At 44.0% G+C, this 70,139-nt stretch overlaps 5 protein-coding genes across 10 annotated transcripts; 3 read left to right on the forward strand and 2 right to left on the reverse strand.

Moving 5' to 3' along the window:
- Nucleotides 1-1,204: 1,204 nt before the first annotated feature.
- Nucleotides 1,205-8,437, forward strand: DNAAF2 (dynein axonemal assembly factor 2). Its single transcript, XM_008151354.3, has 3 exons — nt 1,205-3,006; nt 6,327-6,470; nt 7,183-8,437. The coding sequence occupies exons 1-3, from the start codon at nt 1,246-1,248 to the stop codon at nt 7,648-7,650; spliced, it is 2,373 nt and encodes a 790-aa protein (XP_008149576.2). The 5' UTR covers nt 1,205-1,245; the 3' UTR covers nt 7,651-8,437.
- An 837-nt stretch (nt 8,438-9,274) lies between these two features.
- MGAT2 (alpha-1,6-mannosyl-glycoprotein 2-beta-N-acetylglucosaminyltransferase) lies at nt 9,275-11,432 on the reverse strand. The gene has a single exon (XM_028160323.2). It carries the CDS (start codon nt 11,320-11,322, stop codon nt 9,982-9,984), a length of 1,341 nt encoding a protein of 446 aa, XP_028016124.1. The 5' UTR covers nt 11,323-11,432; the 3' UTR covers nt 9,275-9,981.
- Nucleotides 11,433-11,914: 482 nt separating this feature from the next.
- Nucleotides 11,915-13,083, forward strand: RPL36AL (ribosomal protein L36a like). 2 transcript variants are annotated; one of them, XM_008151351.3, is made up of 2 exons: nt 11,915-11,993; nt 12,656-13,083. In XM_008151351.3, exon 2 carries the CDS (start codon nt 12,687-12,689, stop codon nt 13,005-13,007), a length of 321 nt encoding a protein of 106 aa, XP_008149573.1. In that variant the 5' UTR covers nt 11,915-11,993; nt 12,656-12,686; the 3' UTR covers nt 13,008-13,083. The 2 variants fall into 2 exon arrangements, with proteins under 2 accessions (XP_008149573.1, XP_054581360.1); XM_054725385.1 differs by having other exon boundaries at nt 11,942-12,003.
- An 8,017-nt stretch (nt 13,084-21,100) lies between these two features.
- LRR1 (leucine rich repeat protein 1) lies at nt 21,101-37,574 on the reverse strand. 5 transcript variants are annotated; one of them, XM_054725399.1, is made up of 5 exons: nt 37,191-37,574; nt 37,108-37,160; nt 32,709-32,810; nt 28,936-29,657; nt 21,101-21,531 (listed from the first exon to the last, which is right to left on the reverse strand). In XM_054725399.1, exons 1-5 carry the CDS (start codon nt 37,315-37,317, stop codon nt 21,291-21,293), a joined length of 1,245 nt encoding a protein of 414 aa, XP_054581374.1. In that variant the 5' UTR covers nt 37,318-37,574; the 3' UTR covers nt 21,101-21,290. The 5 variants fall into 5 exon arrangements, with proteins under 5 accessions (XP_054581374.1, XP_054581377.1, XP_054581371.1 ...); XM_054725402.1 differs by lacking the exon at nt 37,108-37,160 and having other exon boundaries at nt 37,231-37,574; XM_054725396.1 differs by having other exon boundaries at nt 32,709-32,807; nt 37,108-37,574.
- Nucleotides 37,575-48,981: 11,407 nt separating this feature from the next.
- Nucleotides 48,982-50,459, forward strand: RPS29 (ribosomal protein S29). The gene is made up of 3 exons (XM_008151382.3): nt 48,982-49,092; nt 49,305-49,404; nt 50,355-50,459. Exons 1-3 carry the CDS (start codon nt 49,031-49,033, stop codon nt 50,361-50,363), a joined length of 171 nt encoding a protein of 56 aa, XP_008149604.1. The 5' UTR covers nt 48,982-49,030; the 3' UTR covers nt 50,364-50,459.
- The last annotated feature ends 19,680 nt before the right edge of the window (nt 50,460-70,139 follow it).

Below are 70,139 nucleotides of genomic sequence, written 5' to 3' on the forward strand. Positions count from 1 at the left end.
TAGAATCATAAGTAGAGTTCTCTAGAGCATGTTTTAGAGTTGGAATTCTAGATCAAGAAATTATAAACATTTTATTTTTTTTTATTTTAATATTTTTTTTATTAATTTCAGAGAGGAAGGAAGAGGGAGAGATAGAAACATCGATGAGAGAGAATCATGGATTAGCTGCCTCCTGCACCCTGGGCATATGCCCTTGCCGGGAATCAAACCTGGGACCCTTTGGTCTGCAGGTCGATACTCTATCCACTGAGCCAAACCGGCTAGGGCTTAAAAGCTTTTTATACAGCTACCAAACTATGCTCTAGAAAGGTTTTACTAAGTTCTACCATGACCCAAAGGATACAGTAATTGTAAAAACAAAAACAAAAAAAACTTTGCCATTTTGATAGGTGATATGTGGTATTTTATACTTGCATTTTTATTAATGAAGTCTTATATGTTTGTTGATCATTAGTTACTTATTAATAGCTTGCCCATATCTCTTGCCCCAAATGAGTTGTTACAGAGCAAACTGTATGGTAAAATATTCCGACGATTGCCCTAGCAGGTTTGGCTCAGTGGATAGAGTGAAGAGGGCCTGCGGACTGAGGGGTCCCGGTTGATTCCCGCCAAAGGCACATGCCTGGGTTGCAGGCCCCATCCCCTATAGGGGACGTGGAGGAGGCAGCCAATCAATGATTCCCTCTCCTCACTGATGTTTCTCTCTCTCTCCCCCTCTCCCTAAAAAATACATTACAAAAAAGATTCAGAAGATTGAAATATTGGTTTAGTGAAGTGAAAAAAAAAAAGATAAACAAAGGTATGAATCACAGCTTGTGAATGCACGAGTTACCCTGGTTGGGTCACTTCTCAGGTCCCATCTTCTTGTCTGTGAAATGGGGATCAGTTCTATCCTCAAGTGTTATGAAGTAGATGGTATCTATATGCTGGAAATGACGACAATTATTATGATAGCTTTTCTAGTGCAAAAGTATGCGCCGTGGCACAGGAATCTAAAAAACACAGACTGTAGGGTAGTTGGTTCGTTTGAAGCAACTAAGACGCCATTTCTGGCAATCCCACCACCCCACTCCAGTTCCTGGCCTCCCCCTCCTCCTGCGCGTCGGTGGCGTCACCATGGCAATAAGCTCGCGGCCCAGCACAATTCTCCGACAGTTGCTGACCGGCCGCTTACTGGCCTCGGGCCTGCGACTCCGAGGCGCTTCCCTCTCTCGGGTGCCTGAGGGCTAGGGGCCGAGGGGCAGCATGGCCCAGGCGGCGGCCGCTGCGCCGCTAGAGGACTTGGACCTGAGCGGAGAGGAGGTCCAGCGGCTCACCTCGGCCTTTCAGGACCCGGAATTCCGGCGAATGTTTTCCGAGTACGCCGAGGAGCTCACGGACCCCGAGAACCGGCGGCGCTACGAAGCGGAGATCACCGCGCTGGAGCGTGAGCGCGGCGTGGAGGTGCAGTTCGTGCACCCGGAGCCCGGCCACGTGCTGCGCACCAGCCTGGACGGGGCGCGGCGCTGCTTCGTGAACGTGTGCGGCAACGCGCTGGTGGGTCGGCCCACCAGCCGGCCCGGCTCGGGGGGCGCGGCGGCCGGCAGCCAGTGGTCCCTGCCGTACAGCCTGGCGCCCGGCCGCGAGTACGCGGGGGGCCGCGGCACCCGCTACACCGTCTACGACGTGGTCTTCCACCCAGACGCGCTGGCGCTGGCCCGGCGCCACGAGCGCTTCCGCCAGATGCTGGACGCCACGGCCCTGGAGGCCGTGGAGAAGCAGTTCGGCGTGAAGCTGGACCACAGAAATGCCAAAACCCTGAAGGTCAAGTACAAGGGGACCCCGGAAGCCGCGGTGCTGCGCACGCCCCTCCCCGGGGGCGTCCCGGCGCGGCCCGAGGGGGAGCTGGAGAGCTCTCTCCCCGCTTTCCCCTACCCCTACGGGCGCCCGGCGGCCGCCCGGAACTCCGCGCGCCGCGGGCCCCCGCCCTCCGCTCCAGAGGCGGTGCCGCAGCCCACCCCCACGGAGCCCCGCTACCGTGTGGTGCAGCGCCACCGCGTGGACCTGCAGGATTACCGCTGCTCCCGGGACTCGGCCCCCGGCCCCGTGCCCCAGGAGCTGGTGGTCACCATCGAGCTGCCGCTACTGCGCTCGGCCGAGCAGGCGGCGCTGGAGGTGACGGGAAAGCTGCTGTGTCTGGACTCGAGGAACCCCGACTACCAGCTGCGGCTCTCGCTCCCGTACCCGGTGGACGACAGCCGCGGCAAGGCGCAGTTCAACAAGGCCCGGCGGCAGCTGGTGGTCACGCTGCCCGTGGAGCGGCCCGCGGCGCGCCCGGAGCTCCCAGCTGCGCCGGAAACGGCCGCCGGGGCCGGAACTGACAGCGCGGCCTGCACTTCCGCCCGCAAAGGAGACCCGGGCCCGGCTGGGGATCGTCCCGGGGAAGAGGACGCCGGGACCGCCACCTCGGGCGCCGCTGGGGAGGAACTTGTCTCCGAACCGGAACGGGACTTGGGCGGGCAAGCGGCGGCTACGACCGGTATCGAGGAGACACCGCGTCCCGGAACGGGGAGCTCGTCCGGGGACCTAGCCAGGGGCCCTTCCGCCGGAAGGAGTGCGTGCGGAGCTCTCCGCGTGGGGACCCGCGTGGCCTGGGAAGACTCGGGCAGGGAGCCTTCCGATCCAGCCATGGCTGGTCCCGGGGCAGACAGCGGGGGACCTCTGTGTCCTCCTCTGCGGTGTCATCAGGATGAAGCATCCCTGACTCTGCTAGTTCAAGTGCCTCGGATCCAGCCGCAAAGTCTTCAAGGGGATGTGAGCTCCCTCCGGTACAAACTGCGCTTCTCCACCCAAGACTTAGTTTATTATTCCTTCTTTTTGCAGTTTGCTCCAGAAAATAAATTGAGTATCAAAGAACCAGCGGTTAGCATCTCTCCAAACAATGCAGTAATAGAACTGGCCAAATCTCCAGAGTGCTATGGACATTGGAGAGAGTGGTATTATGGTTTAAACAGCGATTCTTTGGAGGTAACAGTTCTTTCTCGTCTTAGTATTTGAAATATTCCATCCTACTTTCAAAATTACAGCCCCTTAGTGCATTCTGAACAAAGTATTTTTCATTACAACTTCTCTCGAAATTACTTGAAGTTGACACACGTGATGAAAGATATCAGTGCACGTTAAACATACTGAAAAAACACACATGCATCCCTTCAAAATGTCCTTAATGCATTTTCCCCCTGGAATCCATTGACTGAGGAGGACATGAATGGATTCCCAGAAATCCATAACCCTCTCAGGTTGTATGCACAAAGTGTGAGGGTGCTTTCTTCTGGGCAGAAGGGCTATAACTTTATAGTCATGTTCTCAAAGGATTGACGACCAATTAAGAGTTTGAGAAGCACTCTGTTAGGGCCATATTTTAAGTTGGTAAGTAATATTGTCCAACCTTAGAAAATAACTTACTTCCAGAGAGCAAAAGTCACTTAGCCACATTTCTTATGTAGAAAAACGAATTCAGAATGAGGTGTCCGATCTAAACTCCCTGCCCTTTCGACCATATAGTGCTGCTTGATTTTAGTGGCTGGTCTTGGTAGGGTTGTCCTCTGGTGGTCATTATCTTACATTTAAGTTACATGTGTTTTTGCATCTGTTTTAATCATCTAATATTTTGCACAATGGCTGACATTTAACAGTGTAATATAAACTACGGGCAAGTGCTGAAAAAAATTAAATTTGAAGTTCTAAAGAACTTTGTAAACTCACAAATGAACAATTAGTGGGTTTGATTGAGGCCTTTTATCAGTGTTACATGTAAATTTTAAAGCTCTTTTAACATAGTCAAGGGTTTAATTCCCAGAAACAACACAAATTGCACAGATTACATATTAAAAATTATATTAAAAATTAAGTTTTAAGCCTTGGACTTTAACCTGCCAGGAATTTCCACTTCTTCCCCATTGTTTTTCTAGAAACTTGCTAAATTACATTTACATTTTATGAGGGATATCTTCTATGAGAAGTGGTTAATTTGAAAGCCTCTAAAAGTGGTAAAGTAAGTAGCCAGGGCTAGGTAAAATACTTTGTGATGATATAAAATAGGAAATTGACTCTCTGTTTATGTCATTGGAAGGGAAAATTTAGGAAAGGGCAGTCGTTTTCCGGTAATTGTCTTAATACATGTGAAGATAACTCACAATATGGGAAGAAAGCTTTGCTGACAAGCAGTTGAGAAAATACTAAAGAATATATTTTAATCTGATTTTCTAGTATGATAACATTATTTTAGCAAAGAAACCAGACAGAAATGAGATTATGGCGACTGTGTCATATCTTTGAAGCCTAAAGTAGATTTATAATTTCTTCATTAATAATCACATTTCCTAAGGCTGACAGAATCATAATGTGTGTTTTTTTTTATTTTACAGTTCACTGTCACTGGACCATGCTCTTATTAAATTTCTAAAACATCACAAGAGTAGCCCTGGCTGGTGTTCGGTTGGTTGGGAAAGGTTGGGGGCATGCAGGAGGCAGCCAATCCATGTTTCACTTTTTACTCTCACATAAATGCTTCTCTCTCACTCTCCCTCTTTCTTGAAAATTAATAAATAAGGAAAAAATCACAAGAGTAGTAGGTGGGTACATAGATAATATATTACACATATTATATGAAAATTATAATGTAAGGTTGATTTGTGGCTGTCAAGTTCACAATTGTTACTTTACACATAAACAAGTACAACATATATTTATATAAGCCTTAAATATTTACTGGGAATTTTCCTGAAGCTTTAGGACCACTGAATACAGTATCTTTTATAGTAAAATCAGTCATCAGAATGTGAAGACAATTTTATGCAAATTGTTTGTATTTTAATCATAACCATTTCCATTCTAAATACGTATTATTTTTCCTTGGGTAAACTAAAAACTAAACTATTTGGTATATATCTTTAAAATTAACGTGTAAGTCTTTTCCACAGACAGGAAACTTAGAAATGCTTTTGATGGGGGTGTTTTTATAATACATTGTTTTCTGGATTTTCAAATAATAGCAAGGCAAATTACTCCAAAAAAATTTTTTTTTGTTCCCAAGATTCACTTGTTTGGTAGGTGTCCCCAAGTTCAAACACTGTTTAATAGAAGGAAACGTGAAACTTGTCTCTTTCATATTTTCTTTCCTCATTTTGACTAAATAATGAACATTAAATTTATGTATATGAAAGTACAGAGGAAAATACTTTTACTTTGGGCAACAATGAACTTATTTTATGAATATAGTTATTCTTTTAGTGCCCTAACAATATTCCTGTATTCGCTTGACAAAAATATGAAGAAATTGCTTTGTGTTTGGGATTTTTGTGAATGTGATTTTTGCATTTCCTAATAGTTTGGAAAACTATCTCATTCTTATAAATAGCTATATATGCTGGTGTCACACAGGATTATCTCATTGCTTAAAAGTAAAATATGCTTCTTTTACATAAAATATTACACTTAGCTCTTACCTGAACAAGAACTGAAAGACAAACTGTTCACACAAAATCTTAATAGATCCTGTCATGTGTATTTCTTAGCTGACTCATTAAGAAGTGTTGTAAGCCCTAGCCAGTTTGGCTCAGCGGACAGAGTGTTGGCCTTAAGACTAAAGGGTCCCGGGTTCAATTCTGGTCAAGGGCACATACCTTGGTTGCAGGCTCCTCCCTGGCCCAGGCCCTGGTCCGGGCCGTGCAGGAGGCAACCAATCAATGAGTTTCTATCACATCGATGTTTCTCTCTCTTTCCCTCTCTCTTCAAAAATATCCTCAGGCGAGGATTAACAAAAAAAAAAAGGTTATGTATTTCTCATAAAATATTAAGTGAAAAAAGTAAAAAAATATAATTTTTAATTTAGATTATCTAAGAGAAAGCATACCTAGATTCAATACAGACTAAGAAGAGTAAATGAACTTTTAGGGTTTTTTTCAATATGTGTATGTACTCTTGCTATTTTTTAAAATATATTTTTACTGATTTCAGAGAGGGAGAGGGAGAGAGAGGTAAATACATCAATGATGAGAGAATCACTGATCAGCTGCTTCCTGCACAACCCCCACTGGGGATCGCTGCATGTGCCCTGAACAGGAATGGAACCATGACCTCCTGGTTCATAGATGGACGCTCAACCACTGAGCCACGCTGGCTGGGCACTCTTGCTGTGTACAGACTGTTTTCTTTTGCCAAGAAAGCATAGGAATAACAAACATTTTAAAAGTATAATCCTGAACTATGTGAGAACTTTTGAGTTGTTTTTATATAACACTGTGAAGTATGACCTATAAAGCAGATTTTTTTTTTTTTAATTTTAGGAAAGGTTATTTGTCAATGAAGAAAATGTCAATGAATTTCTTGAAGAGGTCCTGAGCTCTCCAGTCCAACAGACAATACCCCTAACTTCACCGTTAATTGAAGTTCTTCAGGTTACTGATAGTAAGATTCAAATTCACACAGAGGTAAGGATTTTGATGGGCCTTATAGAATAGTGACGTAGGACAAGGTTAAAGCCTAATGAGTAAATTAATTTTTGGTGTTGAAACTTTAAGCTAAGTGTACATAATTGCTGGGAAGAGGAATAGAGTTTTTTGCATGCATTTCACTATGTGCTAAACACTCTGCAATTCGTTTTCATATGTATTATCTAACTTAATCCCAAAATAAATGTCGAATGAGGAATAGAGAAAAACTGACATTTGGGAAGTTAGTCCAGGGACCATGGTAACTGTCATACAGTTTGTTCATTCCTTCTAGTTGAATCTTAAGTTTGGTTATTTTTAGTCATCAGTATTGAATACAGAAATAATTTAGTTAACTAGCACAATTGGCATTTATGAGTTGTGGGGGAAAGTGGCTCTGAATCACAGAAATTCAAGAAAATTCAAGAATGCCCTAGTAAGAAGGACTGCTAAAGGGTTTGTAAGCCAGGATTATTTTATCCTGAGGGAGATGAGTCACTGAAACGATTACCAGAGAATTAAGGCCAGGTTTGCATTGTCACTAAATGACTGGCAGCATCCTCAGTGGAGGATGACTTTGAGGAGGAAGAAGCCTGTCTGCAGGTCTACAAGAGTTATTCCCTCACAACTTAAAAAATTTTCCCAATGGTACTACAACTTAATTTTCTATTTATTTCAAAGAATTAATAACTTGTTGTTTCTCTTGACATAGTTGCAAGAATGTAGTAACTCTGAACAGCTTCATGAAAAGGAAGAAAAAGTCAACGAAGGAAGTCATCCAACTAAAAAAAATATAGAACATCCTACCACCTCAACAACTGCTTCTGATTCATCTATAGCAGTTAAAGTACGAGAAATAGACAGTTGTGGTTCAGATGAATACTTGCAACAAGAGTCTCTTGATGTGTCCCAAATGTTATTTGGAAAGTCTCAACGACCTGAGTTAAAAATAGAACCTGAATTTGTAAAAGAAAAAGGTGCTGTTTACTCAAGTGAGGAGAAAGATAATTTAAAAGAACCAGTAATGACTAAAGAGGAAGAATTAACAGTTCAGAATATACCTGGTTTTGACAACATAAAAGAAACCAATATGCAGGATGGTAGTGTACAGATTATTAAAGATCATGTGACTCATTGTGCATTCAGTTTTCAGAATTCTTTGCTATATGACTTGGATTAATTCTTCAGAATTTAAAAGTTAAGACAGAAAATTTTTGGACTTAAGTTCTATTTCTGTAAACTACTACCTTAAAACCAAAGATACTCAAGAAAGTATATTTTGGATTTAAAATAGGTTTTCTGTTTACTCTCTAAAAACTGAAGATATTCAAGAAATTGAAATTTGCAATTTTGATTCTAATAGGGAAACTGGAGATAATTTTTTGCATGTAGAGTTTATACAGCTTCAGGGAGATAAGTTTTGTGATTCCTCTGAGATGTATATTCTGAGAGTTAAACATTTAGTTTTAATATAACCTGTATATATTTACTTCTGTGTTTGTTTTCAGCTTCTTTTGTTTACCATTACACTTTAATAAAGTTTCAAGATATTCACTAAGTTGTGTCTATCACAAAAAGTAACTCTCAAGAATGTTAACTAGAAATATGAGTTGCATTTGTAAGGGAGACAGAATCTCAAAACTGTGTTTAGAAATATCACTAAATAAGATGTAGTATTTATGCTTGAAATAGAGATTCTTAGATGAAAGAACTTTACTAACCAATATTAATAATTCAAATAATTATATACAGATACACTGAAATTTCTTATTTTTGCTTCAAATCTGTATCTTACTGTTCTCATCTGTCACCAAAAAATATATATATTTAATACAGGTTAATTAGTAATGACTTTAAGGTGGCAGCAGGTAATATATCTGTGGCTAAGTTATTAATTTTGTGGAATAGTATTTGTATTTGAGGTCAGAAGAAAATCCTAATAGATTTTTTTCTCACAAAAATTTTTAGGACAGGATGAAAGAAAATATAGAAAGGAAAATATCTGTTGACCTAATCTCTGACCCCAAAGGCCATGACCTGATGCATTTGTTCCAAAAACAGCTACCAATTCAAACTTCTGGCTTTACCTTAGTCCTGGAAATTACCTAGTATCTTTAGTCCTTTGAACTGGGGAGGTCAGATCAGAACACCAAAAGCTGTTTTTCTTTACGTTTATAATCTTGGCAAAGTCTGGAACAAGACTAGGCTGAGAACAGTATAAATGTGGCTAGCTCACAAAACAAGAGAACTATTTGCCCCAACTTAGATGACCAGATGCATTTTCCAACTATAACATGAATTTTAATTTGAGGCAGTAATTTTGAAAATGTCCACTTAATAACACAATTTTCGTAGATTGAAATAATTGTAATAGCTACACAGAAATTAGTCTATAATTTTTGATCGAATGGAATTGTATACTGTTAAGGGAAACTTCTACAGTAAACGTGGTAAACGTGGAGTAAATATTAAGCCTGTTTCCTGTTATTTACTGTATCTGTCCTTTTAAAAAGTATGACTGCAGTTACAATAAAGCTGGCACTAGAACATGTTTCACTTCGGCATGACTACACTTTGTATCATTTCTGGCCGTATTTCACAGCAGCTTTTTATTGTTCATTATCTAGGTCTGGCTAGTTTCTTCCAAAGGGAATACATTGTCAAGAGCTGGGTTTTCTTTATTATTTCAAATTCAACGTACAAACAGTAAACACGAAGATGTAATGCTAACTTTAAAACTTCTACAATGTCTATTGAATTTTGGTGTAAAGAGTAAACAAAATTTATTCTGCAAAGTGATTAGGAACCTTTTTATGCAAAAATGAGTATTTTATTTTGGCAGACTAAAAGAAAAAAAGAAACAAAACCACTGTTTTTCTACATTGAGGTGAAAACAGTGTTAAAATTTTTTATCAATCAAATACATTCCTAAAGAAAATGTGCTCTATGAAGGTTCCAAAGCACAGGCAAATCTTAACACAATAATATAGGAATCTGTAATACTGAAATTGACTCTGTTTTGACAGGGTGATTAACAAACATAACTTCTGAATTATAAAACCAGCCAAGCAATCTCTTCCTAGTAATTGTGTGGAGAGTGAAACCGGGCTTGTTCCGTTAATACTTATTTCATTGTAATACTTCCTACTGCTATGTCAATTTTAAGTAAATTTTGCTGTACTTAAGTTTTTAAAGTGGAAAAGTGTACAAAGTTCCAGGTAAAAAGATTAATAGATGCAATTTAAATAAAATTTCCCCTCTTCTCTCACAGCAATGATTACATTTCCCAGATACAGATTGAGCTTTAAAACCCAACTCCCAAAATGAAAACTTGTATTTTAAATCTTAATCAGACATAAAAGGAAAAGATTACTATAATTGGATACCTTTTACAATAATTTTTTTTCGTATTAAAGCAGAAACCAATCCCTAAACTCCTTTATTCAATTGTCTGTCCTGTTGGGACAAATATCAAAAATAGAAGACTGTCACCTTTTGTAACTGTGATTTTTCATTGCAGTCTTCTATAACTTTTACAGAGTTCATGGTCTCTAATATCTCCCCACCCTCCGTTTTTCCTAGGTGGGGAAATGGGTGCCATAAACTTTTCACTGATAGAGAGAGTTTCTGGAAACAAGTACTGTTTGTTACTATTTAAGAGTGACTCAATTTGGGCACTCTGGGTGGATGGTCTACAGGTTTTCTTGTGGTGCATACCACAGTCTCCAGCATGAAAAATCCTAGGTACCTGAGGAACCAGCACTTTCCAGAATTTTGGAAGACAAGATACAGTCAAATACTGAAGAGTCCAGTCCCAATTATAATCATCATAAGTACAGAAAGTGTCTGTGCAATCGATCAGCTTATGATAAGCATCCCGGGTCAAGGCTAGACCCATATTGTGCTCTGTGGATTTCCAAGTTTTCACATCTACCTTGTCAGCAATGCCAGAGAAACTTCGACTGGCGGTATAGGTTCCCAGGGAGAGAACATCACACTCAGGACACTCTTGCTGCTTTAATTTCCTCATTTTTTTGAAAACATGGTAAAAGTCTGGGGCTAAGTAGTGATCCTCCTCGAGGAAAAGTATGAGGCCAGCGTAGTCTCGAAGAACTTTGACCCTTTCCCATACAAAATGCAGCTTCCACCACCAGTGGTGTTTGGTCTGGGAGAACTTGGCCTCTCTATAATGGCCAAAGGAATCAGGATACTCGGCGTTAATGCATCCCATCTTCAAAGCTGAATCCTTCTCCAGATCTCTGGGGCAATCTCTGGGGTCACTGCCCGGAAACTCGTGGGGGTACAACTGAATGCTGAAAGGAAAGAACACCTGCAGAACAGGGCAGAAATCCACCCCAGCGATCAGCTGATTGATCTCCGTCGACCAGAAGTCATGGCTAAAGATGACGAGGACGTTGTCAATGCCCTGGGCTTTTCGAAGCGAGTCCAGCAACAGCCGGAGGTAATCGGGCCGGTTATGCACCTGGACCACCAGCACCAGCTCCCGGGGGGGCCAGGAGGCGGCCTTGTCTACATTCCTCAGCGTCTGGTCAAAGTTAAGCTGGTAGACCAGGGACCGGTACCGCAGCGTCAGGTTGTCCGCCTCGGGCAGCGGGGCCGCCGCGACCAGCGGGGCCGCCGACTCGTTGGAGACCCGGCGGATGTCCACGGACACGGCGGGATGGTCCCCGCCCCGGCCACCCGCACCGCGCGCGGGCTCGGCGTCCAGCAGCGGCGGGGCGAGGGCCTCGCTCCTCCTCTGTCGCCCATTGCTGCTCCAGAGGACGAAGCCGCAGGCGGCCACCACGAGCGTCAGGATGAGCACCTTCCGCTTGTAGATGCGGAACCTCATGGTCTCCGGGCCGGGGGCGCGGGGAGGCGTGCGGGAAGGAGCTAGCGGCTTGTGCACGGAAGGGCGGCGGGCGGCGGCCGTCGCGTTGGCCTGTAGCAGTCGGAACTGGCCCTCGCTAACTCATCCCCGGCCCCGGGGGTCCCGGGACCCTCAGGCTCTCAGCTTCCCCGCGCCGCCGGGCTCCACTCATCCTCGTCGGGCAGCTGCGGCTCGACAGAGACCCCGCCGCTAGGGGCCGGGGCTCGGGGTCGCCTCTGTCCTCTCCATTCAACACGGGTCCCGGCAAAAGCCCCGCGCGGCCCGCCGCCCCAGCTTCTTTACCTGCGCCTCCAGCGGCCCCGCGTCCTCCGCGCTCTCATCCCTACGCGGGCCACAGACCGCCGACACCCAGCAGCGAAGCTCGCCCCGCTCCGGCGGCCACCGCTCTGACAACCCGCGACGGGCCCGCGGAGCGCCGGGGCCCTGCGGCCCACCCCTCCGCCCCGCCCCTGGGGCCGTTGGTTGGCGCTTCCCAGACGCCTGCGGAGGTGCCCGGCCTGCGCTGCCCGTTGCCTATTGGTCCACGGCCCTGTCGCTCAAGGCTCGGTTCCTACTTCCGCTTCTTTCCTCCATTTCCTGCTAGGCGCGAGCGGAGCGGAGCGGAGCGGGGAGCGTGGTGTGCGCGTTTCCCGGTGAGCTGAGGTCGGGCTGAAGGCGTCCCCGGGAGCCTCGAGTACTCGGAACCCGGGGATGGAGTAGGCCCTGGGAGGGAACGGAGGGAGAGACCCGCCGCCTTGGCTCGAGAGAGTTCGAGAGCGGGCTCCTGCCTCGGGAAAGGGGTTCGCGCATGGCGCCGCTGGGCCGGGAGGCACTTGTTAGGACACGTCAGCCTTCAGGGCGGCCGGTGGGTGACGGTGCACGGTACCGCGGAGGAGACATGCGAAACCAGACTCTTGCGGTTCTCGGAGAAGGAACGGGGCGGGCCCCACGCGCACGGAACCGGGCAGGCCCAGGAGCTAGAACGTGGAAGGGGGTGCGAGGGGTCGCCGAAGGGAAACTAGCCTTGGCCCTCTCTGCGGTAGCAAAGGAGCCATCACCGCGCTTTTCTTTTTAGCAGCCACCGTGATTAAGGCCCTTTGTTCGCTCTCGCTGTTTTTTAGTGAGTCTCATTCTAGAAGTGTGCCAGTGATTTCAGCATTCCAAAAGGTGTGCACACTTGCATGTGCCCTTACGGAAAATGAGTAGTTGGTGGGTTTATACATTACTGATTTATGTTATTTTCCTGTAAATACTTATAAAGTACTTTTACTTATCAAAATGTTTAACATCTATCATATTTTAAATACCTCAACAGTTTCCATCGTACAGACAGCTCTACTGCCAAGATGGTCAACGTGCCTAAAACCCGAAGGACGTTCTGTAAGAAGTGTGGGAAGCACCAGCCTCACAAAGTGACCCAGTATAAGAAGGGGAAGGATTCCCTGTATGCCCAGGGGAAGAGGCGCTACGATAGGAAGCAGAGTGGCTACGGTGGGCAGACAAAGCCGATTTTCCGAAAGAAAGCTAAAACCACAAAGAAGATTGTGCTGAGGCTTGAATGTGTAGAGCCTAACTGCAGATCCAAGAGGATGCTGGCCATCAAGAGATGCAAGCATTTTGAACTGGGCGGAGATAAGAAGAGAAAGGGCCAAGTGATCCAGTTCTAAGCTTTTGTTTTTGAGAGGAAAATGTTAAAGCTGTAGAAAAATTACCTGTGTGAAAATAAATGCAGTGATATTCTTACTCATATCTTTTGTGTCTTTTGAAATATAAATAGAATTTCATGTTTAATGTGGTTATAAATTAAGGAAATAAGAGTAAATTTGTAAGTGAATCCTCTTCAAATTATTAAACTTAGTTCCACAAGAATTGAAATTTTTTATATGTAAAGATAAGAGTCCCACCTCAAACTTAATAGCAGGGAAAATATTGATACTTTATCTGATCAATTTCAAATATATGTTGGGTGAATTTACAATCATGATGGATGAGCTGCTGGGAAAACTAAGATTTTGAAAAATAAATTAAGAGGACAAGCTAAGCCTGTGTATAGCAGACTGAGTGGGGCAGAGGATCTAAGGGGATAAAAAGCATACTTTTTGCAAATGTACTGTAATGGGAACCACTGGCCACATATAGCTACTTAAATTTAAAAGGCAGTTCCTCAGTTATACTAGCTATATTTAGTGTTCAACAGCCACATAAGGCTAGTGGCTATACTATTGCACAACATGGATACAGGGTATTTCCCATCAGTTTTTGGACAGCACTCTAGAATACGGTCTTGAATGTAAGGTAGGAGTTGAAAACTGACTTCTACCTGAAATTTTGAAGCTAGTAAAAAAAACAAACGAAAGTCTGCCCAGCCAATGTGTCTCAGTGGTTGAGCACTGACATGAACCAGGTCAGGGTTCCATTCCCACTTAGAGCACATGCCCAGGTTGCAGCTTCCATCCCCAATAGGGGGCATGCAGGAGGCAGCCAATCAATTTATATCAGTTTCCAATGCTCACTCCCTCTCCCTCTGAAATCAGAATTATCAAAACAACCCATAAGTCTATGATAGCATGAACTTTTTGGTTTTATAACATACTATAATTAAAGTTACGTGAATGTGGTCTCTCATAACTAATAGCTACACTACTTGGAATGGCCCACAATTTAAAAAATTATTTCTGGAATTTTTCCATTCAATATTGTCAGATCTTCACTAACCATGAGTAACTAAAACTACAGATAAGGGGGGGACTGTGTACTCTTGAGATGTACTCAAATGTTATAACTTATTGGCTGTTGGGAAATTTGAGAAGCTAAGTAGTTAAGATTGAAAATAGAATGGAATGTGGAAACTCAGAAGTGAACCTAGTCATTGCCTATGAAAGGCAAGGAAGAAACAAGTTGAGTGTCAAATGAAAGGAAAAACTGGGGAAGGATATAGGTTATGAGAAGAAGGCAAGAAATTCTGCTTTTTGTATTGGCAGCTAGGGTATTTACATGGGATGGTTTGTAGATGAGTAAGACAGGCAAAGGACTAGGGTGTAGGAGTAAGAGATGGTTAATACTTATTCCTAACATTGACTATTATGTCTGCATTTGTTAATGAAAAAGTAATTGTTTTTCTACAACATAAAATTCAGATACACACAAATTTTAAATACGCCGTAAAACATCACCTTAAGGAACCATGTTGTTTTTTTAATCCTCACCAGATATGTTTTTACTGAGTTTAGAGAGAGGATGTGAGAGAGACATTATCGGTTGCCTCCCAAACTTGCCCTGACCAGGGATCGAACCTGCAACCTAAGATGTGCTCTGACTGGGAACGAAACTTTTGGTGTGTGAAATGATGCTCCAACCAACTGAAAGCCAGGGCTAAAGAACCATGTTTTATTTGGTTTTATATTTATGGGCGACTCCTCACCAATTTATAAGTTTAGAAAGTCCTAAGATAATTACAGAATTGTTGGTTTTAGAGACCAAAGTGAATTAACTTTAGAAGGCAGTATGAAGCTTGGGCCTAAAATCTCTAATCTGGGTTCATGGTATCTCCCTTCTAGGAGGGTTAAATAAAATATATAAGACTGGAACAAAGTAAGTACCAGATAAATTGAGACTTTTAATTTTAGGCATGTTTGCATTATATATAATTTTTTTAAATAAAAAACTAGAGCCGGAACCGGTTTGGCTCAGTGGATAGAGCGTCGGCCTGCGGACTCAAGGGTCCCAGGTTCGATTCCGGTCAAGGGCATGTACCTTGGTTGCAGGCACATCCCCAGTGGGGGGTGTGCAGGAGGCAGCTGATTGATGTTTCTCTCTCATCGATGTTTCTAGCTCTCTATCCCTCTCCCTTCCTCTTTGTAAAAAATCAATAAAATATATTTAAAAAAAAAAATATAAAAAACTAGAAATTATAATATGATGATTTTTCAGGAAGAATTTAACCACTAGCAATACAAATTTAAGGTTATCCAAAGAATTACTCCTCTGGACCAAGATCTTGTCTGAAAGAATCAGCCCTGAGAAGAAATTTTACAATTCATAGTTTTTTGTTGTTGTTGTTGTTTTTTTTAGAGAAAGGGAGGGACCCCGTTTATTAACACTAGTGGACTCTGGGAATAATTTCCAAATCAGAGTCTCATATACATAGTTTTAATAAAAATTCAAAACAGTATTTGCTCGTAGAAGAATATGTAAGGAAAAATATCCTGCAAGTAAATTACATCTAGAAAATTAATTGTAAGGCTAAAAGCAAGACACCCATGAAAAACACACAAGGTGTCAAAACAAGCCAGAGGAAAATCATTTGGGCAAAAAAAGAAAAAGGATCCCAAGTCAAATTTATAGAAAATATTCCTTTATTAACTTTTGGTCGAGAATATGATTGTATATTTTCAGAAAACAACTCCGAGACCATGTGGATTCCAGCAACAGAGAGGAATCGACAGGACTACTCCAGCCATGAAGACAGAAGAGAAGCAGTCCAGAGATGGAAGACTCTAACGTCGCCTTGCCATACTAGCAGTTAGCAGCTGTGCATCACTGCAGGTTGCCCAGGACCAAACCAGAGAGGGTCGGACCTGCATTACCACCATTTGTCCACCACCCAGAACTGAAATGTCATTGCCGACATGTACACATAAGGAACTGTTTGACATTGAAATTGGGTCTCAAAAGAACTGTTGGCCCAGAAGGAAACTCACTACAGACTGATTCATTTGCGTGTCAGCATAACCATTATTGCTTTTCTCATTTTCAGTTCTTATAAGTGTATTTCTAATAGCACATGATCTCACTCATCTAGGGGAAATAATGAACAACTTAGACTGATGAACAAGAACAGACCCAGAAACAAGGAGGCATGGATCAGACTGTCGGGCCTCAGATGGAGGGTAGGGGAGGGTGGGGGTAAAGGGGAGAGATCAACCCAAGGACTTGTGTGCATGCATATGAGCCTAACCAGTGGTTAAGGACAACAGGGGGGTGAGGGCATGCGTGGGGAGGGGTGTGGGATGGGAATGGGGGGATGAGGACAAATATGTGATACCTTAATCAATAAAGAAATTAAAAAATATTAATTAAAAAAATTTTTAAAAAGGAAACCTAAAACAAACAAACAAAAAAACACAACAGTATTTGCTCAAAAATATTTGCATTTTCAGGGTGAAAAAATGCCCCAAATAAATACTTTAGGAAGACAATGGAGGTTATGTAAGTCATAAGAATAGTCATATGGACTCCACCTATAACTCCAAGCCCAAAGTAGCAATAATATACTACTGGAAAAGGTTTTCTCTAGTAACTTTTACTCTTTATCCTCCCCTTTGTTCTGAGAAACCAGTTATGGGACTACTAGGGGCCCAGTTCACGAATTCATGCACCTGAAAGGAACGGTGGGCCAAAAGGCTACAGTAGGCACAGGGGCGGGTCTCTGCCCATCCTCCACTCCCCCTCATCCCCCCACCCCCGGTCCCATATGCCGGCAGCCCCACTCCGGCTGCCACTGCTCCCACGAGCTAACAGCGCTGGCCCTGCTCACACCCGCTGAAGGCGCGGAGTGATTGGGGCCAGCACCATCAGTGGGTGAAAGTGGCAGCTGCTGCCCCGATTGCCCCTCAGGAGCAGGGGGAGGTGGAGAAGCCCTCAGGGGCGATCAGGGCCAGCAGCCACCACTCGCACCCGCTGATGGCGCCAAGCAATCGGGACAGGTGCTGGGCACCGGCAGCAGGTGCGAGCAGTGGCTCCAGCACTGGCAGTGGGTGCAAGAAGTGGCTGCCAGCCCCAATCTCCCCTCAGGAGCAAAGGGAGGTGGAGAAGCCAAGGGGCAATTGGGGCCGGCAGCTGCCACTCGCACCCACTGACGGCACCGAGCTGGTGCTGGGTGCTGGCAGTGGGTGTGAGCAGCAGCTCTGGCGCCAACAGCAGATGCAAGCGCCGGGTGGGACTGCGGCACGCAGGAGCAAAGAATTTTCAGTAACCACCAGAGGCTTGACCCAATGACAGCACCCTGCTCACCAGCTCCACCATCCCGCAGCAGCCAACACCCGCCATGTTCCGCACATGCCCCCTGGTGGTCAGCGCACATCATAGCGACCAGTTGTTCCATGATTCAGTCTATTTGCATATTAGCCTTTTATTATATAGGATTATAATGATCTAGGTGAGAGGTTGAATTAAGAAAGGCAGGGGAATGAACAGAAGGAACAGTTCTAGGGATTCCAAACTGTTTCAAGTTGGTTCCTTTTCTATTCTCTCTGCCTTACTTCAAACCCTCCTCATCCTTTAGCTGGTGTATGGCCACCACCTGTTACATTTAAAAAACTTAAACAATAAACAGAAAAAGAACCCTCAAATAACACAAAACAATGTCAGTAAAAAGTAGCACTTTTCTGCTCCTCTCACACAACCAAAAACCTTGTTCGAATTCAAAAATAAAGAAAACTTAGAAATACACAAAGATTATGTGATTAACATTATCCTAATAAAAGAGTAATATGCAAATTGACCATCACTCGAAGACACAAGATGGCTGGCCCCATGTGGCCACAAGATGGCCACCACAAGATAGCTGGCAGGGGAGGACAGTTGTGGGCAGTGGGGGTGACCAGGCCGGCAGAGGAGGGCAGTTGGGAGAGACCAGGCCAGCAGGGGAGGGCAGCAGTGGGGGGGGGGGGGGGGTGGACCCAAGCCTGTTGAGGAGGGCAGTTAGGGGGGGCCAGGCCTCCAGGGGAGGGCAGTTGGATGGGACAAGGCCTGCAGGGGAGGGCAGTTAGGGGGGACCAGGCCTGCAGGGGAGGGCAGTTGGGAGGAACACAGACCTGCAGGGGAGGGCAGTTGGGGGGGGACCAGGCTGCCGGAGCCTGCCGGCACTGCAGTTGAACGGTACCTGAAAAGGGGGGTGAGGATTAAAGAACACAGACACTGTAGTTACCGGGAGGGCAGACAGTTCAAGACTGCCGTGCCGAGTTTATTTTCTCAGCCCTTTTTATAAGCAGAAACAGCTTGTGCAAGCATAAAGGTCATTGCCCGGGCAGGATGTTTTTTCCGCCTTAGCAGAATCCCAAGTACACTTTAAACTTCTCACTCCGTCAATTTCCCTATCCTTGTTCCTGTTATTGAGAACCTATTGCAACTCTTGACCCTACCACAGTGCTACTTCCTCTTCAAGCCTGCTTAGTATCAAACCTAAATATGTGAAGCAAAGGCCCCAGCAAAGCGGGGAAAACAAGGTTACTGGTTTGTTTACCTGATTGCCTCTCATGGTCTCCCACACCAGGCCTGCAGGGGAGGGCAGTTGGGGGGACCAGGCAAGAAGCGAAGGGCAGTTGTGGGCGATCATGCCAGCAGGGAGGGCAGTTAGGGATGACTGGGCCAGCAGAGGCGGGCAGTTGTGGGGGACCAGGCCTGCAGGGGAGGGCAGTTTGGGGCACCAGGCCTGCAGGGGAGGGCAGTTTGGGGAAACCAGGCCTGCAGGGGAGGACAGTTCGGGGAGACCCAGGCCTGCAGGGGAGGGCAGTTAGGAGGGGACCAGGCCAGCAGGGGAGAGCATTTGTGGGTGATCAGGCCAGCAGGGAGGGCAGTTAGAGAAGACCGGGCCAGCAGAGGAGGGAAGTTGGGAGGGGGGGGGGGACCAGGCTGGCAGGGAAGAGCAGTTAGGGTGACCAGGTCTGCAGGGGAGGATAGTTGGACAAGGCCTGCAGGGGAGGGCAGTTGCGGGGACCAGGCAACCAGGGCATGGCAATTTGGGGGACCCAGGCCTGCAGGGGAGGGCCGTTGGGGGGGGACCAGGCCTGCAGGGGAGGGCAGTTGGGGAGGAAACAGGAGAGCCGGAGAGGGCTGTTTGGGGGACCCAGGCCAGCAGGGAGGGCAGTTAGGGGTGACTGAGCTAGCAGAGGAGGACAGTTGGGGGAGTCCAGGTCTCAGAGGATGGCAGTTGTGGGTGACCAGGCCAGCAGGGAGGGCAGTTAGGGGTGACAGGGCCAGCAGAGGAGGGCAGTTGGGGGAGACCAAGCCAGCAGGGGAGGGCAGTTGAGGGGGACCAGGAGAGCAGGGGAGGCCAGTTTGGGGGACCCAGGCCTGCAGGAGAGGGCAGTTGGGGGGACCAGGCTTGTAGGGGAGAGCCATTGTGGGGGGACCAGGCCTGCAGGGGAGAGCAGTTGGGGGGTGGGTGGGACCAGGCCTGCAGTGGAGGGCAGTTGTGGGCAATCAGGCCAGAAGGGAGGGCAGTTGGGGGGGACCAGGCTTGCAGGGGAGGGCAGTTGGGGGGGACCAGGCCTGCAGCGGAGGGCTGTTGTGGGCGATCAGGCCAGCAGGGAGGGCAGTTAGGGATGACTGGGCCAACAGAGGGCAGTTGGCGGGGACCAGGCATGCAGGGAGAACAGTTGTGGGTGGGACCAGGCCTACAGGGGAGGGCAGTTGGGGGGGACAAGGCCTACAGCGGAGGGCAGTTGTGGGCGATCAGGCTAGCAGGGAGGGCAGTTAGGGATGACCAGGCCAACAGAGGAGGGCAGTTGGGGGGGACCAGGCCTGCAGGGAGAACAGTTGTGGGTGGGACCAGGCCTGCAGGGGAGGGCAGTTTGGGGGACGGACCAGGCCTACAGTGGAGGGCAGTTGCGGGGGACCAGGCCTGCAGGGGAGGGCAGTTGTGGGCAATCAGACCAGCAGGGAGGGCAGTTAGGGATGACCGGGCCAGAAGAGGAGGGCAGTTGTGGGGAACCAGGCCTGCAGGGGAGGGTAGTTGAGGGGGACCAGGCCTGCATGGGGAGGGCTGTTGAGGGGGGACCAGGCCTGCAGTGGAGGGTAGTTTGGGGCACCAGGCCAACAGGGGAGGACAGTTTGGGGCACCAGGAGGACAGTTTGAGGGGACCCATGCCAGCAGGGTAGGGCAGTTAGGGGTGACCAGGCCAGCAGGGGAGGGCTGTTAGGGGCAATCGGGCCGGCTGGGGAGTAGTTAGGTGTCGATCAGGCTGGCAGTGGAGTGGTTAGGGGGTGATCAGGCTGGCAGGCAGAAGCGGTTAGGGGCAATCAGGCAGGCAGGCAGGCAGGCAGGCAGGCAGGCGAGTGGTTGGGAGCCAACAGTCCTGGATTGTGAGAGGGGTTCTAGACTGGAGAGGGTGCAGGCTGGACTGAGGGACATCCCCCCCCCCCCCGCCCTGGGCACGAATTTCGTGCACCAGGCCTCTAGTAAAACTATAAAAAGCTGAAGTCTTTCCCAAAGCAACTCCCACCTTATACTTGGTGAATGTGAAATTCTATATATAGAATAGGTGGTATAATTTAAAAACTTACATACCGCCCTAACTGGTTTGGCTCAGTGGATAGAGCGTCGCCTGTGGACTGAAGGGTCCCAGGTTCGATTCTGGTCAAGGGCATGTACCTTGGTTGCGGGCACATCCCCAGTAGGGGGTATGCAGGGGGCAGCTGACTGATGTTTCTCTCTCATCGATGTTTCTAACTCTCTAGCCCTCTCCCTTCCTCTCTGTAAAAAAAAAAAAATAAAATCAAAAATATATATATATATATAAAAAAAAACTTACATACCAATTATTTCATTATAATTTAGACCATATTAATTCTCCAAGTAACATTTTCTGCATACAAAAACTCAATTTCTTTCATTTCTTTCATGAAAGAAGAAAGCTGGTAAGAAAATTCTATCTCCAGAGTGATTGGGATTACCATCTGCTTAACATTAAAAGATAACCCCACAACCTATTTTGGACACACTAGGCTAAAATCAACACAAGTGCAATAAACACAAAAGTTAACCCCATAATAAAATTAGATTTTAATGAAATCAAGGTTTTTCAAATTATTAAAAATGTTATCAGAGTAACACACATTCTCCCCCTCAAATATGTTTGCAAAAAAAGCTTCCCTTTCTCCAATGTGACATTGTTAAACCATAAATGAATCCCAAACTGATCTTTAATTTCTTTTTGTGGTATCATCTATTACTTTAGCATTTCACAGGAATTTGCGTAACATGACAGAGAACAGAAATAAGAAATAATGGGTGCTTCAGTGCCACCCATATTATCTACTAAGACCACAGTGTGAGCAACAGAGTGTAGATTCATGGTAGTCGTTCCCTGAATAAAACTGTTTAGACAGAATCTTCCACAAACACAGGTTTTTGCAGTATCCAGATCTTGGCAAAGATGGAAAGGAATAATATGAGAGCCATATGGAATCCTATTGGGAAAAAAAGTTTTAAAAATATTTTAAAATATATTACTAGATTCAAACCTTTACATATTAGGATATGAATTATTGAACACAGAATTACAACCATAAAAAATAAAACTATTAATTAAATGACACAATATACTGTTTTATCTTACAAACTGGGTAATGGAGAAAATATTCCAAAAACAGTATGTGATATATTGTAAGACCAGTGTAACATGATACGTTAACCATTTGTACACCATCAGCGTCTACAGACGCAAGCGGCGGACTTTTGTTTAAATTTAAAATATCGAGGCAGTTAATGGGTTAAATATATAGCTCTGTCATACAATTCTCATGATGGTAATTGGAGAATTAAGGATTTCTACTTGTGAAGAAATATTTAAATAAATCCACATACTCTCCTAGGCATCAATTATTCAAAAGGAAATTCTAAACTGTGTGAAACAAATTTAAAACATTGTTTGGGGCATTAGTTTTACTTTACTGGCTGAGCAAGTAAGGCTGTGCTCACCTTGCTTAAATTATTCACCCTCCTGCTTTGGATTGATACCCAATGCAATTAATATCAGTTTAAGTCGTTGCCCTCATCTACACAAAACTAAAAGGCAGTTTCTTGAGATTGCCTGCCTACTGCCCAACTTCTTCCCCTAAATACAACAATGCCCCAGGCACTTAGTTGCCTGTATACTGCTGTTTCTATATGCTGGCACACATTAGGTGTTCAGAGCTTTTTCAACAAATAAATAAAACCCATTCTTATTTAAACCACAGTTTAAAACCCTTTTTGAAAAGAAAAACATCAAATCAAAAATAGTGGTTTACTTTTCTTAAGGAATTTGAAATTGGCCTTGTTTGCAATTTTTCATTTTTTCACATGTACTTATTTGTTGCTTGTGTAAGTAACAATTTTCTAAAAACTGTGCCCGCAATTTACAATAGCTAAGATTGGAAACAGCCCAAGTGCCCATCAGTAAATGAGTGGATAAAAAGGCCGTGGTACATTTATAACATGGAATACTATGAAGCAGTATAAAAGAAAGATCTTTTACCCTTTGAGACAGCATGGAGGGACCTGGAGAGCATTATACTAAGTGAAATAGTCAGAGAAAGACATGTATCACATGATCTCACTCATATGTGAAATCTAAGTAACAAAATAAACTGATGAATGGAGTGGATCCAGACACATGGAAGCATGGAACAGAGTGGGGAATCTCAGAGGGAAGGCAGGGAGGGGAGGGTGGGTGGGTGGGAGGTAATAATCCAAGGACCTTGTATGTATATATGCATGGCCCATGGACACAGACAATGGGGTGGTGAAGGTCTGGGGCGGAGGCTGGCTGGAGGGGGTCAATGGGGGGAAAGGGGGACATATGTAATACTTTCAACAATAAAGAATTACTTTAAAAAAAAAAATCTGTGCCAGGAAGTGTCTACCACATATTTACATCAATCCCATCTAGGCTACTGGTTATATTCTAAGGAAACAGGTAATAGTTAAATCTGTATTATCAATCTAACAATTTAAATTTCCATATATTTTTCTAATAGATTTTAACTTTATATTTATAACCAGTAGGTAGAACAACTTACCAACAGATAGGTAATAAGCATTATTCTCATGGCTTTAGGTTTATATTCTTTTTAAAACGCGCTGAAGCCCAGCTGGCATAGCTCAGTGTTTGAACATGAACCTATGAACCAGGAGGGCACAGTTCGATTCCCAATTAGGGCCCATGCCAGAGTTATGGGCTCGATCCCCAGTAGGCAATCCCCATTGATGTTTCTATCTCTCTCTCCCTCTCCCTTCCTCTTTAATATCAATAAAATAAATAAATAAATAAAACCCAACAACAACAGGGCTGAAAACATGCAAAATTATACTTTAGTAAAGGTTAGGGTCACTTTACAGGAACCACTATTAATAGAGTCAAATTTAAAAAATAATATAAAAATTACCACGTCAAATCATTCATCACTAACAAATTATTTTTCTGACCTAGTTATACATCACATCTTGATCATATATTTTTTTCCCCTCTAACTCTACACTTTTCCATGTTGGATATTAGTCTGTATTTTTTAAATCATTTAGCCAATTAGTTATGGTCTTTTTAAAAAACATCAATGCCTGGACTGAGGGCAACCGGACATGTGCCCTTACTGGGAATGAAACTAGCAACCTTGCCCTAGCCAGTTTGCTCGGTGAATAGAGTGTGGGCCTGTGGACTTAAGTCAATAATCCTATATCAGTGATGGCGAACCTATGACATGCGTGTCAGCACTGACACGCGTAGCTATTTCTGATGACATGCGGCCGCTGAGGCGGCTGCATGCCGATGAAACATTTACGAAATAATGTTTTTTCCTCAAAGTGACACACTACCCGAGTTATGCTCAGTTTTTTGGCGAAGTTTGACACACCAAGCTCAAAAGGTTGCCCATTACTGTCATATATAATAAAGAGGTAATATGCAAATTGACCATCACTCCAACACACAAGATGGCCGCCCCCATGTGGACACAAGATGGACACCACAAGATGGCCAGTAGGGGAGGTCAGTTGTGGGCGATCAGGCCAACAGGGGAGGGCAGTTGGGAGTGACTCTCAACCCACAGATTGAGAACCGCTAGCAGGGTCACCTAAGACCAAAGGCTTGCAGGGGAGGGCAACTGGGGTCAACCGGGCCAGCAGGGGAGGGCAGTTAGGGGCAACCTGACCGGCAGGGGAGGGCAGTTGGGGGCAACCTGGCCGGCAGGGGAGAGCAGTTGGGGGCGACCCGGCCAGCAGGGGAAGGCAGTTGGGGGCAACCCGGCCTGCAGGGGAGGGCAGCTAGGGGCATTTGGGGCGGCAAGGGAGCAGTTAGGTGTCGATTAGGCTGGCAGGCAGAAGCGGTTAGGGGCAATCAGGCAGGCGAGTGGTTGGGAGCCAGCAGTCCTGGATTGTGAGAAGGGTCCCAGATTGGAGAGGGTGCAGGCTGGGCTGAGGGACACGCCCCCCCCCCTCGTGCACGAATTTCATGCACCGGGCCTCTAGTCTGCAATATTTCTCATTTGGACATTATTTTCAAATTTGAATAAGTTATATATGTGTGTGTATGTATATATACATACACACACATATATACACACACACACACATATATATATTCATATACATATTTCAGAGAAAGCCTAGAACGAGCTCCGAAGCAACTCATTACCAAAAAACACCATTTAGAGTTTCCCTCAAATCAGTGATCTTAACCCTGAATCATAAGTATCACTTTTGGAGATTTAAAAAAACATGTAACATAGCCCTAGCTGGTATGGTTCAGTGGACAGAGCATCAGCCTGCGGACCAAAGGGTCCCAGGTTCGATTCTGGTCAAGGGCACATACCTTGGTTGCAGGGTCCTCACCAGCCCCCAACCTGGTTGGGGCTCCTGTAGGAGGCAACCAATCCATGTATTTCTCTCACATCGATGTTTCCCTGTCTTTCCCTCTCTCTTCCACGCTCCCTAAAAATCAATGGAAAAATGTCCTTGTGCGAGGATTAACAAACAACAACAAAAAAGTAACATAAAATAGGGGCCCATCTCTGGCAACTCTGAACTAGCTGGTCTGAGGTAGAATCTAAGCATCAATATTTCTCATCTCTATTATTTAAAACCTCATCCACAGCTAAAGATAACATTTATTTTTTAATTGCTAGATAAGCAAATTTCATATATTATAATAAATATATGTAAATGTTAAATATTTATTGAGACTTATTACGAGCCAGGCACTATTCTAGGCACTTACATGTACTGTCTGTCATTTAGCAGGTAATTTTTAATTCCTAATTAAGAGTAAATGCCAGTGGTTCTCAAAGTGTGGTCCCTGACCAACAGCATCCGCATCTCCTTAGAAATAGTTAGAGATGCAATTTTTCAGCTCCAATCCAAATTTCGTGAATAAGAATCCAGCAATCTGCCTTGGTTGGTGTGGCTCAATTGGTTGGGCATTGTCCTGTGCACAGAAAGGTTGCCAGTTTTTTTTTTAATATATATATATACACTAGTGGCCTGGTGCACAAAATTCGTGCACGGGGAGGGGGGTTTCCCTCAGCCCAGCCTGCACCCTCTCCAATCTGGGACCCCTCAAGGGATGTCCGATGGCCGGTTTAGGCCCAATCCCTGTGGACATCCCTCTTGCAATCCAGGACTGCTGGCTCCTAATCGCTCACCTGCCTGCCTGCCTGATCGCCCCCAACTGCCCCCCCCCCGCCAGCCTTATCGCCCCCAACTGCGCCCCCCCCCCCCCCCGCACCAGCCTGCTTGCCCCCAACTGCCCCTCCTGCCGGCCTGATGGCCCCCAACTGTCCCCCGCTGCCGACCTGATCACCCCCAACTGCCCTTCCCTCCTGGCCTGATTGCCCCTAACCACCTCTGCCTCGGCCTGCCACCATGGCTTTGTCCAGAAGGTCTCCGGTCTAATTAGTGTATTACCCTTTTATTAGTATAGATTTTTTAATTAATTTCAGAGAGGAAGGGAGAGGGAGAGACATAAACATCAATGATAAGAGAGAACCATTGATCAGCTGCCTCCTGCACATCCCCTACAGGGGGATCAAGCCCATAACCCAGACATGTGCCCCTAACTGGAATCGAACCCATGACTCTTCAGTCTACAGGCCCACACTCAATCCACTGAGCCAAACTGGCTAGGGCCGTGGTCAGCAAACTGTGGCTCGCGAGCCACATGTGGCTCTTTGGCCCTTTGAGTGTGGCTCTTCCACAAAATACCACGGCCTGGGCGAGTCTATTTTGAAGAAGTGGCGTTAGAAGAAGTTTAATTTTTAAAAATTTGGCTCTCAAAAGAAATTTCAATCATTGTACTGTTGATATTTGGCTCTGTTGACTAATGAGTTTGCCGACCACTGGGCTAGGGCAAGGTTGTTAGTTTGATTCCCAGTAAGGGCACATGTCCGAGTTGCCCTCAGTCCTTAGTAGGAGGCATACAGGAAGGAGCTGACAGATATTTTGCTCACATTGATGTTTCTTTCTCTCCCTCTCCCTTCCTCTCTTTAAAAACCAATTTTAGCCCTGACCAGTTTGGCTCAGTTGATAGAGCGTCGGCCTGTGGACTGAAGGGACCCAGGTTCGATTCCGGTCAAGGGCATGTACCTTGGTTGCGAGCACATCCCCAGTGGGAAGTGTGCAGGAGGCAGCTGATCGATGTTTCTCTCTCATCGATGTTTTTGACTCTCTATCCCTCTCCCTTCCTCTCTGTAAAAAAATCAATAAAATATATAAAAAAAAACAAACCAATTTTAAAATAATTTTCAAAAAATAATCCAGCAGCCTTCTTTAATAACTATATATTTTAATAAGCTTAATTCTGATGCACTCTCAAAACTTAAGAATATTAAAAATAGTGAGTTCTTACTTTTAGAGCGTATTCAGTGTGATTCATGGATTAGTAGCCTCAGCCTCACTAGGAAGCTTGTTTGAAAGGCAGAATCTCTACCCTAGACTTTTGAAACAATCTGCTAACAAGACTCCCAGGTGATTTGAATGCACATTAAAGTTTGAGAAGCAGTGGTGTGAAGTAGTGGTTCTTACTCATAGCTAGTTGTACACAGAATCACCTGGGTTTTTTGTTTTTTTTTAAACTGGGTTCTACTAGCTGACATTCTGATTAGTATGTCTAGAGTGGGAACTAATCATCAGAATTTTTAAGCTCTTCAGATGATTCCAAATGTTAAGTTTGAGAACCACTGCTCTAAAATAAGAATTCTTAACCTTTTGCACTCGGATGTTGAGTGTGACGGTTATTGAATGTATCAATACTTTGAAATGGATTGAGAGGAAGGAGGATTGGATTGGATTTCAGTGGGGTTCATGAACATTTTAAAGTTGTATGCAAAATTTTGTGTGTACTTATGTGTGCATTTTTCTAGGACCATAATTCTGGTCAGTTGTTTTTATTATTTTAAAAATTTTTCTTTTAAATTTATTTTTAGGAAGGGGAAGGGAGAGGGGGGGAGAGAGAAAGAGAGAGAGAAACATCGATGTGAGAGCAAAACATGATGGGCTCCGGGGACCTAGACCACAACCCAGGCATGTGCCCAACCCAGAATTGAACTGGCAACTCTTCAGTGCATGGGATGGGATGATGCCCAATTGAGCCACACCACCCAGGGCAGTTTTTTTAGTTTTCAAGAGTCTCTCCCCTACTTAAAAAAATTAAGAATCTCTTCTTTGAAATATGGTCTTGCTACTATTTTATAGGCACTCAATAATGAAAGAAGCATGAACCAAAATGAAGGAATACCTGAAGTTCCTTGTCTCACAAAACCAACTTCAGTTAGTGTACAAATCAAATGGAAAAGAACCAACAGTTATTGAGTCCTATCATGTGCCAAATGCTTTGGCATTACATTAGCTCGGTGGTCGGCAAACCGCTCGCGAACCACATGCGGCTCTTTGGTCCCTTGAGTGTGGCTCTTCCACAAAATACCACATGCGGGCACGCACGTACAGTGCGATTGAAACTTCATGGCCCATGCGCAAAAGTCGGTTTTCAGCCTGGGCGAGTCTTATTTTGAAGAAGTGGTTCTAACGCCGAGCCACACTCAAGGGGCCAAAGAGCCGCATGTGGCTCACGAGCCGCTGTTTGCCGACCACTGTATTAGCTCATTTATCTTCACAACTCTGTTCCTGTTTCAGATGGGAACATGGAATCAAAGAGGTTAAATAACTTGCTGAAGTCTGACTCCAAAGACCACACTTTACCACTATACCAGTTTAGAGTTATCAAACTTTAGAGTGCACCAGAACTACCAGGAGGACTTAACAGTTTACAATTCAGTAGGTCTGGAGTGGAGTTCAAGAACTTGCATCTCTAACAAATTCCTACGTGATATTGATGCTGCTGGTCAGGAGATCATAGTTTGAAAAACAATGCCTTTTTTCAAGCATTTATTAAGTGCCTAATATATGGCAACAGCGGAGGTATCTCATTTTAGACACTAGGGAAACAGTGGAAAATAAGACAAAGTCCATGCCCTCATGGAGCTTACAGTCTAGTGGGAAAAACTGACAGAAAACAAATGTTAAAAAAAGTAATGCCAGGTAATACATCCTATGACCCAAAAAAAAACAAGCAATGTAAGGGGTGGAAGATAAACTTTTAGATAGGGTCACAAAAGACCTTTCTGGGGTGCCACTTGGCAGAGAACTGGATGAAGTGAGAAAGTAAGCTATGAGACTTTCTTAACGAAAAAGCATTCCAAGCAGAGGTAAGGAGTAGCAAGAAGGCCACCATAGCAAGGGGTCAGATTCTGCACAGAGCTGTGGTTAAATACTTACTAGTAGTCTGAGGATGATGAGAACACTAGGATGCTATCAAAAGCACATTTTATCTACCAAAGTCTTACCTATTATGTAATATGGTTCGTGCAGAAGATTCCAATAAAGTTAATGGCGTTTGTAGCATTATAACTGGAAGAACTTTTGGCTGTTCAAAAGTATTTCCAAAAAGATCCAAGTACTCAAGGGACAAATTTTTAAATTCACTAGGCAAAAATGGAAGCTTATTTCGAGCTGCTGACAAAAATCGCAGGTTTGTCAATTGTCCTATCTTCATAGGAAATCGAATCAATTCATTATCATCAAGTTTTAAATCTGTAAGTTCTCGGAGCTGGCAAAACTGCACAGGGAGTGCCTTAATTCTGTTCTTGCTCAGATCCAAACTCCGAAGTGATTTCTGGAGTGTAGATTGACACAATGCCACACTAAATGACTCCAAGTGATTGTCATTCAGGTTAAGTTCTTGAAGGTGAATGAGGTCTCCAACTGTAGCTGGAAGCTTTTTTATATGATTGTGACTCAAGTCTAATTTCTTAAGGTTTTTTAAGCAAAGCATACGCATATCAACTCGGACAAGCCCACAATAAGAAGTCTGAAGATGTTCCAGATAATATGGGAAGTTCTTGCTTAGAGGATAGTGCTTTTTGGATGTGATGACCATTTTAGTTTTAAATTTTTCAAATTCTGAAGTCTTCGCTGGTGTGAGGGGTGAAAATGGTGTCTCAACATCACAGCCTCTATGAGCCAGTCTCACAGCTGAAAGGAAACTCTTTAAACTGCTGGAATTGGCCTGAATAAATAAAAATAAGTTGTACAAGTATAAATTTCATTTTACATAATGAATACATGCTAATTCATCCTATAACAAATTCTGTTGAGTTATATATGCAAATGATGCAATTATTACTGAAAATGGTTATAAAAACAATTTTTTAGTCTTCTATTTTGACTAAATTTCAATACAGATACAAAAACTTTAAGGTGTTTTTTGTTTTTTTTTAAATGTTGAGAGACAAACTCTAAAGATAACTGTTCAGCGGGGGAACCATAGAGTATAAAATAAAATAGGAAAGCATGAAAAGATTCCACCTGAGATTTGGGTTTAAGATGAACTGCCCCTGCAATAGGCCAAGACAGCCCTGTGCACTGTAAAATGTACAGGGGTTCCATTCATAAAGATTAGGAGTTGTGAAAAGCCAGGCCTTGTCTATCAAAGCAGGGCTAAATGGCACTGTCAAGAGTGTGAGGAAATATCAAAATCAAGTAAGATTGCTTCCAACTGAACAGAGAAATCACCAATCAAGTGGTATATGAACTGTCATCAAGCCCTAGCTGGTTTGGCTCAGTGGATAGAGTGTCAGCCTGCGGACTGAAGGGTCCCGGGTTCGATTCCAGTCAAGGGCACATGCCTGGGTTGCGGCTCCATCCCCAGTGGGGGGCGTGCAGGAGGCAGCCTCATCATTGATGTTTATGTTTCTGTTTCCTCTCTCTCCCTCTCTCCCTTCTCCCCCCGCCCCTCTCTCTGAAATCAATAAAAATATATTTTAAAAACAAATAAAAATAACAAATACGCCCTAACCGGTTTGGCTCAGTGGATACAGCGTTGGCCTGTGGACTCAAGAGTCCCAGGTTCGATTCCAGTCAAGGGCATGTACTGTGGTTGCGGGCACATACCCGGTGGGGAGTGTGCAGGAGGCAGCTGATCGATGTTTCTCTCATCGATGTTTCTAGCTCTCTATCCCTCTCCCTTCCTCTCTGTGGAAAATCAATAAAATATATTTAAAATAAATGAATAAATAAATAAAAATAACAAATACTTGGCAGGATACTTTACAAGTTTCCTAAAGTTTATGTGTGAAGGAATAGGGAACTTTAAGTGTGGGAAACGAAGTATTAGATCCTATTTGGTTAGAATGAGGGAGCTTGGTAGAGGAGTAAAAGATTAGAAATACAGTATGGGGATAGATTCTAGATGAGCTTGATGTCAAGGTAAGGAGGACAGAATGATCAGGCTGTGGGCAATCACTGAAGCATTTTGAGCATGAGAATTACATAGAGCTTAGTATTATGTTGGCAGTAGTATACAGTGAAGTAGAGTGAGAAAAATCTGGAAAATTGGTCAAGTAGACAGTACCAACTTAGACTTGGGAATTACATACAATACGGGTTGAGCTATATGGGAATGGAAGGCAGGTATGGCAGAAAACTGAAATAAAGCCTTTATTTGGGGGACAGAAAAAAGGTTGTCAGAGCTAAGAGACAAAGGAGTGGCTAAAGGTAAATCAGGATAGGGTCCTGTCACAGATGCCAAGAAAGGAAAGTTTTATTAAGCAGGAAATTGTCATCAGTGCCAAATTCTAGAGCTAAAAAAAGTGAGAAAAAAATGGCAATGTGATTGGCAAATAAAAGGAGATCACTGATCTTTGAGGCAGTGTTTTGGATACACCAGTGAAAGTAAAGGTAAAAACAGATCCTAAGAAAAGTGGAGGCAATAGATTTAACCGTCTTCCCAGAAATTTGTTTATCCTATTTTTTAAATAGGTAAGACTTCACTTGTTTTTTAGGTAGAAGAAAAGAGTTAGTGCTCTAGCTAGTTTGGCTCAGTGGATAGAGCGTCGGCCTGTGGACTGAAAGGTGCCGGGTTCGATTCTGGTCAAGGGCATGTACCTCGGTTGCAGGCCTGATCCCAGGCCATGGTTGGGGCTCATGTGGGAGGCAGCCAAGGCATGTGTCTCTCTCACATCGATATTTCTCTCTTTCTGTCTCTCCCCTTCACTTCCACTCTAAGAATCAATGGAAAAATATCCTTGGGTGAGGATTAACAACAACAACCAAAAGAATTAGTGGAAGGATAGGCTAAACATCAAGGGAAAATAAAAAAATCACAAGAACAGAAGGAGGTAGGACAAATTTATTCCATTCAACACAGATTAAAACATTCAACTTTTAATGTTTGCAAAGCATTTTGCTTGGGGGTTAAGGATAATGCAAGGATGAATAAGACATTGCTCCTACCCTCTAGGAAAAGGGAAAACAAAAAAAGGGGAGCTAGGACCAAGAAACAGTCATTTTTTATTCTAATGGTCTATATAGTTTTAAAAATAATTATAGTAATAAAATACCCCCAACAAGGTTCTAATTGCATTTTATCCTTTTTTTTTTTAAACACTAAACTTAGATAACCTATAATTCAGCCGGCAAAATGTAGACCTGTGCCACCTTCCTTAAGAGTTCCAGTATATATATATATAAAAAAAAGATAAAAACAAAAAAAAAAAAAGATAAAATAAAAAAAAATAAAAAAACAAAGAGTTCCAGTATAAGAACACCGGAAGGCTCCATTTTGGGTATAGAAGCAAACCTAGTTTTCCTCCCCATTCAGGGCAGCCTTACACCAAGGCTGCCTCTGCCCTTTTAGAGGAATATACTGGTAAACACTCCTAGGAAGCTGCCATCACTTCTTCAAATACATCTGCAAGAGTCCGTCCCTATTCAGCTATGTGAGATACCAGGATGCTCAAATAGCCTCTTTTATTTTTGGTCAATCCTCACCCGAGGATACTTTTTCCATTGATTGATTTTTTTTTTTTAGAGAGTGGAAGGGAGGGGAAGAGACAGAGAGAGAAACATTGATGTGAGAGAGACACATTAATTGGTTGCCTCCCACATGAACCTCCACAGAGGCTGGGTATTAAGTCTACAACCAAAATATGTGCCCTTGACCCTTCAGTCCTCCACTGATGCTCTAATCACTGAGCCAAACCAGCTAGGGCTCAAATAGCCTCTAATTTAAAGAAAATACAGCCAACCAACCTAAACATTAATGTTTTTATTATCATACCTTACTCAGGCAGATATCCACAGCAGGTTCCTTCAACCGAACAGTGGCTTTCCCCTCATCCACAAATTTGGTGAAGAACTGCTCAATGTTCCCCTTTAGCTGCTTAGAACCAATGGGAAAAAAAGAACAAAATCAAGTATTGTTACTCAATACTAGTAGTTATTACAAGTAGAATATGCCAGTCATTTTGTCAGTTTGTCTTTCAGTCCTTATGTCTGGGTATTTTACAGTTTTAAGTTTTTTGTTTGGTTGGGTTTGTTTTTAGTAGTTGGGTAGCTACATTTCTTATCTACCTTCTGATAGATACTATTGTTCTATCAGCCCAGTTAACTCTGTCCTCTTCTGAGAAGAGAATCCCCTGTGTTTTGAGAGAATATTCCTCTTCTCCCGTTCCAACAATGTAGCTGTAGTGAGTTGCCAAGAGTAATAACTTGCCTTTTAAATTTCAGTCCATTAGTCTGGGGTGGGCATGCCTCCCACAAGATTACAAACTCCATGAAAGCAGGAATCTTGTCTCCTTTGTTCCTTCTTGTATCCCCAGAGCTAGACAATGACTAACACATAACAGACGCTCAAAATATTTTAATGACTGATGTTGCTTCTGCTTTAGATTTCAACAACAATTTATCCAGAAGCCATTATATACCAGGTTAACTAGGATAGGGGACTTGGGACAATAGAGGTGAATAAGACCAGCATGGTAATAACACTTAGACAGTTGCCAATCTGACATTTATTAAAATAATTGTAAGCATAATTAAGACAAATATGTAAGCAATTATTAAGACAAGGAAGTACAGGCTGCTATAAAACCTTATATAGCAAAGAAATCTTACCTGGTCTTAGGATATGAAGGTGACCTTGAAGGTGAGAACTAAAGGATTAGGACATGTCTAGAAGACAGAGAAGATAGCTTACCAATAAGAGGGAACAATGTGCAAAGCTTTGAAAGCAAGAAAGCTTGGCAGCTGTGAGGAGCTGAAAGAAGTTCAGTATGGCTGAAGACCCAGCGAAAAAAGGTAAGTGAGCCTGAAGAGGTAAACAGATTAAGTGGTGAAAGATGTTTTAAACCATGTTAAGAATGTTGTGGGGGGTTTGTTTTGTTAACCCTTACTCGAAGATATTTTTTCCCATTGATTGTTAGAGAGAGGGAGGGAGGGAGAGAGAGAAACAGCGATGTTACACACTGATTGGCTGTGCGTGCTCAAGGGGGACTGGGGATCAAACCTGCAACCCAAGTCAGTGCGGGCCTAGGCGCTAACCCGGGGTGAGAAAGACCTGGCCTGCAGGCCAGATGAAGGTCTCGAAATCATCTGGTCTGGCCCTGCCAAGGCATTAGGGATGAGTCAATTAAATGTTTGACCAAATAGAGCAGGCTAGTTTGTAAGTTGACAATTTTGTATGACCCGTGAATGATGTTATAAATATCTAAATGGCCCTTGACAGAAAAAGGGTGCCCATCCTGATCTAACCACTGAGAAACACTGGCCAGGACAAGAATTTTGTATTTTGGCCCTAGCTGGGTAGCTCAGTTGGTTAGAGCATCATCCAGATACACCAAAGTTGCGGGTTCGATCCCCAGTCAGGGCACATACAAGAATCAACCAATGAACACAGGTAAGTGGAACAACAAATCGTTCTCTCCCTCCCTCCCTCCCTTCCTCTCTCTTTAAAATGGATAAATAAAAAATTTAAAAAAAAAAAAGAATTTTGGATTTATCCTAACAATGATATCCATTGAAAGACTTTAAGCTGGGAACATCATTAGATCTCTATCTTTACAGGTTCCCTTTAACCACAGGGTAAGAATGAACTCTGGGGGCTTGGGGGTGGGGATGAAGAGCGGGAGGAGGAAAGGACAACAACAGAGGGAGGGATCCTTTAAGAGATTAGCCAGGCAAGGTATAATGATGGTTTAGACTACAACTGGGATGGATGAAAACTTGAAAGATATCTAGGAGGTAGAACTGAAAGGATTCAATAATATATTAGATGCAGGGAGGCAAAGGCTTTAAGGTTTCTGGATAAGGCAGAATACCATTAATGAGTTGTAGAACACCGTCAGAAAAGCAGGTTATGGGTGACAAGGACAGTTACTCTCTAGGTATTTTGAGGTTGAGATGCTACAACACATCCAAGTGAAGATTCCCAGTAGACAGCAGGTTCAATTACATTTATCTGGATAAGATGAAAGGTATGTTTCTCACTGCTCTTCTAAGATCTATTCCTTCTGATGACCACCAATGTGCTGCCCTCCACCAATATGTCATGCAGATTTAGAAAGTCAGATGTGAGTCATGACTATTTCTGTGGGGGGGGAAAGCTAAATGTTGTTCAGCATTTTTTTTTTTTAAGTGAAAAAACAAGTAATATGAAAAAAGTGTGCCACAGTGAGCAAACATCACATCAAACACACATACACACACACACACCTCTAAGATACGATTGTGCCCCCCTTATCTAAGGGGGAGATACATTCCAAGATGCCCAGTCAATGTATGGAACAACAGAGACTGGCAAACTCATATAATTTTTTCCTATGTATACATGCCTATGATAAAGTTTAAATTCTAAATTAGGAACAGTAAGAGATCAACAACAATAACTAATAATAAAATAGAACAATAATAGCTTTTTAAAAAGTAAGTTAAAGGAGAAGACTGGCTAAAGAAACAAATTTGGACATCACAATTGGAGGGTAGCTGAAGTCATAGGACAGGAAAGTAAGTGTAAGAAAGAGGCCCAGGGACTTTCCATACTTCAAGGCCCAGGACCAATACCAGCACCGCCTTAATTCATCCAAAACACGTTCACTGAGCACCTATGATTTTCCAAGCCCTGTGGTACCTCTTCTGCAAAACTTCCTCAAGCCCCTATAATCAGAACTCATCTCATTGCTTCCACTTTTATTACAGCACTTATCGTAGCCCATCTTTTAAGTAGTGGTTTCTTTTTCTCTTTTCTAGTCTCAGAAGGACAGTGACTAAATCAATCTCCCAAGTTTCTAGCACTGCACCCTGTGCACAATAAGTCTTCAATTAGTGGTTTATTAATAAAATTTTGATTAGGATTTTCTCCTGCAATTGACTATTGGTGCAATAGGAAGTTACTTTTTACTGATTTTAGAAAGGAAGGGAGAGGGAGAAACATCTAAGTACCACAACTGGGGATCATAACCACAACCTGGGCATGTGCCCTGACCAGGAATCAAACTGGTGACCTTTTGGTGCACAGGATGACGCTCAACCATCTGAGCCACACTGGCCAGGGCACAAGAGGAGTTTTAAGAGAGACATCATCACAGACTTTTTAAACAGGCAGTACCTGCGTGAGGCATGAAAGAGAGGCCTGGGGAGATCCAATTCTAGTTATGAGTTTGTTTTTGTCACCTAACAATTTTGTAAGCCTTACAATGTTGGGTGATTTCTAAAGTCCTATCGATTTGAAAAATTGTGAGTTGATTCTAGCAACAGGAGGAAATGATTCACTTTCAGCTATTTACATGAGGCACTAGGTGTCTCTGATTGAGACTGTAACAGTCCTCAGTTAACTATTCCCTGGGGAGGACAATACTGTAAGGGAGTCAGGTGGAAGGGTGGCAATGAACTGCGCCCTCAACTTCATTTATAGACACAGGGTAGTCCAGTCACTTTGACAAAAGAACAGTGCCTGGCAATGAAGGAGAGAGATTTTATAAAACCCATGCTTTAAAAATTCTATTTCAAGACCCACCAAAGACCTTGCATGCATGCATGTATGCATAAGCCACGGACACAGACAGCAGGGTGCTGAAGGCCTGAGATGGCGGTGGGGCAGGCGGGAAGGGGTCCGTGGGGGGGGGGGGGGGGACATATGTAATACTTTTAACAACGAAGATTTAAGAATCCCTAAAAATTATATTGCAACCTCCAACTGCTTCTAGAGAGTTTACTACTGCTCCACAGATAAGAAAAAGCCCTGGACCCATGAAATAAGGTCTCAGGAAGTTACACATTTAAGGAAAGAGAAAGGCAGAGAGGGAGGGAGAGAGATGCAGTAGCCAACTTAAAAAAAAAAAAAGATGCAGCCCAAAGCGTTACCGCTTTACTATTGCTAGAGACTTCGATACGACTCAGCATCCCTGAGAGCCCCCTTCTTTACGCCAGCGAAAACTTTGTGGAAGACACAGGATTTACTGAACGGAAACGGTGATTTTACTCCCCCCGAACGGAACTGCTCTGAGTGCAGTCGCAGAGATGAGCAGTGAATGGCCGCCGGTGCGCCCTCGGAAGGCCCCCGCGGCGGGGAGGCCCCGGGGACGTGGGGGCCTCGGGCCGAGCTCCCGAGCCCAGCCACCCCCGCCTCGGCACGCCGGGCGAGGCCGGGGGCGCACGGGGGGGGCCCGGCGGGCCGCACGCACCTCGTAGCGGGTCCCGCGCTTGTCCTTCAGGGTGGCGACGAGCAGGCAGGCGGGCCGCGGGGCCGCCGCTCGCCCGGCCGGAGGCCGCGGGGGGCTGCGGGGCGCCTGCTGACAGAGGCTCACCAGCGCGCGGACGCCCTTGCCCCGGTTCCTCAGCCCCAAGGCCGGCAAGTGCCGACTGACCACCTCCACGTCGCAGTGCAGCCTCATCTCGGGGCGGCGGCCGGCTCAGCCCGACTTTGAAACGCGCCGGTTCCCGCGGGCCGCGCCGCGCCGCCGCCGAGGTCCTCGAACGCGCGGGCTGCCCGCGGGCCTGCCTGTCCGCTCCCGCCAGCGCCGCGCTTCGGCGCAGGGACTCCGGGAGCGCTCCCGCAGGCCGGCTTTCCCGGGGCTGCAGCGGCAGAGCGCGGGCACCCACGGCTGAGGACCCGGCCGGCGCCTCCGGGACCTGCGGCGGGCGGGGGCGTGGCCCTCCCCGGACTTCCGGTGCCGGAGCTTGGCGTTGGGGGCGGAGCTCTCCTTTGCTTATTTACACACTTGGCGCCCGGAGTTTCCGGGGGAAGGCCTGTCTCTGTCAAGAGGAGAATTTCTGTGCTTACCCACGGTGGCCCTTAGGGCCCTCACCGGTTGCCCATTGCCAACGAGGGTGGGGCATTTCCTGGCCCTGTTGGGCGGGTATTTTGTTTTGGGGGCTCCCCTCGTTCCAGAGACAGCACCTGCCACAGCAGAAGGAACTGGTCAGGACAGCACTTGACTTTAAAACTTCTGCTGAACAGATTCCCACTTTACAACCGCGAGGGGTTTGGATGGAGTAACTGGTGTAAATGCGTGTGAGACTTGGAAAGACCAGGGGGCGGTCCCTTTGGAGCCCTTATTCTGTCCCCGAAAGGGACTCGGACCTGGGCGCCGGGTCTGGGATGTGTGGGTTCTTGACTTCCTGCAGGAAAGAATTCAAGATAGGCTAGGTGATTTGGGGAGTGTCTGCCCCCTGGTGGTCAGTGTGTGTCATAGCGACCAGTCGGTAGGACACTTAGCATATCAGCCTTTTATATATATAGATGGATAAACGTTAGGTGAGGACATTAGAGTAGTATAAAGTAGCCAGATGATGAGAACAATTTGTTTGCTAAACCTAGGCCTTAGAAAACTGGTGAAGCAAAATTTCAAGCAAGGAATAAAATTCACACTTATTTAGGAGAGGTTACTGTGGTCAGTAAAGAGATTACTTTGGAGGTGGAGCAAACCCAGAGGCAGTTATCAGGTAGCTAAAGCAACAACCCACAATCTACACTGCTGCCAAAATAAACTCCTAAAGAGGTCTCCTAGCCCTAGCTGGTTTGGCTCAGTGGATAGAACGTTGGCCTGTGTGCTAAAGGGTAACGGGTTTGATTCTGGTCAAGGACACAGATGGGTTTTGGGCTTGATCCCCCGTGGGGAGCATGCAAGAGGTAGCCCATCAATGATTCTCTCTCATCATTAATTTTTGTATCTCTCTCTACCTCTCCCTTCCTCTCTGAAATCAATAAAAATATATTTTTTAAAAAAGAGGTCCTAAGATAGAATTCTAAACTTTTGGAGTCAAAACATAGTTTACAGATAGATATTCTAATTGAATTCTCTCAATTTACACCAGGGGAATAGAGGCCTAACAGAGTAAAGGGACTTGCCTGTGACCTCATAGATAGTGTTAGAACAAATAGTGCTAGAACTCATCTTACATACTATACTTAATCCTTCCCAAAAACTTTCAAGGAGTCCCATTCTTTGCAATTTAAACACAAATGCCCAAAGGTTGGTCTCTTATTCCTTTGGAATCCAGGTCCTATTATGTAGCTGGACAAATCGCCCCAGGGCAGCCTCTGTGGTTTTTCAATTCCTGCTTAGCATCTGCTCTTTAGGATTCCCTGGGGCTCAACTCTGTACTTTTTTTTAAAATTTAATAAATCTTTATTGTTCAGATTATTACAGTTGTTCCTCTTCCCCCCCCCCTAAGCTCCCCTCCACCTGGTTCCCATCCCACCCTCTTCCCTTACCTCCCCCCACTGTCCTCATCCATAGGTGTATGATTTTTGTCCAGTCTCTTCCTGCACCCCTCACACTCCTTTACCCCTGAGAGTTGTATGCCCCTGATTCTATTATATTCACCAGTTTATTTTGTACATCATATTTTTAATTCACTTGGTTTTTAGATTCACTTGTTGATAGATATGTATTTGTTGTTCATAATTTTTACCTTTACCTTTTTCTTCTTCTTCCTCTTCTTAGAGAATACCTTTCAGCATTTCATATAATCCTGGTTTGGTGCTGATGAACTCCTTTAGCTTTTTCTTGTCTGTGAAGCTCTTTAGCTGCCCTTCAATTCTGAATGTCAGCTTGGCTGGGTAGAGTAGTCTTGGTTGTAGGTTCTTGCTATTCATCACTTTGACTATTTCTTGCCACTCCTGTCTGGCCTGCATAGTTTATGTTGAGAAATCAGCTGACAATCGTATGGCTGCTCCCTTGTAGGTAATTAACTGTTTTTCTCTTGCTGCTTTTAATATTCTCTCTTTGTCTTTTGCTCTTGGCATTTTAATTATGATGTGTCTTGGTGTGGTCCTCTTTGGATTCCTCTTGTTAGGGATTCTGTGCGCTTCCTGGACTTGTAAGTCTATTTCTTTCACCAGGTGGGGGAAGTTTTCAGTCATCATTTCTTCAAATAGGTTTTCAGTATCTTGCTCTCTCTCTTCTTCTGGCACCCCCATAATTCTGATGTTGGTATGCTTGAAGTTGTCCCAGAGGCTTCTTACACTATCTTCAAATTTTTGGATTCTTTTTTCTTTTAGCTTTTTCAGTTGAGTGATTTTTGCTTCTTTGTATTTCAAATATTTGACTTGATTCTTGCGTTCCTCTAATTTGCTGTTGGGTGTCTACATAATATTTTTTATTTCAGTCAGTGTATGCTTAATTTCTAGTTGGTCCTTTTCCATATCCTCGAGGGTCTCTCTCATATCCTCAAGGGTCTTGCTAAATTTATCAGCTTTTTCTAGGAAATTCTTGAAAAACCTTATAACCGTGGTTTTGAACTCTATGTCCAGTTGTTTGTTTTCCTCCATTTCTTTGGTTTGTGATCTGTTTCTTTGTCTCCGCATTTTCGCTGCTTCCCTGAGTTGGTAGGGTAGCTTTGTGTGCTAGTTGTCCTATACGGGCCAGTGGCTTGGCCTCCCCAGTTACCTGAGGTGGACACTCTTGGTGCCCTCCTTTGTGAACTGTGTGTACAGCCTTGTTGTAGTTAAGTCTTGATTGTTGTTGGTATCAGTGGGAGGAGTTGACCTCCAGGCCAATTGGCTGTGAGGATCAGCTGTGTCTACGCCAGGAGACAGCCTTATTCAACTAGACTTGCAAAATTGTAAAAGCCTCTGTGCTCAGCTTGGATGGGGCGGAGTTTCAGGGTGGAGCCTACAGCCTTGGCTTCCAGTCAGCCCCGCCCTATGAGGTTCCTGGGTCTCAGTGTCCCTCAGTACTCGCTGCAAGCACCTCTGAGAGAAAGGCGCCCTTGAGTTTCGCCCACTGCCAAACAGTCTAGTCTCTCCCCCTATGAATCTGGATTCCCAGATTCTCTCCCGGAACTGGGGTTCAGTGCAGTCAGAACTGGGGTTCAGCACAGTCTGGCGCTTTTGTCTCCTTCCCGCTAGAGCAATCCTGCGGCACACTCAACAGTCCGTCCTCTGCGGGCATTCCCGTGCGCACCTCCGGAGCTCTGCCTTTCGCCGCTCCCCTGAGTTTCCGCCTTACAGCCCAGATTCCCCCAGTATGAGCCTGGGTCCCCAGGGTCTCGCCCAGTACTGGGGTTCAGTGCAGTTGGAGCTGGGGTTCAGCGCAGTCCAGAGCTTTTATCTCCTTCCCGCTAGAGAACGCCAGCCAGGCACTCAGCCTCTCCGTCCTCTCTGGCTCCATCCTCTCCGCACGCGCACGCCCGTGTCTCTGTACCTCAGTCTTTTACGGCTCCTCTGATTTTCCTTGTGGTTTTCTCTTTCCTTCTAGTTGTAGGATTTCCAGTCAGCCAGCTTTCCTGTGGTTCTGGATGATGTCCGTTTTGTCTTTTAGTTGTATTTTTAAAATTGTTGTGCGAGGCTGCAGTTTAGGTGTTTACCTATGCCGCCATCTTGGTTTCTCCACAGTGACTTTTTGTACTTTTTTAAAAAATATTTTTTTATTGACTTCAGAGAGGAGGGGAGAGGGAGAAAGAGATAGAAACATCAATGATGAGAGAGAATCATTGATCGGCTGTCTCCTGCATGCCCCCTACTGGGGTTCGAGCCCACAACCCAGCATGTGCCCTTGACTGGAATCAAACCCAGGACCCTTCAGTCCGAAGGCTGACGCTCTATCCAGTGAGCCAAAAACGGCTCAACTCTGTACTTTAAAACATGATATTTCATCTAGCACTTTTTGCAAGAAAAATCTTACATTAGCTTGTCTAAAATATTGCTATATGATTACTTATTTAATGCCTGTCTTCACCTTTAGGCTATAGGCTTCCTGGTGACAGGTTCTGAGTCATTGCTGTTATATTTAAGGCCAAAGTAATGTTCACATTTAGTAGGTATTAGTGATAACCTGAACAGTGAGCCAAGGTTCCCCACCCCCCCACGCCCCTCGGGGTTGTGTCTCCCAACACTGAAGAATGAACTCCATGGACCAGAAGATTTAAGCAAAAGTGTGGAAATTTAGTACAAGCAGATTCAGACTCCCCTCACAGGAAGGAGGGCCCAATGATGGGCTGCCCCCCGGAAGCCTTGTTGTCCAGGGGTATATATTTGCTACAAGCCTGTTTCTATGTCTATCCTTGTCGTCACCTCAATTGTTCTTGCCCAGCCAAGGACCTGAACTTTCCGTTTCTGTGTGTTCTCTCTCTGTTCCTATGCTGAACTTTCTCTGTTTCTATGTGTTCCTACACCTTGCTGCTGCAGGCCCTCCCTTGTTCTCCCATGTCCAGAAACATTTTGTTATTTCTGTTTGGTTGGTTCCTGTGATTAGGCTGCTCAAACTGCCACGGCTGCCCCTGCCTGTGTTCCACCGGCCTTTGTTTTCCACTGGACCCCTGCCCTGTCTGCCTGGGTTTCAAGTTAACCCGCTCATTAGGGTTTGGCTGGTGACACAGGCTGTGAAAGAATTCACAACTGAGAGAAGAGACAGATGCAGGGAGGCACTTTATTTTACTTTCCGAGAGCAGAAAGAGCCAGTGTATTGCTAGTCAATACAGGGCGGGAAAGATAGAGTAAACTGTACTTTTAAGCAGTTGCTGTTGCTAAGTGACAAGGAAGGGAGGGGGGCTGTGTTGATGTTGAGCAGATGCTGTTACAGAAAACCAGAGAAGAACCAAGCAACGCTTAGAGAGATGGAGTTACATTTATTATTATTATTATTATTATTATTATTATTACGCACAGGCCCAGGGGAAAATGTCTCTCAAATTCTGGGTGAAGTCACACAGGAAGTTTCCGGTATTTATATGTTTTTACCTTCTTTGTCTCCCAAATAAGGATTTTTCCAGTTCCCTTTGCAAGTTCTTAAAGGGCCCTATGTGCTGGGGCTTTGAGACCTCAACCAAAGGCTTGGCCTGGCGCCAGCACTGATAACTTTGGGGAAAGTTTATGGCCTCTTTGGAACAGGGAGTAGTCTTATTTCCTTATTATTTAAGCAAGCAAGCATTTACAGAAGCCAAAACAGCAGGGTTAAAATTTCAAACAGCAGTTTTTATATAAGATGGATGCTTCACTACCAGGGGGGTTGTCTTGAGAAATTTGTTTGCATTCCAGGAGTCAGTCCAGCAGATGTCCTAAGGAATTGTCTTGTCAGCTTTTTCCCCAAGCCTGTAAAACATGTTTAGAGCAAAAGCTATGAAGAGTTCAAAAGAGGCTTATTTGAAGGGGGTTGGGAGGGATCTTTCTACTAACTAGAGACTCCTTGGTGAGAATTATCTCTGAGTTAAGAAAATAGCAGGGAGGAGGGGGATGTAAGAATACAACCTTGAGAGTACCTTATCATGTCCAGTCGTTTGAACAGAGGAGCCGACAACCTCGGGGTTTAATTACCAGGTGCTTCTCACAAACTGTGGAAGGCCAGAGCAAAGAAAGAGAGGCCTTTTTTTCTGTCCTTACAGTAGGTACTCAATTGTTACTTGTAGAAGGAATGAGTAAAATGCCGTTCATTTATTCATTTAACAAATAGTTGTGAGAGCCTGTTGTGGGGGCTCTGACCAGAGTACATCTGATGTTAAAGGCCCATTTGCCATATGCCTGCATGAAGGCCATAACACAACAGTATCACTGTTAAAGGCCCACTTGTCCTGTGCATGTGCGAAGGCAGTGACTATACATACTGCTCAGGCGCACCCTTATATAACCCACTTATGTTAATGTAGCACAGATGTCACTAATTGGCACTAAGCCTCTTCTGTTTGAGTTAGTATAAAAGGTGCTACTAACCAACCAGTAGCTGGCTTCTTTGTTTGCAATAAAGCATGTCCCACCTACCTGCGGCTGCTAATGTCTTCTTTCAGTTCCCCGCATCCAAGAAGTCCCTTCGCTGGCAGAGGAGCTCAGGCCCAATACCCGCTATGTGATAGAATAGAGCAAGCTTACAGATTAGTGCATATTCAGTTAGTATTGCTTGTGTTGGAGCAAGTAGCTAGTAATTTGGAAGGAATTTCTCCCTTACTCCCGGGGAGAGTTAAATAACTTTTAGGTGGATTCAAGATTTAAAGCCCTGGGTTTAACCCGAGGTGGCTGTGGCAGCACGGCTGGGGCTAGGTTGGAAATACAACTAAATTAGGGAACATTCACTCAAAATTACCAACTGAGGTCCAGATGAGGAGACATATCGAGGAAAGACAAAAACACCTGGAGACTGGTAGGAAGGGTGAGGTCTCAAGAGTGGCTGCCCTAACTGGTTTGGCTCAGTGGATAGAGCATCAGCCTGCGGACTGAAAGGTCCCAGGTCTGATTCCAGTCAAGGGCATGTACTTTGGTTGCCAGCACATCCCCAGTGGGGAGTGTGCAGGAGGCAGCTGATTGATGTTTCTAACTCTCTGTCCCTCTCCCTTCCTCTCTGTAAAAAAATCAATAAAATATATATATTTTAAAAAATGGCTGACCCAGCTCCCATGAGCAGCAGGATGAGAGTAAGGAGGGAACTCTCGGCTACGGGAGGGTCTTTTCCCTGAGAAGGTTGAGTCCAGTACCCAGGCTGGAAATACCCCAAGTGCCCATCAGTAGATGAGTGGATAAAAAAGCTGTGGTGATTTATATCATGAAATACTATGCAGCAGTAAAAAGAAGGATTTCTTACCCTTTGAGACAGCATGGAGGAACCTGGAGAGTATTATGCTAAGTGAAATAAGCCAGGGAGCCCTGGCAGGTTTGGCTCACTGGTTAGAGTGTTGGCCCGTGGACCAAAGGGTCAACAGTTCAATTCCCAGTCAAGGGCCCATTCCTTGGTTACAGGCTCAATCCATGACCCTGCTCTGGGCATGTGGGAAAGGCAACCCATTGAAGTATCGCTCTCACATTGATGTTTGTTTTTTACCCTTTCTCTCTCTCTCCTCCTCCTCCCTCCCCTCCCTGAAAGAATGAATGGAAAAACTAATGGGTGAAGATAAATTTAGCGAGACCCTCGAGGATATGGAAAAGGACCAACTAGAAATTAAACATACCCTGACTGAAATAAAAAATATTATACAGAGATGTAACAGCAGACCAGAGGATCGCAAGAATCAAGTCAAAGATCTGAAATACAAAGAAGCAAAAAACACTCAACCGGAAAAGCAAAAAGAAAAAAGAATCCAAAAATATGAAGATAGTGCAAGGAGCCTCTGGGACAAACTCAAGCGTACCAACATCTGAATTATGGGGGTGCCAGAAGAAGAGAAAGAGCAAGATACTGAAAACCTATTTGAAGAAATAATGACAGAAAACTTCCCCCACCTGGTGAAAGAAATAAACTTACAAGTCCAGGAAGCACAGAGAACCCCAAACAAAAGGAATCCAAAGAGGACCACACCAAGACACATCATAATTAAAATGCCAAGAGCAAAAGATAAAGAGAGAATACTAAACGCAGCAAGAGAAAACAGTTAGTTATCTACAAGGGTGCACCCATACGACTGTCAGCTGATTTCTCAACATAAACTATGCAGGCCAGACGGGAGTGGCAAGAAATATTCAAAGTGATGAATAGCAAGAACCTACAAACAAGATTACTCTACCCAGCCAAGCTGACATTCAGAATTGAAGGGCAGATAAAGAGCTTCACAGATAAGAAAAAGCTAAAGGAGTTCATCACTGCCAAACCAGTATTATATGAAATGCTGAAAGGTATTCTTTAAGAAGAGGAAGAAGAAGAAAAGGTAAAGGTAAAAATTATGAACAACAAATACATATCTATCAACAAGTGAATCTAAAAACCAAGTGAATAAAAAATCTGATGAACAGAATAAACTGGTGAATATAATAGAATCAGGGGCATAGAAAGGGAGTGGACTGACAATTCTCGGGGGGAAAGGGGTGTGGGGGGTGCGGGAAGAGACTGGACAAAAATCGTACACCTATGGATGAGGACAGTGGCGGGGGGGTGGTAAGGGCAGAGGGTGGGGTGGGAACTGGATGGAGGGGAGCTATGGGGGAAAAAAGAGGAACAACTGTAATAATCTGAACAATAAAGATTTATTAAATTTAAAAAAATTTAAAAAATGCAAAAATACTATAAGATACAGAAATTTTAACGAATTTTTACACAAAATCTAAAAGATGTATTAAGTTGATATATTTTGATATATAAACTGTAAGTGTTTTACATGGAAGAATATACCAGAAACAAAGAAATAAGAATCCGGGATTGCCTTTGTTACCAAATTCAAGGGGTTCCCCCTGCGGATGTTCTATTGAAGAACTAGATGTGGTTGTCTTAGGTAGTTTTATTTACTTACAGCAAGTAAAGGAGACAAGGGATTCACATCCAAAGCTCTGTCTCCTGGAAGGGAGGCTCAGACATTGACTTCTTTGATGTTGGCTACACTTGTCACATTGAGTTCCTGTCAAGCTCATTCTTTTTACAGCTTTATCTGCAAAACACTGTGCTACATTTTAACATGCAGCAAGAAAAGCATTTAGTCATAACAGCCCAGACCTTGAGACCCTTGTTCTATCTAACATGATGAATGAAATAAGGGTGTAGCCAATATGAAGGTCAAAGGGCTCATTTTCTTGCTTGTAAGCTTAAAAGTATATAAACTAAAGTCAGCAACACATTAACAAAGTGGGCTGTAGACTTAAGGAGATATTCCCAGATAAAGGTACGTGGCTGGATTATAAATTTAGTGTAGACCAAACGGGTCCACAGTCTGACTGGTGTGGCTCCGTGGTTGAGCGTCGACCTATGAACCAGGAGGTCACGGTTCCATTCCCAGTCAGGGCACATGTCCAGGTTGTGGGCTCGATCCCCAGTGTGAGGCCTGCAGAAGGCAGTGAATCAATGATTCTCTCTCATCATTGATGTTTCTCTCTCTCTCTCTCTCTCTCCCTCACCCTCTCTGAAATAAAAACAACAACAAAAAAGGGTCCACATAGTAAACCTGACAAGCTCAGCAGAGGCCAGCATGGTGGGCACTCCAACATAGTGACTGAAAGTAACCACATAGTCCTGGGAAACGGGGTGTGGCTGGGAAGGGGGCCACCCCCTCGTCCTTCACACAGTGCATGTTTAAGTATTGTATTAGGAAAAAATGTGTGTAAAAAAGTATTTAAAAGCCAAATTCAAAAGAGTATTAGGAGCTATAAACTCTTTATAGACACTTGGTTGAAATGGACTTTTAAAGCTGTACTCTGTTTCCTTATTGAAAAAATAAATTTATAATTCCATTGGTTGTGATGGTGCTATATTATCTTAAAATTGAGAGGAAGTACAACTTCTCAACTGCAGTTCAATCATCTCTCCATCAAGAACAACTTTCAAGACCAGAGAAAACAGAAACTACTTGAATATTAAGATAGTTGAACAGATTATTCAAGTGTAATTAATTGGTTCTTATTCCTCCTTTTTTTCTTTTAAATGAGTTCACATCTCTGGGCCCAAATGATTATATATGAGTATTGAAAATATTTATGGAATTGGTCTCAGAACTATTGTTATCTTTTATGGAAGCCTGAGAGGAATATACAGTATAGGCGAGGAAATGATAGATTAGCTTTTGAGAGGCACATTGATTCTGTTAACTAAACATCAATGACTGATAGAAATTCCAGGAAAACTATAGAAGCTTGACACTTGACCCTCCACCATCAGGCTTTAAATTAAAATACCTTTTCAATCTTACCTACCCCTAGGCTTTTTTTGTTTATCATCCACTCCAGTTAGTTACACAAAAGTTGTTCACTTTCTCCAAGTCTTTTCCAACTCCATTCTTTGGCTCAAACTTCCTTTCACAAGGCATTCCCTTCATCAAATGCTGTCTGTAGAGACCCCGCTCTTCAAGGTTTACCTCAGAGGACCCTTAAGTGCACCAAGCTAGAATTAATTTCTCTCTTCTTTGCCCCTCTTGTACTCCAGGAACGCATCCATGGTTGAATATAGAATGTTCTGCTTACTTAGCTCTATACAAGTCATTGAGTCACAAAAGTTGAAAATGGAGGGAAGGGCTCTGAGACAATCCTGTTTCCATCACTTCTGCAAGCTGTCAGGGCAGGAATCAAGTCTTATCTGGCTTTTAAATCTCTGATTTGCTTCCTTCCTTCATTATGTAATGAGTGCCGAATTTAATGATTGGGAGGGGCATCCCACCAGAATCTTGAAGAAATACAACCTTTATGTGTTATATTTCAGTTCTAAAATGAGTTCATGTGTAAAAGTCCTGGATTATTATACCCGGCGGTACAGTTTACAGGCCAAGTTAATCCTTTATGACTCCAGAGCCTGTATATACAGTTTTAAGTTTCCCAGAGATATTATAAATGACCGTGTGGCTATAGACGTTTTTGAGCAGATTATCAGATGGCACTTGGTTTTCACTTTTTTTTTGGTCAATAAATCATCTGGCCAAAGCCATGTACATTTCACGTTTACTTGTTTCTCAGTTTAAACTCAATCAACTCCATGTAAATATCAAACAGTAAGTCTGGCATCATTTTTCTGGAATGGTGTAGGTATATTTCTAGGAGGAGCATGCCAATTACAAAAACAACTGAAAACATACTGTTTCACAAAGTAGAAACTCCTACTGGTGACTTCTAATCATTGCAGCTGACTTTAAGTTATTTTATAATTTACCCCAGTAGGAGTCAGTGCTGAGTTGAGGCAAAATTCTTTTTCCAAGTGTAAAATTTTAATTAAAAGAAATAATTGAAAAGTTATGAAGAGTTTAAGGTAATGAAAAGGCGATCGTATTATTTTTCCTTGCGGGTTCAAAAGAGACGGGGTCTCGCTATGTTGCCCAGGCTGGAGTGCAGTGGCTATTCACAGGCGCGATCCCACTACTGATCAGCACGGGAGCTTTGACCTGCTCCGTCTCCGACCTGGGCCGGTTCACCCCTCCTTAGGCAACCTGGTGGCCCCCCGCTCCCGGGAGGTCACCATATTGATGCCGAACTTAGTGCGGACACCCGATCGGCATAGCGCACTGCAGCCCAGAACTCCTGGGCTCAAGCGATCCTCCAGCCTCAGCCTCCCGAGTAGCTGGGACTACAGGCGCGCGCCACCGCGCCCGGCGCTGGCAGGCGGCGCGGGGCGGCCCTAGAGGCTGAGCGCCGGTGACGTCACCAGCGGTGTGGGCCTAGACATCGCGCATGCGTCGTTTGTCAGCACTGCATTCTGGGAGACTGTCCCCAAAATACCAAGAACGCATGCGTGCGCTGCCTCTGTCCTTTTGCCTCGTTGCTACCGAGTGAGCAAGATGGGTCACCAGCAGCTCTACTGGAGCCATCCGAGGAAGTTCGGCCAGGGTTCCCGTTCTTGGTAAGGAAGAATGTGGGTTTAGAGGAGGCTTGTTCTGGGGCGTTGCTCGGAGTCGAGTGTAGAACTCGCAGGCGGCGCGTTGGGGGGAGGCCCATCGGAGCCGGGCTGCCGCCATTTCAGGCCTCGGGGAAGGCGGCGGTGCGGACGGAGGCCTCCCGAGTGCGGGATCCTTTCTTTCCTGCGACCTGTCGTCATGCCGTCTCTTCCTACAGCCGCGTCTGCTCGAACCGCCACGGCCTGATCCGGAAGTACGGCCTCAACATGTGCCGCCAGTGTTTCCGCCAGTACGCGAAGGACATCGGTTTCATCAAGGTGCGCCCGCAGCCCGTTCCCTGTGGCGGGCGGCGAACGCGCGGGTCGCGCCTTAGCGAGCAGCCGACTCGCGGCGCTTCCCTCCGCTTTAGTTGGAAGGGCGACGGGTGACACTGGGGCCTTGTGACAGTCAGGCTAATGGAATAGGGCGGGTGAGGCCCCAGCTCCATCTTACCCAGCTCTGCCAGGTCTGGGTGCCGTGTGCTATACTGGGTAAAAACCACTTTCAGAACCACTGCAGTGGGATTGTAGATGCCTTTAATTGTGCCTGGACACGTGCATGTGTGTGTGGACTACTGCCCCGAAATGTTGGATGGGATTCTGTACCCAGTGAGCTTGAGAGAGAACTTAAGCTCAGTTTCCGCCTGTGAAAAATGAACTGCTTAACTCCTGATGATCAGTTACTGGGAGTTGATTTTTTTTTTTTTAGATGAAAACTAGTCACATGGGAAGTATAAATTGTTAATGTGAAATCTTGGTGGCAGACATAAAATAGCTTAGCTTAGACTTTTACCCTTGACCACTATGTGCTTGGTGTTAATGTGGAATTTCAAATAAATGAGATAATGAACTCGGGCCTGCTCCCTAGCTTATGGCAGTATTTCTCTAGTGGTAAGTTATCTTTTAGGGGGGAAGTAAGAATACCAATTCTGAAATTCACAGTTGAAAGTGTAATGGTTGAGGTTTGTGGAACAGCTTGTAGTAGGCATCTATCTATAATAATAATCTATGATAATAAAAGCGTAATATACTCATTAGACCGGAAGAAGCTGAGGTCGCCAGGGAAGCCCCATCCTGGGTGCCTGTAGCCAGGGGAAGGAAGGCCTACTCTTGCACGTATTTTGTGCATCGGACCTCTAGTTGTAATATAATGAGCCAGTTTTTGTGAGTAAAGTGGATACTTAAAGCATTTGAATTAATTCATTTTCTGTCTGCTTTTTTTTTTTCAGTTGGACTAAGTGAACTTCCGTGAATGGGTCATTCAAGACATCTACCTTACGACAGAATGCTATCTCTTTGTACATAAAATAAAAAAAACAACAACACCCTTCAAATACGTGTTTTTGTGTGAATGAAACAGTCACGTGATTGTAAAAATCTATCACTAAAATTTGCTCTGAGCATTTGCCCAGAGGTGGCAGTTATAGTTTTTGGGATAATGCAGCAAAGCTTGTAAATTTCTCAAACAGCTGTATGCAAAAGGGAGCAGTGGTTAGAGATGTCAAGTGTGTAATTGCTGAGAAAAGCAGTAATTTCTGAGCGTGTGGAGGGGTGAGGGTGGAGATTGTGTAAAACTGAATTACAGTCAATCCATTTGCTGAGAAGCCATGCCTGTGTAGGCTAGGAACTTAAGGCAGAGGTAAGTATAGGTCCTATGCGGGAGAGAATTCATAGAGCTTTCTAGGAACAGCAAAGTTGTGGCTGGAGCAGAGTGAGAAGCTGGAAATTAGGAATTGTTGAGTCTGTAGGACATGGTTAGGTAATTTGAGGTATTGTTCCATTTGGCAAACAGAGTGCTATGAACTTTTTTTTTAAGGTTCACTAGATTTTTGTGGGCAAAATAGATTTTAGTGGGATAAGGGTGGAAGCAGGGAAACACCGCTATTGGAATAGTTGAGGCAATTGATCTTATCTTGGATAAAAGGGAGTGGTTAAGGTAGTCAAGAACAGTGACTTGAGAAGATGGGTGTGGGTGAAACTAATGGTGGCTCCATGGGTTTTGACACCTGAGCACCTGGAAGGCAAGAATTGAGATTGAGTTAGGACTGAAAATTGGGTTTGAGGGAAGGTTAATAGTTCAGTTTGGGGCAAAATAAGTTTAAAACTTGAGTTAGATATCTATGTGGAGTTCTCAAGTATGCTTGGAATCCATGGGAGCTTGGGACTGGAGATGCAACTTCGGTGGTCCTCAATGTGAGTTATCTGGTACTTTCTCCCTAAGCCCTAAAGTTTAGGGAGTAAATACATGGGAAAGAGGACTGTTCCTGAGATACTCCAAGAATAAGTGGGATCCAGCAACATAGACCAAAGGACCAAAAAATTGGCACACTAGAAGCCAAGCAGGAAGTGATCAAGTCTAAGTGTGCCTCTGATACAATTTATTACTATAACATTTGAAAGAGAGGAAGCTGGAATAGGGAATAAATGTCTTAACCAATTGCAGTTAAATAATTGCAAAATTTTTGAAAGCCTGGCAACACATTGCTAGTGTATCTTCTAGAGCCTTTGAAGGTGCTTGTGGAAGTTAGGAACACAGGCTAAAGGAAGCTTCATAGGAAATCCACCTCAGCTCCTTATACTGAGTCCCAGGAATAGGAAGATCCAGGGTTCAATCTGGGTAAGGAGGTGGGAAGAATATTCAGAGAAGAGGCTGAAGATGGAGTAAAGTTTCTGGTATTGGAATGGAGCTGATCTTGCAGGTAGGGTGGGTAAGAAGCTTGTCAGCTAGGCAAAACAAAATTGTGAAAAATTCAGAAGTTTACATATCTAGCGATTTAGGTAAATGATCCCAGTTGTGTTTGATTTGAGCATGAGAGTTTTGGATGAACTCACTGGTCTAGAATGGCTGTTAAATGCTGTACGAATTGTGTGTTACCTGAGGGAATATGTAGAAGGGAAAACCTAGCATGCCCTGGCCTTGTGTATATGTGGTGGTAGTGGGAAGGCAGGAACTGTGGTTTCTTTCCATATTTACAACATATAGCATGATGCCTTGTATATTAATAGTAGGTCCTCGTTGAGTTGAATTAAATTACCTAAAATGTTCAGTGTTGATGGCAAAATATTGTAGCTACCATTGGGACATAGAGTCTTAGACTTGGGTCCCTTGCCTTGAATTATTAAATTAGGGCTGAATGGGACCTGTTAAAGGACTTGTCCGGTCAAAGATTTTATTTAGCTCATTGATTAACCAATAAGATGTTTCAGTTCATTTAAAGGAGATTTCAAAGCACCACAATATGTGAATCAGGGATGTGGAAATTACAAGTACATCTAAAATTGGCTTTTTCAGCAGGGGAGATAATTAAGTTACTATCTACCAGACAGAATTTGGGTGTCTGGACAAAAATCATTTGTGGACTCACCATCCAGGGAGCATGCACTTGCCATTATTTTCCCTCTCCCCTTTCCCCACTGACATATATCTTCTAAACTCCAAGGGACCCCTCATCAGGGGAGCAATGGGCAGCGGCTCATCTCATGCTAACCCACTGAACCTGTCTCCAAGGGCCTTTTTCTCGGACTTTCCAGTGAGCCTAAGCAGCTAGCCTAGGTTTGGCTCTCCTGTTGCTTCTAAGCCCTTTCTTATTTCACTCTTCTGTGTTTTTGCTGCAGTCAATAAATTATTGCTTGTTTTTCTACTAAAAAAACCATTTATATACAACTTTCAAAGTTGTAAAATAGCTCAAACACAAAGGTTCAGAGTCCCCCACCCTCCCCAAGATTATACTAGACGAAGCTTTATTTTCCATGAAAGACACCCAGTAATCTTGATTTGTTTCTAAGTCAAAATTTTTCTCCACAGATTTTTAGGCTTTTACCTATATCTGTGCTAGGCACTGTTCACTGCTTTACTTGAATAGCTTTAATATAACTCCGGTATAACCCCATTTTACAAAAGAGGCACAAAGAGTAACTCCCAGGATTGCGCAGTCTGAGATTGAACCAAGGTAGTGTGCTTTGAGAACTGTTATTACCATTAAGTTGTAAATGTCCAACAACCAGAGAAATCTTTGGTAAATACTGGTAGTCTACAAAATAGCTTAGAGAAATAATTTTCAAAAAACGGAAAATTGTGTATGTACTACGATTTCACTGTTAAAAGAATGCACAGAAAAACACCCTGCTGGTGTGTGAGCGGTGATTGCCTTGAAGTGATAAAATTACTGGTGATTTGATTTGCAGTAGTCAGGTGAGATTTATTTAGGGGTACGGTATGCAGTGACTATAAAATAGACTGTCCCGGGTGCCAATATTGCTAATTAGGCTTCTGCTCTTCTGCCAGAAGCTCTTAGGTTGCACTCTTAGCAAGTGTGTTCTTAGCGTTGCTATGATTTCCTTCCACTGGTTTCATTTCACCCTTTGATACTTTATGTGGTCCTGTACAAAACAAGTCTGATGTATTTTCCATAAGAAAAAAGGCTAAGTATCTAGGCACGAGGGCTCTCATGTTTTCTCATAATCTTATTTCAGGCTAACTATTCCTGATTATTTCAACTGTTCCTCATAGGACATGATTTAGAGCAAGCATGTCAAACTCGCGGCCAGTGGGCTGCGTGTGGCCCACAACGAATATTTTTGCGGCCCAGCCAATATAACAGTATGAAACGTTTTAATAAAAACTTTGTAACGTAATTTTTACAATATCCTGTTATACATAATTATTAATAATGAACTACAGTGTTCGCTAATGACTGATTACCATAATCGTGTTGTATTCATTTCCCTTACGTGCCTTACGCGCAGGCGCACCATTTCTCCCCACTAATACCAGCAGCGAATATTTTAGCAGCCGATGGCCGCGTCATTAGTCTTGGACTGACTAGTTTGGTGTGTACAACAGGGAATATATCGCTTTTGGAGAACAAGAAAAATAGGTTTATTTGCATTGCACTTATTAATTTGTGCAGTTATTCAGTGTCTGGTAAGTTAATGTTCAAGAAAAAATACTAATTTTCATTAAAATGTTCTATTATTTTATGTTAACAATTACTCATTTATTTTAGCCCTTTGTATTCAGCATGTCTCTTGAAATAAACCTACGTTTGTATGAAATTTGAAGAGTGAAACAAGAAAGGGCTTCTGTTTTTTTGCGGCCCACATAAACTTACACCTGGTTTATTTGGCCCGTGTTAGCCTTTGAGTTTGACATGCTTGATTTAGAGCCATCTTTAGTGGTCTCTGAATTGATTCCACTGTTTGGATCCTGAACGTGCCTGACAGCATTTCACAGGGCAGGCATGCAGTAAAACTTGTTGAATGAGTAAATGAGCAGATTTGGTAATGACTTGAATTTGGTTGGGCATCAGTACTTTACTTTTTTATGGGCCCTCTTTCACCATTACAGAAAGTCCAGAGACCCTGGCCTTTGACAGCTACCTCCATGGCTAATGCCCTTGACAGCTGTCTGCTTTGCACAACCTCTGCTTAGGAAATAGTTCTTGTAGAAAACTGTCTTTAATCATTGGTGCCTTAGAGATCTGGGCTTGGGGTAAGTAGAGCAGAGCCTTTCAAGTGTTATGATGAAGGGTACAACAATGTGTATTTCCTCAATATACACAGGAGTTGAAAAAAGGAAGAGAAGGCTGAGCTACTGGATATTTCTCAAGGGTTATCTAGAAAATTAAAGGTTCAGTGTAATTATAGTACAAGTTAGGACTGACTTTCTTTTTTTATTAAATCTTTTTGTTAAATTCAGCCTATTCTGTATGTCAGTGGTGACACTCCCTTGAGCTGATTTGATTTGCAAACAGATGCTGGATTTTCTGGCCTGAACTGAAGACCTGTAGAACCACAGTGCCTTTCTCACTTCATCACCGCCCCCTGCCACCCCCCACACCCGCCCAGTTGTTCCTGTTAGCCTCCTTATCCCCTGGACACATATTCTCATAGCCTTAAAATAGTAACACAACGGCATTAACAAAAAAGAAGGGGAGGAGTGAATTTCCATTGACAGGCTAGAGTTGCTGAGGTCTGGAAGAGAGAAAATAGAGGCTAGTGTTATGAGAAAAATGCCGCCTTTCTGCTTGGGTTCTCAACCTCATAATGCAGGATCCCACTGATCTTTCTGAACACATTTTAGGACAGGTCCATGTGGATTCCAGAGGCTGCCTTTGCAACTTCTTACTGCGTGTAATCCAGGTTTCAGAATAGGACCACTGTAGGTGTGTTTATGGTTTCAGATGTTGCAATTTTGTTTAATAAAGCTGTAAGAGTATAAGTACTGGTAGCCTTATGCACATTATAAACCCAATAATAATTATGCTGAATGTGTAAACAGCTCCCCTGTATAGACTTGCTGAGCTTCTATTGCCAAACATCAAGCATTAACTGTAGGGGCTAGAAAAATCAATAAGACTTTCCAGGGAACCAGATATGTAGGTTACTAAAACTAACAGTTGCCCATGAAAAATAATACATTAATGCTAAAGGAAGTTTTATTTCTTAAATAATAAAAAGAATATATTAGCTTGCCCTCGGTGGGAGTGGTGGTGGGGGGCATTAATTGGGGAAAAAGGAGACATGTAATACTTTAAACAATAAATTTAAAAAAAGTATATTAATCAGGGAACTAGGAGATCAAAGTGAACCTTCGGCCTGCATGTCTCCCTTCAGTGACACTCAGGCTTATGTGGCTCAGACCTGTGTCTGAAAACTGGCTGGAAAACTGTGCTGCCTCTCTTTTAGACTGAGCCTCAGAGTTTGGAGAAATCCGAAGGGACATATGACCCTATTCTTCCTGCTAACTGGTTTCCAGTCTTCTCCCAAGCTTCCTGGAAAGAAATTAAGTTCTCTTATAGGATAATTAAAAAACAAAAAAGGTAATTCATGACTCTCTTACAGGTATAACTAATTAATGAGAGAACAAATAAGATATTATAATCAGTTCAAAGTGCAGAGGCACAAATACACCATGCAATAAGTTTACAAATGGATGCAAACTAACTGGCTTTTTCTATGGGTGGAAGGAAATCTTTTGTGCCTCCAGTAGCCAAGAATTTGCATGTCTGTAGCCAAGAATTCTTTGTACTGCTATCAATTATTTACAGATTTATGAATAGAGCAAAGGCAATAAAACCCCATAGCTAACCCCATATCAGATAACCCAGAAAGGAGTGCTGTAAACAACATAGATTTTCCATTGAAAACACCCAGCTATGTTTTTTTTTTTCCACCCAGCAATTTTTTGGTTCATTTCAAAGTCTTCCCTGATTTTTCCTGACAGGCCACATTGCATATCTGATTATTTTATATTTATCTCTTCCATTATAATTGATCATTGAAAGCTGATTATGGAATCAGATGTGTACCCTCTGTCCCCCCTCCCCCATTCTAAATGGAAAACATTTTAGAACTAGATGCCTCAAAAGGAAGAAATACATTTAAGTGTGTGTGTGTGTGTGTGTGTGTGTGTGTGTGTGTGTGTGTATGTGTGATCATTGAACGTTTATTAAGTGATCTAAAACAATTCATTTAAACCAAAGCAGTGTTTAGCTCTAATATGACCCAGGAGTCTCATGAACAGCTATATGGCTTAGGAAGCTAGATGGCAGAGTGATCACACAGTTAAAAGACTTTATATGGAGTTGTAGAGAGAAGCTAAGCCCAGTTTTCAATTTGAAAAATGAAATTGCTGCTTAGCTATCTGAATGGTAGAAAAGAGATAATTTAATGTGATGATTTAAGAGGAACAAATTTTCCCATTCAATTTGATATATAATTGATGTATACCATGACATTTTGTATGTTTAAGGTTTGAAATGTGTTGATTTTACTATATATTTACATATTGCAAAAGAATGACCACTATAGTGTTAGCTACCACCTCCAGCCTGTCACATAGTTACCATTTATGTTTTGTGGTGAGAAATTTAAGGTCTACTATTTTAGCAACATTTAAGTACACGTGACAGTATTATTAGCTCTAATCACCATGCTATATATTTGTTCCCTAGAACTTGTTAATTTTATAACTGAAAGTTTGTACCCTTTGACTGATATCTCTCCATTTCCCCCTATTTTTACCCCCTGGTTACCACCACTCTACTGTTTCTAAGAGGGACAAATTTTTTTAAATTTATGTTTTTTAAATTAAAATTTTTTACAATATACAAAATAAATCTGTTACCAGATTGTAGATACAAAATAATTAGCCATTTACATGCAATAAACATTAATAGTTCAAGAAAAATGATTTTAAATATGATATTACATACAATAAATATTAGTATTTCAAGAAAAAATATTTTAAATATAATAATATTACCAAAACTGTACTAACATAGTATAATATTACAAAAGTTGTAGGAAATATTAAAAATCTGCAAATAACAGGAACAATTTTTATTTTTGGGACTTTAAATATTTTTTATTACAGTTGACATACAATATTATATTAGTTTCAGGTGTACAACCCAGTGGTTAGACATTATGTAACTAAGTGATCGTCCCAATAAATCTTATACCCATCTGACACCATGCATAGTTATTGGAATACTAGAGGCCTGGTGCACGCATTCATGCATGGGTGAGGTCCCTCGGTGTGGCCTGCGGGGATTGGGCCAAAACTGGCAGTCCAATGCCACCTGCTGATCCTGCTCATCCTGGCCCACTGCGCCTGCGGCGGGCTCACGCCCAGCCATGAGCCCTGCTTCTGGTGCCCGTTCCAAGGAGAGTGTGTGTGTGTGTGTGTGTGTGTCTGTGTGCGTGCGCGCGGGGGGGGGGGAGGGAGGGGAGAGCGGGGGGGGGGGGGTGCGCCGCTGGGACACAATCAGTTCTCTGGTAGGTGGGCCGTGGGAAGCCCTTGCCTGCCGGGATCCGGATCCATCCCACTGACGTTTGCACCAGTTGTTGGGAGCCACCTGGTGGCCGCTTTTATATTGTTTCTTCCTTGCAGAGCATCTAGGGAGGGGAAGCAGCCATGGTGCCCGAGGCCGACTTCCAGGAGGCTGGCAGCATTTTCAGGTTCGTGCATTGTCAGGTTCAGTGCCTGGCCCATTCTCTGGAGATTGGACCTGCAGGACTACGGAGGGAGTGGCTGCCACCGGGCTGGTGGGCTGCCAGGATGGGTCGGTTAGCTGAGTGGCACTCTGCTGTGGGAGCACACTGACCACCAGGGGACAGCTCCTGCATTGAGCATCTTCCCCCTTGTGGCCAGTGCGTGTCATAGTGACTGGTCGTTTGGTCGCTTAGGCTTTTATATAAATAGATTATTGACTGTATTCCCTATGCTATACTTTACATCCCTGTGACTATTCTGTAACTACCAATTTGTACTTCTTATTCCCTTCACCTTTTCCACTTATCCCATAACCCCACTCCCATCTGGCAACCATCAATTTGTTCTCTGTATTTATGAGTCTTTTTCTCTTCTGCTTGTTCATTTATTTTGTTTTTTCAGATTCAATTGTTGACAGATATGTATTGTCATTTTATTGCCAGATTCAATTGTTGACAGATATGTATATTGCCATTTTATTGTTCATTTTCTTCTTCTCCTCCTCCTCCTCTCCCTCCTTCTCCTCCGTTTTCTAGACCCTTTAACATTTCATATAATACCAGTTTGGTGGTAATGAACCCCTTTAGCTTTTTCTTATCTGGCAAGCTCTTTATATGTCTTTTGATCCTAAGTGATAGCTTTTTTTTTTTTTTTAAGCAGGTTACTTTTTTTTTTAAAATATATTTTATTGATTTTTTACAGAGAGGAAGGGAGAGGGATAGAGAGTTAGAAACATCGATGAGAGAGAAACACAGATCAGCTGCCTCCTGCGCACCCCCTACTTGGGGATGTGCCCGCAACCAACGTACATGCCCTTGACCGGAATCGAACCTGGGACCCCTCAGTCCGCAGACCGACGCTCTATCCACTGAGCCAAACCGGTTTCGGCTAAGTGATAGCTTTTTTTTTTTTTTTTTAAAGTTCTTTCTTAATCTTTTGTTTCTTTTTTCTTTTTTAAATATATTTTATTGATTTTCTACAGAGAGGAAGGGAGAGGGATAGAGAGCCAGAAACATCGATGAGAGAGAAACATCGACCAGCTGCCTCCTGCACACCCCCCCACTGGGGATGTGCCCACAACCAATGTACATGCCCTTGACCGGAATCGAACCTGGGACCCCTCAGTCCGCAGACCGACGCTCTATCCATTGAGCCAAACCGGTTTCGGCAAGTGATAGCTTTTTTAGGTAGATTAATGTTAGTTATAGGTCCTTGCTTTTCATCACTGGGAATATTTCTTGCAAATTCCTTCTGGCCTGCAAAGTTTCTGTTGAGAAATTAGCTGACTGTCTTATGGGAGCTACCTTGTAGCTAACAAACTGCTTTTCTCTTGCTGCTTTTCTCTTGCTGCTTTTAAGATTCTTTCTTTGTCTTTAGACTTTGGATTTTAATTATGATGTGTCTTGGTGGGGGCTTCTTTGGATTCATCTTGTTTGAGACTCTCTGCACTTTCTGGACCTGTATGTCTATTTTCTTCATGAGGTTAGAAAGGTTTTTATCATTATATTTTCACATAGGTTTTCAATTCCTTGTTCTCTCTCTTCTCTTTCTGGCACCCCCATGATGCAAATGTTGGTATTCTTGAAGTTATCCAAGAATAACTTAAACTACCATCATTTTTTTTCTTTTTTGTGGAGAGTGTTCTCTTTTCTTTTTGCTGTTCTGATTGGGTGTTTTTTGCTCCCTAAGATTCCAAATCACTGATGTGATTTTCTGCATCATCTACTCCACTGTTGATTCCCTGTAATGTATTCTTTTTTTTTTACTCTTTTTTTTTAAATATATATTTTATTGATTTTTTACAGAGAGGAAGGGAGAGGATAGAGAGTTAGAAACATCGATGAGAGAGAAACACAGATCAGCTGCCTCCTGCACACTCCCTACTGGGGATGTGCCCGCAACCAAGGCACATGCCCTTGACCGGAATCGAACCTGGGACCCTTCAGTCCGCAGGCCGACGCGCTATCCACTGAGCCAAACTGGTTAGGGCTTTTTTTTACTCTTAAGTTTTTAATGAATAGCAAGTACTTTTTATACAGGATATCATTTCACCATTACAACAACATTGTTATGGAATTGTTTTCTCCTAAAATTCACTAGTTGAAGCTCTAACGCACTGTGACTAAGAAGGGAATTAAAATTAAATGAGGTCATAAGGGTGGTATTCTAATTCCAACAGGATTTATAAGAAGAGTCAGAGTCTCCAGGAGTTCAGGATCACAGAGGAAAGACCATGTGAGGACACAATAAGAAGGTGGCCATCTGCAATTCAGGAAGACAAAACTCAGAAGAAACTGATCAGTCAGTCTGTAATGTTGGACTTCCAGCCTCCAGACTGTGAGAAAATAAATTTCTGTGTTTAAGCTACTGGGTCTATGGCATTCTCTGATGACAGTCTGAACAGATGAATACAAATGCAATCAAAATAATGCTATTATTTCCACATTTTACAATTTATGGGAATGAGCTTCTGAGAAATGAAGTAATTTTGTTCAGTGATTCAGGAAATGGCAAGGCACATCTTGAATCCAGGTAGTTTTACTCTTTGCACACGCGCAAAACACTTCCAATATTTATTTATTTATTTTTATTGTCTAAAGTTTTACATATATCTTCTCTTTCCTCAATTGACCACCTGCCCCCCCTAGCCATTCCCACCCCGGGGCAAGCCCTCACCGCCCCAGTGCCTGTGTCCATTGGTTATACTAATATGATGCATACACATTCTTTGGATGCTCTCTAAGCCCCCCCTCTACCATTTGTCTCTGGATCTATTCTTGTTCATCAAATTATGTTAATCATTATATCCCACATATGAGTGAGATCATGTGATATTTATCTTTCTTTGACTGGCTTATTTCGCTTAGCATAATGCTCTTCAGGTCCATCCATGCTGTTGCAAATGGTAAAAGTTCCTTCTTTTTTATAGCGGCATAGTATTCCATTGTGTAGATGTACCATAGTTTTTTAATCCACTCATCTATTGTTGGGCACTTAGGCTGTTTCCAAATCTTAGCTATGGTGAATTGTGCTGCTATGAACATAGGGGTGCATATATCCTGTCTGATTGGTTTTTCTGGTTTCTTGGGATATAGTCCTAGAAGAGGGATCACTGGGTTAAATGGGAGTTCCATTTTTAACTTTCTGAGGAAACTCCATACAGTCTTCCACAGTGGCTGCACCAGTCTGCATTCCCACCAGCAGTGCACAAAGGTTCCTTTTTCTCCATATCCTTGCCAGCACTTGTCATTTGTTGATTTGTTGATGATTGTCATTCTGACAGGTGTGAGATGGTACCACATTGTCGTTTTGATTTGCATCTCTTGGATAATTAGTGACTTTGAGCATGTTTTCATGTGTCTCTTGGCCTTCCTTCTGTCTTCTTTCAAAAAGTGTCTATTTAGGTCCGTTGCTCCCCCTTTTTTTTATTGGATCATTTATCTTTATTAAGTTGTATAAGTTCCTTGTAGATGTTGGAGATCAAACCTTATCAGTGATAACATTTGCAAATATGTTCTCCCATACAGTGGGCTTTCTTGTTTTGTTGATGGTTTCTATTGCTGTGCAAAAGCTTTTTATTTTTATGTAGTCCCATTTGTTTATTTTCTCTTTAGTTTCCATTGCCCTAGGAGCAGTATTCGTGAAGAAATTGCTTTGGCATATGTCTGAGATTTCTCTGTCTGTGGATTCCTCTAGTATTTTTATGGTTTCCCATCTTATGTTTATTTATTTTTATTTATTTATTTATTTTTAAAAATATATTTTACTGATTTTTTACAGAGAGGAAGGGAGAGAGACAGAGAGCCAGAAACATCGACGAGAGAGAAACATCGATCAGCTGCCTCCTGCACACCCCCTACTGGGGATGTGCCCGCAATCAAGGTACATGCCCTTGACCGGAATCAAACCTGGGACCCTTCAGTCTGCAGGCTGATGCTCTATCCACTGAGCCAAACCGGTTTTGGCGCCATCTTTTTTTATTTTTTTTATTTTTTTATTTTTTAATTTCTTTATTGATTAAGGTGTCACATATTTGTCCTCATCCCCCCATTCCCATCCCCCCCCTCCCCATGCATGCCCCAACCCCCTGTTGAACTTAACCGTTGGATAGGCTCATATGCATGCACACAAGTCCTTTGGTTGAACTCTCCCCCGCTCCCCACCCTCCCCTATCCTCCCTCTGAGGCCCGATAGTCCCATTGATGCCTCCTTGCTTCTGGTTCTGTTCTTGTTCCTCAGTCTATGTTGTTCATCATTTCCCCTAGATGAGCGAGATCATATGTCACTAGATATATACTTATGAGAACTGAATGTGAGACGAGCAATAATAGTTATGTTGACAGGCAGATGGATCAGTCTGTAGTGAGTTTCTTTCTGGACCAACAGTTCTTTTGAGACCCAATTTCAATGTCCACCAGTTCCTTATCTGTACATGTCAGCACTGACCCCTCAGCTCTGGATGGTGGACAAATGGTGGTAACGGAGGTCCGACTCTCTCTGGTTTGGTCTCGGCAAACCCAGGGGCACGGCTTCACCCGGACTAAGGGGCACGTGGCCTCACCCGGATCTAGGGACACATGGTCTCACCCGGACCCAGGGACGCTTGGGCTCTCCCAGACCCAGGGGCAAGTGGCCTCATCCGGGCCTAGGTGTACGAGGCCTCACCCGGATCCAGGGACACATGGTCTCACCCGGACCCAGGGACGCTTGGCCTCTCCCAGACCCAGGGGCACGTGGCCTCACCCGGGCCTAGGTGCACGAGGCCTCACCAGATCCAAGGACACATGGTCTCACCCGGACCCAGGGACGCTTGGCCTCTCCCAGCCCCAGGGGCACGTGGCCTCACCCGGGCCTAGGTGCACGAGGCCTCACCCGGATCCAGGGACACATGGTCTCGCCCGGACCCAGGGACGCTTGGCCTCTCCCAGACCCAGGGGCACGTGGCCTCACCAGGGCGTAGGTGCACGAGGCCTCACCCGGATCCAGGGACACATGGTCTCACCCGGACCCAGGGACGCTTGGCCTCTCCCAGACCCAGGGGCACGTGGCCTCACCCAGGCCTAGGTGCACGAGGCCTCACCCGGATCCAGGGACACATGGTCTCGCCCGGACCCAGGGTCGCGTGGCCTCTCCCAGACCCAGGGGCACGTGGCCTCACCCGGGCCTAGGTGCACGAGGCCTCACCCGGATCCAGGGACACATGGTCTCGCCCAGACCCAGGTGCGCGTGGCCTCTCTCAGACCCAGGGGCACATGGCCTCACCTGGACCTAGGTGCACGAGGCCTCACCCAGATCCAGGGACACATGGTCTCACCCGGACCAAGGGACGCTTGGCCTCCCCCAGACCCAGGGGCACGTGTCCTCACCCAGGCCTAGGTGCATGAGGCCTCACCCGGATCCAGGGACATATGGTCTCACCCGGACCCAGGGACGCTTTTTGGCGCCATCTTATGTTTAAGTCCTTGATCCATTTTGAGTTTGTTTTTGTGTATGGTGTAAGTTGGTGGTCTAGTTTCATTTTTTTTTTTTTTGCATGTATCTGTCCAATTTTCCCAACACCATTTGTTGAAGAGACTGTCTTGACTCCATTGTATGTTCATGCCTTCTTTGTCAAATATTAATTGAGCATAGTGGTTTGGGTCGATATCTGGGTTCTCTATTCTATTCCATTGGTCTATATGTCTGTTCTTGTGCCAGTACCAGGCTGTTTTGAGAACAGTGGCCTTGTAATACAGCTTGAAATCTGGTATTGTGATCCCACCTACTTTGTTCTTCTTTCTCAGGATTGCTGTGGCTATTTGGGGCCTTTTTTTATTCCAGATGAACTTTTGGAGAGTTCTTTCTAGGTCTGTGAAATATGCCGTTGGTATTTTAATGGGGAGTGCATTGAATCTATAGATTGCTTTGGGTAGTATGGACATTTTGATGATGTTGATTCTTATATTTTATTTTTTAAAATATATTTTTATTGATTTCAGAGAGAAATAGAGAGATAGAAACATTAATGAGAGAGAATCATTAATCAGCTGCCTCCTGCACTCCCCATACTGAAGATCGAGCCTGCAACCCAGACATGTGCCCTTGACCGGAATCGAACCTGGGACCCTTCAGTCTGTAGGCTGACACTCTATCCACTGAGCCAAACTGGCTAGGGCAGGAGCTAGATTTTACTAGTAGTCACAAGAATGAGACTAAAGGTATGGAGTTGGTGGTAGAGGGAGTGGATCTTGGGCAGATTACCAAGGCAAGGATACAGTTATAGGGGTGCAAGGTAGAAATCTTATTCTCCACAAAATAACGCAGGAGTACAACTGTACTTCTTAAACTGGGAAGGAGAATAGACTAGGACTAGGAGCAAGGCAAGATTCTCTGTCTTAATACCAAGGAATAATCCTTTAAATGTGGAATTTTGAGCACCGTGGAAGATAATAGCTCTAATTTATTGAGTACTAACTATGCGCTAGGTACTGTTCAAAGCATTTCATATATATTGTTTCATTTAATTCTCATAACAACTTTGTGGAGTCAGATGTACCATCATCCTCATTTTTAGATGAGAAAACTGTCCAAGGTCACACACATTTAGTTAGTGATGGAGCTGGGGTTTGAACCCAGGCTAGCCACATTCCGGCAGGCCCTCAAACCCACCTAGGCAATTGCCAGCTCTGCTGATCTGACTCCAGGGGGTCCTACAGCTGTGAGGGCACAGTGAATGCTGGGTGCGTCTGGTTGCCTTACTAACAAAGGTTGTTTGTCTCTGTTGGCAACCCCATCTCTTGCTTTTGTGGTGCCCCTACTTCCCACTCTGTGGATGGCTCTAACATGAAGTATTAGAAAGGGGGGGGGGACGGGGGGGGGAGAGAGAGAGAGAGAGAGAGAGAGAGAGAGAGAGAGAGAATGAGAGAGAGAGAGAGAGAGAGAGAGAGAGAGAGAGAGAGAGAGATTCAGAGAAAAGCAACAAAAAGGATTCAGGAAAGAAAGGGATTAACGTATGTGGAAAGATAAACAGATATATTTATCTGACTGACCTGGGTGATAGTTAAGAAAGGATATGAAGACCTAAGAGGACAGAGAATGGGCTAGATTTGTCTTTTTTAGGTACTTTCCAGCTCCAGCATCAATACATACTTCTCTCTGTGGTCTCATGCTGAAATTCAACAAGGATTTATTGAGTGTAGGAGGCTTTACTTTTAGATTCAATGTGTTTCCAGAGGCTGCGTCTTAAGTGGATCAGTTGTAAAGTAAAAACCTAGGGCACCTGAGTTAGTGTCTTCATTTGAGCTGATGTATTTTGGTATCATTGTTGGAAGTCATCAAATGAATGGAATAAGATAGTAAGAAGTGATTTTTATACCTGAAAGAGACTTTAAAGATGATCTAATCTTCAGTTTACTAGGTATAGATGTGAAGATTGAAGCTTCATGTAGTGAAGTGATCTACCCAAAGTCATGTAGTGAAGTTGGTGACGGGCAGCAGGGAGGCATCCTCATTGGAAAGAATAGCTTGAATGAAAGCTGTGAAAAAATAAGCCAGGTTAAATCCAGTGTGGCTATATTGAAGGACTCTTTTGTACCAAGCCCAGTTCTAATCTCTGAGATCCAGCCATAAATCAGACAGGTCAGGCCCCTGCCCTCCTAGTGCTGACATTCTCATAGAAATAATAGGGTTTGGCAAAATCCAGGTTAAACCCAGCTGTCCTTCTTCCTGGATCTGTAACCAAGCCGCCAAAAGTCAATGGACAAAAACGTACAACTCTGCCTACTGGCCTCTCTTTAATTCATGACTAGCTATCTCACAATAGCACTCAACACAGCCCTGCAATCTTATTCATTAATATTTTTTGTTACGGCTTGTAATGGTTTAGAACAGTGATTTTTAACCTTTTTCCTTTCATAGCACACATAAACTAGTTACTAAAATTCTGCGCCACATGCACAAAAAATAGGTATAATTGTGATTGATTTATCCCCCCTCCCCCCAAAAAAGTAATTACCTACCTTTTTTGTTTCAAAGTGACTTTAAAAAAAAATCAGGTGCCTATACTTGTATATAAGGATTTCTGGTACCAATAATTAACCAATCAGATGCAACTTTATTATGCACTGTGACCAATAAGATGCAACTCTATTATATGATCTACATATTTATGGTTTAAGACAAGGCATTCACACCAGATGGCTATTGTGTTGGCTGTTGTCACTTTTTAAAAAAATATTTTTTTTATTGATTTCAGAGAGGAAGGGAGAGTGAGAAACATCAATGATGAGAATCATTGATCAGCTGCCTCCTGCATGTCCCCTACTGGGGATTGAGCCTGCAACCCTGGCATGTGCCCTTGACTGGAATCAAACCTGGGACCCTTCAGTCTGCAGGTCGACGCTCTATCCACTGAGCCAAACTGGCTAGGGTGGCTATTGTCATTTTTAAATTTGAGAATGAGGGAAAAGAGTTCAGTGTCCCTGACTAAATAGTCAGGTATTGCATGTTTTAAAAATTCTTGCAGCACATTGGTTGAAAATCACTGGTTTAGAACTACTTCTGCAAATCCTTTGACATTTCTCCCTTTAAGAGATAGAGTATGCATTCCCTCCCCTTGAGTCTGGGTAGGACTTTTTGACTGCTTCCATGATGAGTACATAGCAGAAGGGACACAGTGTGCATATGGAGGCCAGGTTAGAAAAGGCCATGGAGATTCTGCCAGTTTCTCCTGGGACATTGGGAACCTCCAGCTGCTACTTGAAAAGGCCTTTTATCCTAGGCCACCATGTGGAAAGACCACATGAATAGTCTATGCATATGTACATATGTATAATATACTAGAGGCCCGGTGCATGAAATTTGTGCATGGGGGGGGGGCGTGTCCCTCAGCCCAGCCTGAACCCCTCCAACCTGGGACCCCTCGGGGGATGTCCGACTGCCTGTTTGTCATTAGGTTGTTTATGTCAATTAGCCTAAATAGGCTGCCAGACATCCCTCTCACAATCCAGGACTGCTGGCTCCCAACTGCTTGCCTGCCTGCCTTCCTGATTGCCCCTAACCACTTCTGCCTGCCAGCCTGATCACACCCTAACCACTCCCCTGCCAGCCTGATTGATGCCTAACTGCTCCCCTGCAGTCCAGGTCACCCTAACTGCCCTCCCTTGCAGGCCTGGTCCCTCTCAACTTCCCTCTCCTGCTGGCCATCTTGTGGTGGCCATCTTGTGTCCACATGGGGGCAGGATCTTTGACCACATAGGGACAGCCATCTTGTGTGTTGGAATGATGGTCAATCTGCATATTACTCTTTTATTAGATGGGATAGAGGCCTGGTGCATGGGTGGGGGACAGCTGGTTTGCCCTGAAGGGTGTCCCGGATCAGGGTGGGGGTTCCCTTGGGGCATGGGGTGGCCTGGGTGAGGGGCCGTGGTGGTTTGCAGGCTGGCCACGCCCCCTGGCGACCCAAGCGGAGGCCCTGATATCTGGGGTTTATTTATCTTCTACAATTGAAACTTTGTAGCCTGGAGCAGAGCCAAGCCTCCTGCTTGCTCCATGGCTGCAGCCATTTTTGTTGGAATTTATTTATCTTCTGTAATTGAAACTTTGTAGCCTTGAGTGGAGGCCTGGGCCGGCCAGGGCTGCAGAAACTTGGTTTCCTCCATTGCCGGGGGCAACCCTAGCCTCCTGCTCTCTGCAGCTCCGTGGCTGCCACCATTTCTGTTGGAATTTATTTATCTTCTATAATTGAAACTTTGTACCTTTGAGTGGAGGCCTGGGCCTGCCAGGGTGTGTGGAAAGCTTGGCTTCCTCCATTGCCAGGGAAACCCAAGCCTCCCTACTGCTCGCTCTGTGGCCGCAGCCATCTTGGTTGGGGTTAATTTGCATACTCGCTCTGATGGGCTGGTGGGTGTGGCTGGTGGGCGTGGCTTGTGGGTTTAGCGGAGTGATGGTTAATTTGCATATTACTCTTTTATTAGATAGGATATCTATATGTATATATAGTAGGTCCTTAAATAACGTTGTTTCATTCAAAGTCATTTGTCATTAGGTTGTTTATGTCAATTAGCCTATGGTAAAATTAGTTTCATTGCACTCGATTTTGTTTAAAGTAGAAGAACCTATTGACGATGTGAAGTGATTATTTACTGTATGTAGATATGCATATATATCCACCACCTAACTGCAATTTTATGAGGGACCCTAAGTGAGAACTGGCTGGCTAGGCACATCCAATCCCCAGATTCATAAGCAAAATCTATGATTATTATTTCTGTAAGTCATTGTTTGGGGGTGGTTTTCTAGGTAGCAGTTGATAACAGGAACATGACCCTCCAAAGGCACTATTTCACACCATTTTCTCTAAAGTCTTTAATGTTGCTGTCTCCCTTCTCTCTGAGCTAATAGTCTTTGTCATAATCCATTGAGAAAATAGAAGCAAGCAATCAGAAAGTCCTTTATCTCTGCCCCCCAAACCCAACTTCCTACCAGAATCTATACCCTAGCTATCTGTTCACCCTTCTGTTAGAGCGAGTGGCTGCTCCTGCCCTGAACCTTGAGAGTGTAAGCTGAAGGCACAGGAGAGTCAGATATGACTCACTGTGGAGGCAGAGTTGAGGCTTCAGTGGCTTGGCCAGTCACCAGTGGTGGTGGCTAATCTGTGGCAGTGTCCTAGGTGGCATGGCATCACCATGAGCTCCAGTGGCATCATTATGCTGGTGCCCTGGGCTGCCTTGCATCCTGCCCACTTTTTAGCTCCTTTCCTAGGCTTCCCATCAACTTTATTAGCCACTTCATGCCTTCAGATGCATTCCTATTCTGTTTAATGTAGCCTGAGTTTGTTTCTGGTCTTTTTTTTCTTTTTTTCTAACCAAAGACCCTTACTTGTAGAGGGATGATTCTATAAAAGGACTTGCTATGGGATTTTTCTCTCCCTCCCTCCCCGCTCCCCCCTCCTCCCTCCCTCTACCATCTCTCCTTTCCTTCCTTCCTTCCTTCCTTCCCTTCCTTCCTTTTCCTTCCTTCCTTCCTTCCTTCCTTCCTTCCTTCCTTCCTTCCTTCCTTCCTTCCTTCCTAATGAGTTTTCTTCATGTTTGTTTTAATACAGAAAGGTATAAAGAAGAACACAAAACAATTCATAATTATACTTTCCAATCACCTTTTGTGGACAGTTTCCACCCCTGTCCCTTTAACTGATTAATACATAAACATGGTTAGAAAAATCCGAATGGTACCAGTGGGTAGTCACTGAAAAGGCTGCCTTCTCTCCTAGTCTCTCTCTCCAGGGGAAACCACATTTATATTATCACACACAGGCAAATCACATACTGTAAAATATAGTAGTCTCCCTTATCTGCAGGGGATACGTTTCAAGATCTCCAGTGGATGCCTGAAACTGTGGGTAGTACCGAATCTTATTCAATTTCTTCAACTCTGCCAGAAATGTGGTAGCCTCTTCAACAGCAGACACAGCCTCTCCAGAAATTTTTATATTTTTTAGTCCAAAAGTATTCCCAAATTCTGCATAACCCTCCCTTACTTGCAATAAATGGCTTGCTGTCACTTATTTCAGGGGACCTCTTGTTGAAGTCCTCATATAGGCCCAATGCTTTATAGTGCAACACATTGCTGCTAATCAGAACATGTTTTCTATTCTTGTCTTACATCCTCGAACTTAATGCCTTTTCCATCGTAACTAAACACTGGTTATGCATGGTGGCCATAATGTTTGCAGTTTGATGTGCGAAAGCAAAACTAGCATGAATTTATTTTTCCTGCTTCACAATTTCACACATGGAAGATTCATTCTTACCATAGATCTTAGCAACTTCAGCATCTGACGTGTTTTCTTTCCTTAGTAAGTGGAGAACTTTCATGTTTTCACTTAAAGGAAACACTCTATGGCTTCCTTTCAGCGTATCAAATTGCCATCATCACCACTCTGTGCTTGGGGGCTACTATTAAGTAACCACTCTGTGCTTGAGGGTCACTTGAACACAAGCACTGAGATATCACCAGAGTCAATTTGATAATGTGGGTGGTT

Source organism: Eptesicus fuscus, chromosome 2, assembly GCF_027574615.1.
Source record: "Eptesicus fuscus isolate TK198812 chromosome 2, DD_ASM_mEF_20220401, whole genome shotgun sequence".
Classification (NCBI taxonomy): Eukaryota; Metazoa; Chordata; class Mammalia; order Chiroptera; family Vespertilionidae; genus Eptesicus; species Eptesicus fuscus.

Excerpts from the sequence above, each read along its gene's own strand:
- DNAAF2 (XM_008151354.3), top strand. The coding sequence starts at position 1,246 with ATGGCCCAGGCGGCGGCCGCTGCGCCGCTAGAGGACTTGGACCTGAGC. Across the intron at positions 3,007-6,326 it reads TAAACAGCGATTCTTTGGAG|GAAAGGTTATTTGTCAATGA; the intron begins GTAACAGTTCTT and ends TTTTAATTTTAG. Across the intron at positions 6,471-7,182 it reads AGATTCAAATTCACACAGAG|TTGCAAGAATGTAGTAACTC; the intron begins GTAAGGATTTTG and ends CTCTTGACATAG.
- MGAT2 (XM_028160323.2), bottom strand. The coding sequence starts at position 11,322 with ATGAGGTTCCGCATCTACAAGCGGAAGGTGCTCATCCTGACGCTCGTG.
- RPL36AL (XM_008151351.3), top strand. The coding sequence starts at position 12,687 with ATGGTCAACGTGCCTAAAACCCGAAGGACGTTCTGTAAGAAGTGTGGG.
- LRR1 (XM_054725392.1), bottom strand. The coding sequence starts at position 37,317 with ATGAGGCTGCACTGCGACGTGGAGGTGGTCAGTCGGCACTTGCCGGCC. Across the intron at positions 32,811-37,107 it reads AGCGCGGGACCCGCTACGAG|CAGCTAAAGGGGAACATTGA; the intron begins GTGCGTGCGGCC and ends ATTGGTTCTAAG. Across the intron at positions 21,532-28,935 it reads CGAACCATATTACATAATAG|GATTCCATATGGCTCTCATA; the intron begins GTAAGACTTTGG and ends TTTTCCCAATAG.
- RPS29 (XM_008151382.3), top strand. The coding sequence starts at position 49,031 with ATGGGTCACCAGCAGCTCTACTGGAGCCATCCGAGGAAGTTCGGCCAG. Across the intron at positions 49,093-49,304 it reads GGCCAGGGTTCCCGTTCTTG|CCGCGTCTGCTCGAACCGCC; the intron begins GTAAGGAAGAAT and ends CTCTTCCTACAG.